This window comes from Onthophagus taurus, chromosome 11 (assembly GCF_036711975.1).
Source record: "Onthophagus taurus isolate NC chromosome 11, IU_Otau_3.0, whole genome shotgun sequence".
Classification (NCBI taxonomy): Eukaryota; Metazoa; Arthropoda; class Insecta; order Coleoptera; family Scarabaeidae; genus Onthophagus; species Onthophagus taurus.
This window is the reverse complement of record NC_091976.1, coordinates 24,322,955-24,394,631: the sequence shown is the minus strand read 5'-3', so window position 1 is coordinate 24,394,631 and position 71,677 is coordinate 24,322,955. Positions and strand designations below refer to the sequence as shown.

General features: G+C 35.6%; 6 protein-coding genes, 2 long non-coding RNA genes and 1 other non-coding gene across 10 annotated transcripts; 8 read left to right on the top strand and 1 right to left on the bottom strand.

The window, feature by feature from the left end:
* The first annotated feature begins 21,839 nt into the window (after positions 1 to 21,839).
* On the top strand, positions 21,840 to 21,911 carry TRNAA-CGC (transfer RNA alanine (anticodon CGC)). Its single transcript has one exon. It is a non-coding gene; the product is annotated as a tRNA-Ala (tRNA).
* Positions 21,912 to 29,152: 7,241 nt separating this feature from the next.
* On the top strand, positions 29,153 to 30,208 carry LOC111429026 (TLC domain-containing protein 5-like). The gene has a single exon (XM_023064813.2). It carries the CDS (start codon positions 29,234 to 29,236, stop codon positions 30,014 to 30,016), a length of 783 nt encoding a protein of 260 aa, XP_022920581.2. The 5' UTR covers positions 29,153 to 29,233; the 3' UTR covers positions 30,017 to 30,208.
* A 1,718-nt stretch (positions 30,209 to 31,926) lies between these two features.
* LOC111429025 (alpha-ketoglutarate-dependent dioxygenase AlkB) lies at positions 31,927 to 33,023 on the top strand. The gene is made up of 3 exons (XM_023064812.2): positions 31,927 to 32,046; positions 32,111 to 32,425; positions 32,475 to 33,023. The coding sequence occupies exons 1-3, from the start codon at positions 31,951 to 31,953 to the stop codon at positions 33,006 to 33,008; spliced, it is 945 nt and encodes a 314-aa protein (XP_022920580.2). The 5' UTR covers positions 31,927 to 31,950; the 3' UTR covers positions 33,009 to 33,023.
* On the bottom strand, positions 33,006 to 33,707 carry LOC111429027 (uncharacterized). The gene is made up of 2 exons (XR_011641847.1): positions 33,552 to 33,707; positions 33,006 to 33,499 (listed from the first exon to the last, which is right to left on the bottom strand). It is a non-coding gene; the product is annotated as an uncharacterized lncRNA (long non-coding RNA).
* A 378-nt stretch (positions 33,708 to 34,085) lies between these two features.
* On the top strand, positions 34,086 to 35,501 carry LOC111429017 (V-type proton ATPase subunit D). The gene is made up of 3 exons (XM_023064805.2): positions 34,086 to 34,210; positions 34,348 to 34,829; positions 34,889 to 35,501. Exons 1-3 carry the CDS (start codon positions 34,170 to 34,172, stop codon positions 35,125 to 35,127), a joined length of 762 nt encoding a protein of 253 aa, XP_022920573.1. The 5' UTR covers positions 34,086 to 34,169; the 3' UTR covers positions 35,128 to 35,501.
* Positions 35,502 to 35,615: 114 nt separating this feature from the next.
* LOC111429022 (arylalkylamine N-acetyltransferase 1-like) lies at positions 35,616 to 40,582 on the top strand. The gene is made up of 4 exons (XM_023064811.2): positions 35,616 to 35,707; positions 39,491 to 39,636; positions 39,698 to 39,898; positions 40,048 to 40,582. The coding sequence occupies exons 3-4, from the start codon at positions 39,701 to 39,703 to the stop codon at positions 40,501 to 40,503; spliced, it is 654 nt and encodes a 217-aa protein (XP_022920579.2). The 5' UTR covers positions 35,616 to 35,707; positions 39,491 to 39,636; positions 39,698 to 39,700; the 3' UTR covers positions 40,504 to 40,582.
* Positions 40,583 to 42,152: 1,570 nt separating this feature from the next.
* On the top strand, positions 42,153 to 68,394 carry LOC111429014 (sushi domain-containing protein 4-like). 2 transcript variants are annotated; one of them, XM_023064802.2, is made up of 7 exons: positions 42,153 to 42,969; positions 47,509 to 47,697; positions 49,810 to 50,031; positions 50,089 to 50,330; positions 56,663 to 56,814; positions 67,452 to 67,639; positions 67,694 to 68,394. In XM_023064802.2, exons 1-7 carry the CDS (start codon positions 42,315 to 42,317, stop codon positions 67,819 to 67,821), a joined length of 1,776 nt encoding a protein of 591 aa, XP_022920570.2. In that variant the 5' UTR covers positions 42,153 to 42,314; the 3' UTR covers positions 67,822 to 68,394. The 2 variants fall into 2 exon arrangements, with proteins under 2 accessions (XP_022920570.2, XP_022920571.1); XM_023064803.2 differs by lacking the exon at positions 47,509 to 47,697.
* Positions 43,218 to 46,365, top strand: LOC111429013 (phosphatidylinositol-binding clathrin assembly protein lap). Its single transcript, XM_023064801.2, has one exon. It carries the CDS (start codon positions 43,355 to 43,357, stop codon positions 45,227 to 45,229), a length of 1,875 nt encoding a protein of 624 aa, XP_022920569.1. The 5' UTR covers positions 43,218 to 43,354; the 3' UTR covers positions 45,230 to 46,365.
* Positions 51,194 to 52,391, top strand: LOC111429015 (uncharacterized). Its single transcript, XR_002708142.2, has 2 exons — positions 51,194 to 52,146; positions 52,209 to 52,391. It is a non-coding gene; the product is annotated as an uncharacterized lncRNA (long non-coding RNA).
* Positions 68,395 to 71,677: the final 3,283 nt, after the last annotated feature.

Sequence of the window (71,677 nt, the reverse complement as noted above, 5' to 3'; positions counted from 1 at the left end):
TTTAATCTAGATCGAGAACGGGAATGGGATCGGTTGGGATGACGAAACCCGGCCGGTGCAGCTCATTTGAATTTTATATTAGACCGGCGAGTTTTGAATAAAAACGAATTCCGACGGGATTTACTTAATCCAGGAGTCATTAATGGAAAAATCGAGACATATTCCAATCGACGTCCCAGTAATTGAGCGTCCTCGATCCATTATGGACGATCGTAAAAAGCCCCTACGTTACTCGTAATTCGTGAAAACTCCCATTTCCCGACTCGAAGTACACGTAATTTTCGGTTGATTAGGACGGCGGACCGCTGCCACTCCCAGATCCAATACACAGTTCCCTCAATAGCGTCATTCAATCCACCGGAACAGCGTAATTACCTCCAGGTTAAGGGACAGGTATTAGCGACCCGTTTATGAATTTACCCTTTACAAATAGCACAGTCGCCCCCTATCGAAATGGATAAACTCGAGAAAACACAACGTTGGCATTTTAGGTAGGAATCGGGGTCTGATCCGATAATCCCGAATAAAGGTGCCTCGGCAAAGAACCCCCCGTTTCCCCGGTGGGACCCGAAATACAATTTGAGGTAACGTTATTAGTCCCATAAGAAAGGAAAACAGGGCAACAAACTTTTCTTTCGCCCGGGTTTAGTTGTTATAGGGCGGCAACCTGTACACACACAAAAAGAATACGAAACATCGAAAAGTAGGAGGGGATTTTTAACTTTTTTTCCAAACTTTCGGGTTAATTTGATATTTTTCCGAGGAGATTTTGAACTATAACAACCGCGCATCTACTTTATGATGACGTTAGTAATTTAGTGAAGCGCTCATTAACTAAACAAGGGCCGAATGGAAAAGCGCCGCTCGTAATAACCTTCAGGCAGAAACGACGTCGTATAGAGTAATTATTTCGCTCAGTCTGAGGTACTTTGGCGAAGTAAAATTTTTGACAGAGCGTGCCCCATCTTCAGCCCACCCACCGGGAGACCCTGGAAAGGTTAACAACGTTAGAATTAACGTTCATTACCTCCCTAACCATAATACGCTTATAGGATATCGTAAATTCACTTCACGACGACCTAAGAATTATTTTAGAAATTGCATACCAAACGATTTGGGGTGAAATGAATGTGAAAATCGTCCAGTCGCTCAACCTTCGCTCGTTGCCAATTTAAACTTTCCAATTATTAATTAACCACGTTGTTTGACGAGGTACGAATTGAGGAAATCCTCGTAATTAGCCTCGTGGGCGTGTCTTTAGATCAAACTCGAAGCGATCCTAGAATTAATATCGATCCTTAACATCGCTTTTAATTATTAACTTTGCAAATATAAGTACGATGTCCATTGAGGATTAGAACCTTACTTGCTCGCGTTCGTGGCCTCGACCCACTACGATTACTTGGAAACGTCATTATGCGGCGCCCCACTTTCGGCATTAACCTTCCTCTCTCTACCACTTCTTAGTTTTGGCATCGTGGTGCTTTCCACACCATAATTTCCCTTGAGAAATCAAAATACAAACGATATTCGAGGTACATTTGCGGCTCCGAATTCACCCAAGCTAATACAGCGAATTAAAGCTTTGTTGTGGATAAGTTTAAATTTTAAATAAATTGCTTTGAATTAGAACAAGTCATAGTTTATTTTAAAAAATAAACTTTTAAAAAGAATTATAAGTACAAGGCTTTCACAGCCGGTGTTAATTAAACTAAAACTAACACTGGCACTATCACTAGAACTTAATAACTTAAGTAAGATTTTAAGTTATAAAGGCATTTGAAGTAACTTCGAGCTTGTTTTTGAAGAAGGTTGCAACATTGCATCCGAAACATGGTTTCTAGTTCTAGATCTAGTGTTAGTTCTAGTGATAGTGTTAGTTAAAAAAAAGAATTATCTAACGAAAAGTTGTTCTGTAATAGCTCAAAATAATCATAAGACGAAAATCGTTTGTCAATTTATCCACGACTACCCTTAATCTGAACCAAATGACAGCGGTTCTGAAACATTACGGTCTTGGCGACTAATTTAAGATGAATCCGAGACAAATGCAGGTCATTAAACAGTCGTCTGTGTCTCGAGCGACCGTAACTATCTCGTTATCTGTTCGAGGGGCATTCAATTCTCGCTCAAGAGATTATTTAAATATAGACGTCCGGTCGGGGGAAGACATCTTTCCCCCCTTTGCCTTCCCACCTAAAACCCTTTCTACCGTTGATAAATGAACGGCAAACGCTAATTTGTCCCGGACGAGCTCCGGATAAGATATTATAAATGAATAGTCGATCTACCCGGAGGCTTTTTTTTGGAAATGTAATTTGTTCGTTGTTCATTAATTACAAAAGGCTTTTGCATTATTGGAAACTACACGCCATCAAAGCCGGTGAACAGGAAATTTCACAAACGAACCGTAGTCTATTTGTGGATAGCAGAAATGTTTACATGTTCAACCTGTTTATGATAATTACCGGGGTCAAAGCGATAAAGCCGATTCGTTTAGCGCACCCGAAAGAGTTTAAATGTGATAGCGTCGATTGCAGTACAAATTTGTTTAAATGATTCCGATGTGTGCCGGTTAATTAAGCGGTGTTTGCGTTTCAAACGCTCGATTCGTTTTAAATTTATTTATTTTAATCGAATCGTTCGCAAGATCCGGCCGCAACCGGCCCCCATTAGAGGCTTCTTACTCTAGGCGATGGAAAAATTTATGAGCACCGTGCGTCGGGAATAGAAGCGGCCCCTTGGAAGTGTTATTATCATTATTACACACTTCACTAATTTTTGTCCGCATTACGGGGCGTAAGCTCTAAATTGACGACATAAATCACTAAGATTGTCTCTATAAATTATAAGGGACGGGTGTAATGGCATGTCAGTTTAAAATCGAACCTTCTTCAAGGAAGTATTACGATCAAATTCATCATATCAACACGCAAAAAGCTTTAAAACTTTAAAGTAACGCCAGAAAACAAATAATTTACTTAAACAGTTTATAAAATATTAGTAATCATCTTTAAGTACCAACTTTATAAGTAATTAGAAATTTTAAGTCTTCCAAGTAAATGGAAACGTCGTTTTGTATTCTCTTTGACAACGACAGGTAATCAGGAAGTTATAAATGCATAATTAGTGGTTGGAATATGCAAAATTCATAGGAGAACCGATTGACGAGTAATTAAATTATTTCATTCGCGGATTTTGAGCACATGGACGGTATTATTTTAAATGTGAAGTGTGCGATTATTCAGCGCGGACGGCACATTTACATGCGCATGTTAATTAATTATTCGCGGCGGCGCGATATTTCCCTAATTGAGTCTGATTCCAACCTACAATTCGATTCGTTGTCGCTCCGAAATCGTATTATTCGACGGCGCACATAATTGTTAATTATTTTTTCCTTTCAAATTTCCTCGGGAAAAACATTATTCGCGTATGAATAATAAATACGAAAGCTTGCAATTTAAATAAGCGGGATGGGACGAAGTGGCAGCCTAAAAATTGACGATAATATAAATGTAAATTATTAACTATTTAGTATTCATTGCCATCTGCAAGTCAAATGCTTTTGTTTATCCGGTGGATTTTTCCTCGAACCGAGTTTCTTTGTGCTGTCAATAAAGCGCTCTCTCGAGAAATAAAGCTCGGTTATAAGTGCGGAAACCGGCAATTATCTTCTATAACCGATTGAGTGGGTGAAAAGCTCATTTAATTGATCGCTCCGTTCGAGCAGATAACATTCTTTTCTAACTCTTTTAATTGCTACATAACAGTATATAATTATTGAACAGATTAAATATTTTTGGGGAAAAAATCAATAATTATTTGAATTAAATTAAATTTAGATGTTACTTTAGGATTTTGATATGCATGGTTAAATAGAAACTAGACAAAAGACTGGAAAGAAATTGGTAACAGAAAAAAGAGTCTTAACAATGACAACAATGAGAAAAAAGAGACTGGACGAAAAGAAAGGAAACTTGAAAAGAGCTAGACAGAGAAGAGGAAGACTGAACAGAGATTAGTAATAGAAGAAAAAGACTGAAAATAGACTGCGCATAGAGAAGGAACTCTGAAAGGAAATTGTAATGGCAAATAAGATACTAGACCGGAAAGAGACTATTTGAAGAAATAGATTGAAGAGAGACATTAACATAACAAGTCTGGTAATAGAAGAAATAGTCTGAACAGAATCTAAAAAGAGGAAAAAGAAACTGAAACGAAAACGTTGCTGCTGTTGTCCAGAATACGTAAAAATCCAACAACAACAACTCATCATTGTACTCAGGAATTTAACATTTCTCGCATTTCTCTGATGAAAATTTTGTACAAAGACCTCGGTATGAAGGCTTGCAAAGTTCAATTAATCCAAAAACTGAAGCCTCATGACCATCCGATGTTTTATTGATTCGCCAAATGACCTGAACATCGCTTGGCCAAATATAAACATTTTTACCAAAAAATCATCTTTTCAAATAAAACCTATTTCCACATCGGAAGCTATCTTAATAACAAAATTATCACATTTAAAGCTCATGGTAACCATCCAGAGAGGGTTGAAGCCTTGCAACACGAAATCCAGGTTGCCATTCAAAATTTAAGCCCAAACAATCCAAAAAAGTACTTGAAAATTGGGTTGATCGGGTGCCATACTGTAGAGCCAGGCGTAGCAGTCCACGTTAGATAGCCCACCTTTATAAGCTTCAACTTGCTTATAAGTGAGTTATGTCACGATTGATATGCGATATATGGCACCATTTATCTTCAAGGCATTATGAAGCAGGTCCTTGGTTCGGGGACCGTATCAAGGACGTCCCATGGCCACAGTTCGACCCTAACCTCGCGTTGATATTGTAGACAACCGCTACTATACATTTACTCATATATTTGGACCACCGTGCAATTTGTTTTCTACGCCGCTTCGAATACCAGCCTGAAGTTTCTTATCTATATCTCAGACAGTAATAGATGTACAACATCTCAACTCGTCTTTTTATTCAGATACTTACCAAACCAGCCTTAATTCAACCCACTTTCAGGAATGCAACAACGTGTTCTTCGCCGGTAGCGCTATTTTTGCAACTTCGCCAAGTACAAGTCGAGAACCTTGAAGAATGTTTTGGCTCCACTGATATAATCTTCGCCTAATCGTCATCAATTATTTTCTTGCTGAAGGCGTCTTTATTTTTGGCATTAAACCCAAGAACCAGCAGAACATTTCCTGCCCAAGTTTGGCGAACTAACTTTATAACGTCTCAGTGTAGACACACACAGCATCTCCCCATACAAGACCTACTTGTTGGTTTAATAATCACGGTAACGTTCCACTGCTTGGCAGGTTAGTTTGTCTGTTCGTCAAATTTTTCGCCAGTTTTCCATAAGAACAACAGAGGTAGTTGTTGTTTTCCCTTAATTTAACCAACTTTCAGCAGATTGGCAACACGGTTTCCGTCGGTAGCGTTATTTTTGCAATTTGACCAGGTAGATGTCGTGGTATAATCTTTGCCTGATCATCATCAATTATTTTCTTGCTGACATTAAGCCCAAGAACTAGCAAAACAATTCCTGCCTATGTTTAACAAACCAGCTTTATAATGTCTCAGTGTAGTCCAATTTCTCTCTTGTGCTGACGCAGCATTTCACATTACTGGGCTTATGTCTTGTAGAGGCAGGGACTAACGCAGTATACCCCGTCCTCGTGTATCAAAATTTTCAATACATCACTCTCGTATAAGCTGGAATAGAGATAAGGTGGTACTCAGCAATGCTTTATAATTGCTCTACCAAGACAACCATATTATAGCAATGTTTCAGTAATGTCGAAATTTACCCAATATATATCTTTTTCATTTACTTTTCGATTTATTTTGTATAGTGTATATTTTCTTTATATATTCAAAATAAAGTATACATCTTTTATCGTTCGTCGCTAAACTCATGTTTATGTGACGTACAGGTAAATTTCTCCAGAGCCCAAAGCGGTTTTCCAACGAGTAGAATGCTTGTAGTTACATAAAATGTCGCGGGACGTTGTTTTACAGGGTGTAAAGTCACGCCCGGTTACGCGTCCCAAGGGAAGAAGCAGTCCGGGAGGTTCCGAACCGATTTCACACCGTCGCCATCGAAATTCGCCAACATAAACATTCGGTGAATATTGCATTGGTATCGCCCGGGATTTTAAAATTCCACGCGACAATGTGATACAAGACCTTCGGGAAATCGCCAATGCAAAACTTGGCCGTCCGAAGCGGACGCAATCCCTATACAAATCGCGTAAGTTGCAAGTGCCACCGTGGATTCTCTCAAAGTCATGATGGAACGGCCAAAAACGGCGCGAAATCTTCACAAGGAGAAAGGAAGACGAATAAAAATTGGTATGGAAAGCGTCGTTTAAGGCCATTATATCCACGCCCCTTCTAAATGGGAGAAGTTCTATCGGCAAATACAGAGAGGAGGCATCAAAAACATCTGCGATTCATTGTACTTTGGCATACAAAAAAATACGAGTAGAACGAACAAAGCCTCCTCTACATTATTTAAATGGCGCGTTTATATTATATTTTATTCATGGCAATTTAAAATCGTTTAGAAAAGAGCTGAGAAGCAGAAAGTAAGACGCACGTGCGTAAAGTTTCGTTCACACAAAATATTTTTTTATGTATTTAAGCTTAAATTTTTTTTTGAAATATTTTTCAAAACAATTATTAAACGGTGATTATTATTATTGTTCTATGCAATTTTTAGTCTAAATAATTGGGGACTATTTCTAAAGAAGAAGACCCTCGGTCAATTATTATTCACGGTTGTCTGGTTACGATGTGCACTCAGCCTCAGAGAGAGGATTCAGGCGTTCACGGTCTTCTTTTCATCTCCGGTCCATCGTCGCCTCATCATTACCGTTTTCCATTTTTACGCGGCGCAATTTACTTTGTTGCCACCGCTCTCGCTTCGAAGAACTGTCTTTCAATCTTAAATGATCGACTAATCACCATCGAAAAAGTATTTCCACCTCGGTATTTTTACCAATTGAGTGCTTCATCAATTAGTGTGGTAAAATATTAGATGTCTTTTTTATAATGATTTTTAAAAAATTTTGTGGTAAACTTCAGGGCTTTTAAGCTACTTTCATCATTCAAATCAACTCTATTTATGAGAGTAAAACGTTCCCCACGTTTTTTTACGCATGTCAAATACTTCAAAGCTAAAGGATACATCATTTAATGTTTACATTTAATTATTTATACAGCACCGTCGACGGCGGAACCATGATAGCTCCGATTGCTTTACAACTCCCCAGGCGAAGTTCGGATTTCCTGTTAGAACTTTTCCTTTTAGGGGGTGGATTTAGATGAAACGGTCGATCTGATATCAAAAAAAATACAGCGAAAGAAAGGTGAAACGATGAAACTTCTTTTATTGTACAATTGTAAATTAAGAATGATTTTGGTGAAAATTGAAGTTATTAAAGCGAGATTTAAGTATTATGTCACTTGGGAATCATCGACAGTTTCGACTTTTCGTGGAAAGAATCCTGGTGAGATGAAGATCCTAAGCCAAATGAGAATGAGTCCGCGTTCATCCGGCGTAACCCGGATTGTTATGAGATTACGTATGACGCCCCTTCGAAGGAATCGGTTTCATTTCACGCCCTACCGGGCACACTGTCGAAAATTATCAATCTCACAGCGAGAGTCTCGTTCTAGCGTCTGGCCAGAGATTAGGGGCGAAGGAGCTGCGAACGAGCGCCGTAGATGGCGCGCCGTCATCAAATTTACATAGATATTATAAGCTCGGGACGCAACCCCATTTACTCACAACGTTATAACGTATTATGTGAGCTAACGGGTCGGGAAATAAGGAAATGGCAAAGAAACTGCCTCTATTCTATGTTCTCTACGTTGATGGTTTCAACATTCTTCAACAAATAATAAACTTTGTAAGTATTATTTATTAAGTATCAATTGCAAACGATGAAACTTTCAAAATACCACTTTACCATAAGCTGAAACGTGAAGGTTACGTATTGAAGCTCAATGTTAATAACGGGTTGAGGGTGCCCTCTCTCACCGTCAGGATATTTAACGTGCTCGAAATAGGCTTTCTCACTCACGCGGAAGATTACAACTGAAGTTGAGGTCTGAAACGTGTGCTGCTGAAAGCGGCGTTGCCGTAAATTAGACAAGTTTCAGTTTCGTAATTCCAACGTTTTCATGACCCGCATGAAAATGGTCGTCGTAGCCGACGTGGAAATAATAAATAACTTCTTATACAGAAATATTACACATTATACGATAAGTTAAACGAGAAGTTATTTCATTAAAATGGCCCTTTACCGGCTCCTCCACCAAAAATTCCACCCCTATAATTAAGTTTGATTATATATTTTTGAGATAGTTATAGTAAACCTTTTACAAAACTATACACACACACAAGAACTCGCTAATTGTTTGAACTTAATCGTGTTAATCCGTCGGCTTTGCAATTCAAAATAGCAACGAGAACGGAGGCGAGAAAAGTGGCTACGAACCAAACACGGGTTGGGTAATAAAAATAAAACGAAGCCAACAAGCAGGAGGAGAGTTTTTTTTTTTTTCTTTTAGATTTCGCCAAAAATGCGTGCGCAAATGCAAAGTCGGCACGACCTTTAGTAATAGAACGAGGGTGTCCCTGCGAGCTGCCGGATTAACCGGGAACCCCGTAGGCACATGTTTCCGTGCCGGAGCGGGATTCCGGCCAATTTGAACTCAATGTGCCACGTAAATTGTTGTTCTTTTGTTTCTCGCCGTCACGGCCACTCTGCCCTTCTCTTCTTTCGCCGAGACCCACACTGCTGATTTTCTCTTCGTAGTAAATCCGCCTTTCCTACCTGTCGCCCTTCGCGGCAACACATTTACAACATTTACAACCGACGTTCCTTTCGTGTCACATTTGGAGTGTGTACTCGCACAAATTGGCAAAAAGGAAAATTCCCTAAATTCCAGGGATTCGTTATTGAATAAAAATCAATATCCACATCGACGCATAAAACACAGAAACATCCTGTAGCCGCGGAGTAGAACAGCGCGCAACACGGAAACTGCATTATCGAGCAATACACGTTCGGATATTAGCCTTAATTCTACGCGCCGCTGCCGTCGGTGCGCTACGTGTGTGGCACGTGCATCAACGTGATGAATTTAGCTCCCGATAGAACGAGCGCGCTCAAAGGGGTTACTAAATTTCGAATGATATCATTACGGATCGACGTATGTCTCTCTCTCGCGCTGACTCCCTGAGGACCTGGAGTCGATTCCCGCAACCCACCACGTTCCGAGCCCCCCATAAAACCAATGACGCCCAAAATTACTCCCATTAAACCGACGGTGGTAATAGAATTTACCAAAGTTTGTAGTGAAGTGAACGCAATGAAATTTCATGTAATTGCCGACGTTACGGCACCCTTCTGCGCTTCCGGACCATTCGAAATTGTTTATAGCGTCACATCTTAATTGCTAGTGCATGCGCAAGTCGGTACCCAATTTCCTTAATTAAATCTTTACTATAATTTTTTTTTATAACCTTAAAGAATAAGTCTAAAGTATTTTTAATGCTAATGCAGCCGCATCGGATTTCAATTCTTCGTTCCCTAGAACGATTTACAATTATTGCCTTGGGAAGCGCCTGGAGCGGACCGTAGCAACCGGAATTATTGGCTTCCAATGTTCACGACCGGGACCCAATAATGTCCCGTTGAAATACGTTTAAGTTATGATATGAATTTTTGATTTTACGGCCGTTCGGTTCGGTTTTATTGTTATTTTTATGGGAACCCAACCCAAACTGGTGCCTAATGTAGACCGCGTTCTTATCGTGTTGCTCCAGTCGTTGTCGTGTATTTGGCGCTGGTTTCTTGAACGAGGATCGCTACTAAATAACAATCAACTATCGAAGGGTGAAATTCCAGAATGCCGCGTTATCTCCTTTCGGAAGACGAAGAAGCATCCTTTGCCGGGAAAGCAATTAAGCAGGGGAATCTGTCTCGGCGAGGCAAACAAACAACAAGGCAAAATAAAAGAAATATTTTATAAAGCCCATAACTCCTCCCATCCGACAGATTAATGCTTCTTAGTTAGAAATGCAAAAAAAACTGGGTGGTTAGATAATGCGTTCTAGGAAACTGGACGTAGAACCAATAAAACGAAGTATCCAGAACTGGGGATTCATCTTTATCGGTTTTACTCTCGTATAATTGCTTTTTATTAAAGCCCTTATCCGGTCGTACCATGTCCATTTATTAAATACCGTGCAGAACTTGGCGTGCGATTGAATCCGCTCTTAATCTTTATCTATTCGAGCTTTTAACGAAGCTAAATTATGGACGTTATAAAGCTAGAGTTACGTTTTCAGCTAAAATTTATTTTTGTTTTATTGTAAAAAATGTTTATTTACACAAAAATCAAACAATCTTTTTTTTAAAGTCTAACAGTTCGAAACCGATTTGACTGCACCATGCGAATTTTAGCACAGTCCTTCAGCTCCGTTTCGATCCCGACAATACAGAACCGACGAAATTCTCGGTCTGTTGCACATTAATTAAACTACGGTAATTGCCAGGACGCAATAATCGAAAAATTTTTAATTTCGCAGCCTACGATCTCCCCAGGCAATTAGACCATCAATTCCAAACATTCCCAACAAAACTCGCCTATAATATTCAACGATTTACAAATTAAAAAAATTAAACATAAAAGATTCGGTAAATTTACTCACGTTGTTTATGACCTCGATTTAAACATAGTACTCCTCTATATGGCCAATTTAATAGCTCCTGGGTATTGTTGTAGTCGTTCAAGATCTTTTTCTAGACGCACAATACTCTCTCCACATTACGGACCGTTCTGGTCGCTTTATGTAAATGGACATCGTGTAGGATATAAATTAATCAAAGTCTGGCGTCCGTCGAAGGTTCGGAGGACGTTTGATGAGCACAGTTTCCATGTTGCGTGTTCTTCGCAGGGTGATGTATTGCTTGATGGCCGTACGAGGCCTGAATGCGCAAGAAATTGCTCGAGGTGAACGTGGATAAATTCCACGTTCGAGATGCGCGTCGAATTAAGATAACCAAAAAAAAATTTAAAAAGCAATTTTTTTCTTCAAACCTGTAATTATGTTATCTTGAATTTTATAAGCCCTTTATCTCATCCTGTATAGAATATCTTCCTAGTAGCCTTAAATCAACATTACGAGGTACTCCCCCCCAAAACGGAAATGTCCCCTTACATTTTAACGCGTAGAAAGGAACGATGGTAGCGCACGACTGCGAACCCACGATAAAATATCGCTTTAATTAACTAAGTTTTATTTGTTTTCAATTTTCCAGGAGTTTAGCCACGCGGCCTGCTTCCATTCGCCTGCGACTGTACATTATTAAATCACGTTCGCAAAATGTTTGCGTTAATTAGTAACCAGTTGTTCCACCCTTTTCGTTAAACAACCAAGCAAATAGCGATGTGCTGTTTGTTATCGATCGTTTCGACAACGATTTGTTTACAGAGAAACGTTCGTTTAGTTCAAATGAAAATTTAAATTAGTAAAATTAGCGGATAACTTTTAAAACTCAATAATAATGTAAATAAATTGTTTACCTCTTACTTGCGAGATTACGAAAGTTTTAGTTAGCTGCGAAGTGTGCAAAGAGAAGAACCGAGATAACCAACTTTTAACAGAGAATGCAACAAATAATGTTAATGAGATATGTTAAACAATTTATGCACTACGATAACTATACAAGACTACAAAGAGTAAGTAACTAACCTTGAATCGACGATTTCATAAGTTATTGTTGATGTAGCTCAAAATCATGTAAGTTTTGATTATGACATCCATCGTCTTTTGAATGTTGGGTGCTACTTTGGAAATCCTTTGTTGCTAAAGATGTTACATTATTATTGTTGGAACCAAAATGATGTTTGCTTCAACCCAATCCAAACTATGTAGCAAATGAGTGGCTATGGAGAAACCTGTATGGTTTCGCTTATTCTGCAAATTTAGTTACCTATCCTGATTAGTCTCATGTTGCGGTTTAGTTTATACTTAGCGTTGCCAACCCTACTGAATTATCGGTCGATTTTGCTATCAAAACTATTCAATAAAGGATAAAATTGAAGTAGGGGAGACCGGGGCTAGTTGTCCTATTCTCTATATCTTAAAACATACAAAACTTTTACACACCAAACCAGTACCTTGAGCTGCACTACAGTGGCCTTCTTTGCCATTCTAAATTTAGATCTAATTTGTGGAGATAGCAGCATCATATGTTGAGAAACGTTAAGTTAAGCAGGAAAAGTAAATTTATTCGGTTAAAACTTTCGTGTGATTGTGCCAAGTTAAGAATTTCCAGGTGAGGTATTTTGATATTTACAATGTGTTTGCGCTGTAGACCGTATATTATTGCTATAATATTGGTCACTACTGATTATTTGGCAAATAATAACCCATGATTAGAAAAGTGTCCATTGGGGTCATGTGTCTCAATGTTTACTGGGCAAGTTGTCACATGCGACAACTTACTCCGGAAGCGAAATTCCATATAAATATTATACATTGTCCAGATTCCTCATCTGGTGTGCCCTTTTTGTTGCTGTAAAATGCTTGATAGTGTTTCGAATTCGAACCCGTATGTAGAAATACTGTCAGACACGGCCTATTTGCGACTGGAAATATGTTGTTATCATCTGTGATAGGTATTATTTACATTACAGATGGTCAGAACATATAAGAAAAAGACTGATAGGACAGCCGCTAACACAAATATTATGATGGCAGCTGCAAGGGTAGTAAAATTTAGAGTTCCTCCGGTTTCTATTGGAAAAGCTGCTGAGGAGTTTAGTGTTCACTGCAAATCTCTAGAGAGATTCTGCAAAAAAATCACTGACAAAGACCTTGCCGAAGGTCAAAGTCAAATCGTGTTAGGATATAAAAGAATAAGGACCGTCTTTAGCCAAGAGAAAGAAAACCGTCTAGAGAAGGCATCTGATATATACTTCGGACTTAGTCCAAAAGAAGTTCGGCGTCTAGCATATGACTACGGAAAGGCCTTGTCAAAGGAAATGCCCGAATCGTGGAATGATAATTCAATTGCCGGTTCGGATTGGTTTGGAAGTTTCCTAAAAAGGCACCCACGATTGTCTTTTCGAGCACCACAGGCGACTAGTTTGAATCAAACTAATGTGGAACTCTTCTTCAACAATTTAGCTACTATTATGGACCGTTATCACTTCCGCCCAAACGACATATATAACATGAATGAGATGGATGGAGGATCGAGTGGTCGCAAGAAAAGGCTTCAAATAAGTAACCATGACTCTTGCGTTTCTGCTACCACCGTTTTTCATCTTTCCGCGTGTCCATTATAAAGATCATTAAGTAGTGTGGGTAACGCGAATCCTTCTGGGTGGATGAAGGAGACAAACTTAATGAATTTTATGAGACATTTCGTGAACAACGTGAAATGCAGCAAAGATAGACCCGTTTTACTATTATTGGACAACCATGAATCTCATCTCTCGGTTCCAGGATTAGATTTTGCCAAAGACAACGGGGTGGTAATGTTATCATTCCCTCCTCACTGCTCCCACAAACTGCAGTGTATTTGGCCCTTTCAAAAAATTTTTAAATTCTGCGTGTGTTTCATGGATGAAAAATCACCCTGGATCCACTATATCAATTTACGATATTGCTGGAACTGTCGCAAATTCGTTGCCATATGCAATTACACCTATCAATATTATGGCTAGATTTCGAGTAAGTGTAATTTACCCATGCAATGGAGTAATTTTCACTGAGACAGATTTTCAACCAAGCTATGTCACAGATCGACCAGCACCATTTGTAGAAAATTGCCACCTCCCGAAGAGCTAGCTTCACCTTCTACTTCGCATCAATTAACAACAGAAGTCATTGCTACTATCTCGACAACTGTGGTGACTTCACCTTCTTCATCCCATCAACTAACAATAGATGCCATCGCTCCATCAACATCTGTTATGCCCGTACCCATGTTATCGTCGGAAGAAATCTGCCATTTTGAAAGACACCCCTGTCAGAGACGAAATAGCAGCTTCAAACCCTATTTTTGCCTCTTTCAAGGCAAAACAGGTTTGTTTTCATGCAAACTCAAGAAAAAATGGACGGTTGGAAGGAAAAAACTAAAAAGAGAAAACACAACAATGAAAACAGTTTATCTGACGTGAAGAAGAAACATTTTGCATTTTGTCCAACGGTTACTTACCCAACTGAAGTATTTATTTGTGTTAAGAATAAAATTTGCTAAAACTTTTGTTCTAAAAATTGTTTTGTAATAAGCTCCGTATCCCCAGTGTTACCATTACCAACACATAAACAACGAAATTCATCAAATTTTCATGTTTTCGTATTTTTTTTTCGATTTCTATACATCTATGAGTAAAAGTGAAAGAGAGCAATATTGTTAAGAACAAAATTTGCTACAACTTTTGTTACAATACGGTTGGAAACGTTCTTGACATTTTAATGAAGACTTATATACAATCTTTCTCTTAATGTCTCAGAGTGACACCCATATTCTCCCCACCATCGATACGCATAAGAATATCCTCCTCTTACTAACATTTTTGTTTTGTTTTAAATTTCCTACAAACTTCATCCCATAACAGTATTTTTTAAAATGTCGAAAAGATAAAATTTTGCATTAAAACATTCAAAATCTGTTAATAAATTTAAAAACAAATTGGTTTTCGTTAATATATAAATTGAATTTGTTGTTAGATGAGAACTAACAGAGGTGAATAAGGGGTGGTGTGAAAATGGTGCGAGTGGTGGTTTTAGGTGGGTGTCGGTGGTTTTCTGGTCCCTATCGAAAATGGGGGAAGCGCGAAGGGTGCTCCAAATTAATGTAGGTAAATTTGCTGGCGACGCTCCGTCGGTGCATTTTGGGGGCCAATTTCGTTGTTTATCGAGGGCGGGGATTAGGAGAGGGTTTTAGAGCAATTAGAATTTAATTTATTGCCTTGAACGCATACCAAAGATAAACCACACAACGCGAATTAAAAATAATTCTTTGGAACGCTTCACTATTTAAGACGGTTAGTTAGTGTCCTAACAGCGTCATTGTTAGATTTCGCACCGGACACGATCCCCTTCATCGGTTGGTTTAGAGTCGCTACTGTGTTGGACAAAGCAATTAAACACAATGCATTCAAATGAATGCCTGCTCCTTACACGTCGCCGAGGTACGTGTTTGGGGGGCGCGACAAGCAGCCCCGGACGTACGTGCATGTTAGATAAACTCTAAACGGTCCATTTAAATCAAGATCTAAGGTAATATACAATCATTAAGGGTCCCGATGGAGCCAAAAGAGGCAAGGTACACGACGGCGTCCGGCCGCATCGTTCTATGGCACAAAAACGACGCGAGCACCAACCTGCTTACGGGAACCATCTACGCACTTTTCCGTACATAAGCTCATTCAACGACTCTGAAGGATGGCCTCCGCTTGCTTCCATATGAATCGTGACTTCACGCACGCACTATACCGAGCGAATCAATAGGTTGTGGGTAGAAAACTACTTCGCTCTTCTAAGAAGAACAACTTTACGATAATTGACTACGGAAACTCTTAATTCAGTTTTTTAGTTTATACAGTAAAACCTCGATATAACAGACCTCAAACTACAAGTTGTCTTTACGACGTATAAATTAAGAACGATGGTTCTTGTTTTAGTTGTTATTCTATGATCTAGTATGTAGAACAGTGTTTTCCAACCTTTTTCATCTTGCGAACCTCTTATAAATCAGAAAGAAATTGACGAACTCGTTGTGTAGTTGTTACTTATTTTCCATGTTATACAAAACCATTATATCATATAAGACAATTGATACAACAGTATTAATTCACAACAAAAAATAAAAACATAATCGTAAAAAATCTAAACACAAACTTTACATTAATAAAGACTAAAATAATAAATACAAGAAAATTGACACAACACTCTTAATGAGATAATTGCGCCTGTTTGCTAGAACACATAAATTCAAAGTTAGGCTCAATGTCTGACAGTTTCAGTCTTAAATCAGGTTCTGCATTTAATCTGTTTCTGTATTTATCTTTCAAGTAAGTATATGTTGAAAATCCTTTCTCACATAGATATGTTGTGCAAAAAGGTAATAAAACTTTGATAAATTTTTCTGACAAAATAGCGCATTCATTTTCAATACTGAGACAAAAGTCTATTAAAAAGTGGTCTTTAAAAATCGCCTGTGATAGCTCCTTTATCACAGGATAACTCAATAAGTTTTTCTTTTTGCAGTAAAGTTAAAGAGATCTCCAAATTTAGATCTTTTTGGAAAGGACTTCATATTCAATTATTTGTTAGAGATATAGTGAAATCAAATTTTGATGCCTTTTCTCCAAGTATACACTTTGCAATATCTTTTCCACATGGTCCAATTACATTTTCTGCAATTGTATGTGCTTGTCCAGATTTTGCAATTCTATAGCTTACTCGAAATGATGTCTCAAGCGCCATTTCACTATCTTCCTTTGAAACTGACAGAAAAGAAGATATACTACTCATTCTATAACCAGCCAATTGTCTTCTAAAATACTCGACAGGTTTATCCTTGCATGTTGGATGTTTGGTTTTAAGATGTCGACGAAGAAGTGATGGTTTCAAGCTGCTGTTAGCAAGCACTTCATTGCAAATTACACAAACCGGCTGAGGTTCTGATAGTTCCCCAGTAAAGTAAAAACCCATTTGTGATATTTTTGCCTTTTTCTTTTCTTCTCGCCAGTTTCATAAATTTTTTCTTTGTATTTAGTTGGCTAAAGTGGTAGCTCACTACAGCTCTTAGTATCATAAACTTCATTTTACCTTGACTTCTACAGGGGAAATATCCCAAATAATATCTACATTCAAAACCAACGCTATTGGTGTGGATGAAATTGGTCTTAGGATCTTGCTTTGTTGTCCACATGTACTACCTTATATTTGCCACATTATCAATTGTTGTCTTGAAGAGGCTGTGTTTTCCAATGCTTGGAAATGTGCACTTGTTATCCCAATCTCGAAAACTAAGAATCCTGCACAGTTGGCCGATCTGCGTCCTATAAGTATCTTGCCTATCCTCTTCAAGGTTCTTGAGAGGATCATTGCTCTCAGATTACGCAAGTATTTGGAAAGATTTGATATTTTACCTGTTTTCCAATCTGGATTCCGACCGGGATTCAGCTGTTTATTGATAATAAAAAGGTCTCAGTCCTCATTCTTTTAGATTTTTCTAAGGCTTTTGACCGTTTAAACCACAAAACCTTGCTAGCTATCTTGCACTATATTGGGCTTTCCAATGCGACTCTCAAACTTCTTGAAAGTTTTCTTGCCGACCGCTCGCAAATTGTTACTTTCCATAATGTTCAATCTTCTGCAGTAAATATAGTTTCAGGAGTACCACAAGGCTCTATTCTGGGACCACTATTATATTTGATTTATACATGTGAGCCAGCTAATGTGTTAAAATATTGTACGCCATATATGTATGCAGATGACACACAATTACGCTGTTTTGAACTAACTGACTTATTAAATGCGGAAAGAAATATAAATACCGACGTAGGAAACTTAATTCAACTTACAAAAAAGCTTAATCTTAGTGTTAATGGCTCTAACTTATCCGTGATGGTTTTCGGTGCTTCGGGTGCAGTCCGGTAAGTCAAATCTAATCTTAATATCATAATTGACGGACACACACTGACTTTTGGAGACAGTGCGAAGAATCTGGGTATGATCATTGAGGATGATCTGAGATTTAGGAAGCATGCTGGCTTCCTACTTCAAAGAGCATATTCCACTTTAAAACTATTATATTCTAATAAGCACATTTTAAGCACTAAACTAAAAGTTCAATTATGTGACACTTTAGTGCTCTCTATATTTAATTACGGAGCTCCTATATATTATTCTTGTTTGGACAGTACTCTCTTCTAACCACTCATAAAATTCAAAAGTTACAAAATTCATGTTTGCGATTTATTTACGGAATAAAAAGATGGGAGCATATATATCACTCGCTTGGTTGGGTGGGCTGGTTAAACATGGCTCGTAGAAGAGTTCTTCACTCGTTATGCTTGTACCATAGAGTCATTATGTTTGGGAGTCCACCTTACCTATATAACAGAATACGCTACGGAACTGATGTTCACAATGTCAATGTTAGGCATCGGCATGCTTTAACAATACCAAGGCACAATTATGAAATTTATAAAAGATCGTTCTCTTATTGTGTGCCTAACATGTACAACCCTCTGCCGGATACTTTAAAACGTTTATCATGTAAAGGATTGAAGATAGAACTAAAGAAACTTTTGCTTAACCAACAAAATGGCTTTGAGTAGACGGAATATCCTTTCTCCCTTTTCTTCTTTTTTCTTACTTCCTCTTCTTTTCTATTCTCTCTGTCTTCCTTAGCTGCCCTTTCTATTCTTTTCTTTTTCTATTTATTTTGTTCTCTCTCTTTTTCTTTGATTCTGCGACGCACATCGTATTGTGTCATTTAGTTTAATTTCTAGTTGTAGTAATTTATTTTGAGGATTGATGAAAAACAGTGGGCTTGCACCATTGACTGGTGCTAGCTAAAATGATTCAATTCTCTTTGGTGCATTGTTACGAATTTAATTTAACATTTCTAACTGCTAACAAACAATAAATCACTCAAAGCATTTCAATTAACTCGGGGAACTCCACATGGGGTGTTCTCTTACTGTAAATTAGGCCGAACCCGGTTTGAAACTTTGCTGTTAATTGCCTAGATACTCTTTAGATGGCGCGTACCTCTAAAAATACTAAACTTTATTCATAAATCTCTATCTTTTATTATCTCTTCTTTCACTTCTATCTCTTCTAACTAAAACTAGAACTAACACAAGAGCTAGATCTAGAAACATTTAGGTTTATTCGTCTTAAGAGACGTACAACTAAACGCAAATGTTTCAAGTTGTAGGTCTAGTGTTAGTTCTAGTTTTACTTGTTATTCAATGCTAGATTGTTGTAGTACATTGAACTAAACTCACAATTCGGCTACGGAAACTCTTAATTCAATTTTTTAGTCAATACAGTAAAACCTCGATATAACGGACCTCAAGCTATAAGTTGTCTATACGATGTATAAATCAAGAACGATAGTTCTAGTTTTAGTTGTTATTCTATGATCTAGAACTAGGAAGTTTTCTAGTTATAGATCATAACTTCTCGATCACTAGCTTTCTAGTTCTATGTCTAGTGTTAGTTCTAGGTGTAGTATTAGTTCTAATTTTACTTGTTATTCAATGCTATATTGTTGTAGAACATTGAACTAAAAATAGAACTAACACTAAACCTAGAATTAGAAAGTCATAACGGACACTCTTCTTTCTTCCCCGTATTAATCGAGGTTTAACTGTATTAAAAATCAACTTTATTTATTTTTAAAGAATATATTTAGGACAACACAAAATTAAACGATAACAACGGATTTATAACGCAAAATTATTCAATGTATACAAAAATACAAAACGAAAACAAGGTAAATATACAAAGATAAATAAAAATCCGCATCTGTACAAAATTTACATTAAACACACGTGTGTACAAACGAGTCTCTCGCTACAAACATCTAAAATCCATTTCCGGGTTGTTGGTGCAAATCCTATTTTTGGACGGTTTGTGTAGGTTTAACATGGACCCGAAATCATTTTCAACATCAAAAGCGATTCGATAATAATTTTTACTTGTCCGCGTATATTCAACGGACGTTTTATGCAAATCGTTTGTCGAACGTTTGCATTTCAAATCGTTTACGTTTGTAATAATACCCAATTCGTCCATTGATGTAAATTCTAATTGGTAATATTTTATCCGTTGTTTTGGACAACACATTTTCGTAAAATCTTTGTTGAGAATGCAATACTTTTTTGGTAATACTTCAATTTTTTGTGAAATAATTTTCGAAAACTTTTTCGCTATAAATTTCATTCTTAACAAAAAAGTTTTATTAATCTTAATTATTTCATCAACTTTTTTATCTTGATCAACAGAATTGATACAAAACGATTTCGAATTTGATGAAGACGTTAAACTTTTCGATTTAGAAAAACTTGTAAATCTTGGTGAAGTCGTTAAACTTTTTGATTTGGTTAAAGTTGTAGATCTTGATAAAATTTTCGAACTTGATGAAGTCGTTGAACCCTTTGATTTAGTAAATCTCTGAATAGGTTTCAAAGCGTTCATTCTCATGAGGAACGCCCGGTTTACCTTGACCCGAACGTTAAACGGTTCAAAAGAAACGGATTTATCCCTGATTTGGCACATTTTTATTAAAAACACTTTTAAAACCTTCCACTGCAATGCGTTTGGCGATACTAAACATGCTATTTCCTGTCGGGAGGAAGTAAACAAAAAGTTTTGTGGGGGGAGTTGCAGGTATAAGACCCTTCTTTATAAAAATGAAAAGGAACAAGTTCGGAGTTCTAAGAACTACTTTAAATTGCAAATTACAAAGAAAAGTATTTCTATTTTTAAAAAAGTTTTTATTGTGGATATCTCTGGATAATTTTTCTTTTTAATTTTAACTATTGAACTATTATATCGTAAGCTATATGATAAAACTCTAAGTTTATTGTATAAGAATTTCTTTGATACTTTTCAGGAAATTTTGTATTACTTATTGTTGTCATTTCCTCCTTTAACATACTTTTCGAAGATTTCTTTTTAACGCAATTCTTTTTAAACGGCAAAATAGGACGGTTTATTCCAACGGAAGCTAAACGTAATACAAACGCTCTATTAATATTAACATAGCATTCCATCGGGGGCCAAAATTTTTTCGATAAATTTTCAATGTTTTTGGCAAAGTCAAAATTCCATTCATGAACGTTTTCAAATTTCTTTTTGGGCGATATCGTAAAAATATTTCTTTCTTTAACCAAGATTTCGGCCGGAAATTTTAAAGGTTTAATCAAAATTTCTTCAAAATCCCATTCTTCAACCTCCGTATCAAAAAGTGGTTTAGAATACATCGAGGTTATTCTATTTTGTGCTTTTTATAAGACCAGAATTAAGTACTTATTATAAATCCATTTCTAAAGTGTGTCTTCACGATTACAACGCTGGAAAATGAATTTAAAACTGATTAACACATATTCTTTGGACTGCAATTTAAGCTTAATCAAGCTCAATTATGGTTATAATTCTGCAATTTGGGTTGCCTAATTTTTAATCAGATTGTTTAATTAAAGCTTTGAAGAATTTACCGCTTAGATTTAAATATCATAGATACTATCATAATTACCCACTTTCACTCAAACAAAACATTATAATTAAATTAGTGAAGTTAAATTAATAATTAATAACAAAATTATATTCATACTTACATGTTGACAATTAAAGTGATTACATTCTATGACTATCTTCATTTCACATAATTAATCATTCGATTCGTGTTATATTTAAATATTAATATCTTATTAGATGAATAATAAAAACGGTTTGTTAAGTATTAAATATCATTAAATGAATTTCAGAAAAATATTTTATTTATTATAATAATTTTGTAATAAATAAAATAATAATAAATTCTGCGGAAAGATGGCGCTAGTTCAAATTGATTTAATTAATTAAGATTTAATTAATTTTAGGATTTATTTAATTAATATATTCTCATTGTACTAATTATATTCATTTTAAACTTAAATTTTATAAGTTAAAAATGTATTTCACAATAAAATTTTTCCGTTTATTAGTATTATTTGTACTTTGCTGTTATATTATATTTTCGAAGAGTTTATTGTCAAGGGGGTGTAACTCAGTGGTAGAGTGTCTGCTTCGCATGCTGAAAGTCCTGGGTTCAAATCCCAGCTCCTCCAACTTTTTTTTTTTCTTTTTTATCAATTCTTTTTATTAGTAATTTAAAAACATCGAATTTTTATTATTTTTATTGTCAGAAATTTTATTAATAAGTTGGAATTTGGATTTCTTTTGATAGTTGAAGAAACTTCTTAATTGTATAATAACAACATTATAAGCGTTTTCTTTTAAATGTTTGTAATAAAATCAGGATTAAATTACTATTGACGTAGTTCCTGATGATGATTTTGTGAAATCGAAACCGGTAAAATTGAGTTTCAATAAATTCTACAGGATGGAAAAAGATAACGAAATTTCTTAATAAGTTTTGCGTTGAAAATGCAATTATTCTTCGATTATATTGAAATTTTTACGTCGATGAATTACGGTATATTTTCAAATGGACAAACACATTATTGAGCAAATATGTTAAGGAACACCTGTTTCACGCCGCTTTGCACTTTCATGCATGGTTTCACAGGTAGGATATTGCTATCTACGATAATTTTATGGCATTAGGTAATGGCGGTGTAATTTCCTTTCAGCTGTGTCACGGAAAAATAAACATTACTGGATACCTATTTGATTGAAACAGCTGTGCCAAGAACCACCAAAGCTTAAAGGTCAATCTTATTTGCCATTAAAATTTTACTATTACACCAGAAATTAGCTTTTAAGTATTTTTTGTTTTATTTTTATTTGTTTGTAATCAATGCGATAAGCTAAATTTGTCTTTTCTCATTTTCTCAATTGCGATTGTATTCAATTTGCGAAAACGGTGTCATCTACGTAGTTAGTTTCAATTAATTGCAAGTCGAGCAAGCTTAATTGAAATTCAGCGAGAAGGGAATTAAGAGTTTTCTACAAAACAATCGTTTCTAATCAGCATTTAAACGATCTCTTAAATTATCGTTCCACGACGGTCATTTTCTTCATCGTTATGACGCGTCTTTAGCTATAAATTACGGAATGGAATCAATAAAACGTTTCCCACATGGTTATTATGCACGATAGCAAATCACCTCGGCAATTTTCATTAGAGACCCATTTTGCATATCCGTTTTAACTAATGCTTTCATCATAAATTAGAAAAGACCAACACACGAAGGACATTCCATAAGAATTATTAATTAGAACTTAACTAACTTGGTTAGATTATTAATATCTAATGTTAATTACTGTTTCGGTTTTCTTAAAATAGATTTTTATGTGTTTTAAACTAGAAGTTTCATGGTAATTAATAATAACTCATTGGCGGCGCGCACCTCCAGGTACGAGAATAGCAATCTTCTTGTCATCGCCGTTTATTGCATTCCCCGGTGGATTAATGATTTATCGACCGGCGACTGATTTATATACATCTTCACCGGGCGGACACGACTTTGCATACTTCGCGGGCACGAGGAACCATTACTTTACGTCAGCTGGATCATCTTCGCGCCCGATTTTTAGCCTCCCGGTTCTCGTAATTATTCCCCCGGAATATGATGAATTCCGCGCGAGCGTGATGTATGGCCCTTGATCTTCTTCGACGAACAAAAAAGCTACGTATAATAAGAAAAAAGGGAAAGATTTTTTTTTAGTAGAGGGTCTATTTCGAAAATCCATCAGAAAAGTTGGATTTCGTTCAACTCCGGGTTCTGGAGCGTAATTCGTACGCCGCGGGACTGAATAATTCTTTCAGAAGTCATTAAAAGTGACGCGCACGTGTGAAGTTAGCAGTTTCCGTATCCGCCCGTGGATATCACGTTCCCGGTTCTGTTCCACCTTTCTCCAACTTTAGCTGTTTCCAAACTTCGTTCTATCAAGAAAGCTACGTGTGGCCGTATTCTTACTTCCGCTTTTTATCTAAGACGTTGTCTTACCATCTAATACATCGCCTTCAAGATATTCAATTAAGAAACTCCAAATACATAATTTAGCTAAACTTGAATTATAGTTAATATAACTAATGGCCAACCATTCTTATCTACCCACGCAAAACCACCACAATCTCTCGGCTTATGATAATTCCGATAAGTAAACCGAAACACGCAAGAACTAGTCAAGACAAATTGCGGTCGTATTTCAAAGTTTCTTGTTAAAAAAAACAAACATGTTAATAAATCCGGATTCATTAAAAAAATATATATTTTGCAGAGATATAAAAATATACTTAAGAGTGGAATTTATGAAAAGTAGTACACGGGTTCCCAGAAAACAGGTGTGGTCTTTAATTGCCGGACAGTTTTATTTTTCGGACGAGAAGAACGCGCAATTATACAATCCAGAAATTTTCAAGAACATTCCGTCTTCAGTTCTTCATAATGCCACTCGAGTTTCTAATAGATCCAGTTTGCTCTTATTGGCATAGCTCGGCGCTTAGCATCGCCACACACGAACGTGGGGGCCCCCAACTCTCTTAGGTCTCCCCGATGTTCTCTTATGGACTCCGAGATAATTGCAGTGATTTATTGCTTCTCGTAATTTTATAATTGCTATCGTTTACTGCGTATGAACTCGTAGTATAGTTCGTTTTTGCTGTAGTATTATAATGTAATTATCTAAAACCACATATGATTAAAATGATATTTTTCAAATCTTATAATTAGATTTTCTTATCGAATAAAATCATGATTTCAAAGAATATCACCGAAGAATATAAATGCAGAAGAATATCACCAAACTTTTTAAAGTCAGAATTTCCAGAGTACTTGGTTTTAACATTAATGGGGGAAAGTGGCAACCAGAATGGTATCAAATGTTTATAATTGCAGTTTTTTCAGCACTTCACAGAATTAGCTACAATCCAAAACTGACCTGCTAGAAATCCACAAAATATTAATAAAAAACTACCTCAAAGCTTGATTGAGGTTGATAGTTTGGTGCACGATGTTTACTTTTGTAATTAAGTAATTTTGTGCTTTCATAAATTTTTTTTCGAAGATTTTGTACTTACTTCTGAAGAATTAGCAACATGGTATTACTTCCCATCGCATACATTGTCCATAAAATCTTCAACTTTTCTGTACTTTTCACAAATAAAATGATCACAAAGTATATAGATAATATGTAATTATTTCATTGTTTCGTAGACACAAATAGCAACTTCCTCGCGGTTTTGAAGCTTTTGTCTTGTTGTTGGGCGAGTGTAATAATCCTTGAGTATCATCACATATCTTGACGTATCACAACTTTAGCTCTGCTTTCCATATTTTGTCTGGTAAGCTTCTGGGCTATTTGTAATGCCAATATAGATGCTTAAATTGGTGCAATAAACATATTGTTAGCAAACAATATCATTGTGCTGAGTAGACTCTTAGGTTGGGAGGTTGGGTACGCTTTCGCGAATATCAATAAGTACAGGAGTCTGTATGCAATCGGTTTACAGTCGGATTACCAATTTTTTCCAAGGTTTTTCTAAGATTATAAAAACGTGCAGATATTTTTAGAAGATAATTTAACAAGGTTTCCAACATATCACAATGGTTTCTAAGGATATCAAGGGATTACTAAGATTTTCCAAGAATTTGTAAAGCTATCCAGATATATCTGTGATTATCCTATCATTTTTAAGGATTTTCAAACATTTCCAGAAGACTTGTAATCACATCCAATGTTATTCAGGGATTTCTAAAAATGTTAAGGTATTTTTAGAGGATGATTATTTCAGGTTATTCAATAATTCACAATGGTTTCCAACGATAGTAAGAGATTACTAAAACCTTCAAACAATTTGTAAAGTTATCCAGATATTTCTGTGATTATCCTGTGATCTTTAAGGATTCTCAACCATATCCAGAAAACTTTTAACAATTTCCAAGGTTACTCTCGGATTTCTAAAAATGTCTAGGTAGTTTTTGAACATATGGTTTCCAAGGATTGCATGGGATTACTAAAATTTGTCACGAATTTTTAAAGTTATCCAGATATTTCTGATTTTCCTGCCATTTATAAATCGACAATTTTCGCCGATTAAGTTTTAAAAATTCATATAAAATCCATTTCTTGAAATATGAGTATGAAAATTTCCCAAAGTGTTAATAAAAGTGTCCTCTTTCCAATGAACCAACCCGTTTTGAAAAATAACTTTTAGTTTTTGAGAAAACAATATTTGAAGTTTTGAGAAAAATTTTCGATGTTGCAATTTTCATCGATAACTTGCAAAATTCGCTATAAAATTAATTTCTTGAAGGATCCTTGTGGAAATATCACCAATTACTAATTAAACCTCTTTTCAATGCAAGAAGCCGTTTTGAAAAATTGTTTTTGGTTTTTGAGATATACATTTTTCAAATTATCGACAATTTTCAACTTTCAAGATTAAGCTTTAAAAATTCGTATAAAATCCATTTCTTGAAATATGAGTATGAAAATGTCCCAAAGTGTTAATAAAAGTGTCCTCTTTCCAATGAACTAACCCGTTTTGAAAAATAGCTTTTAGTTTTTGAGAAAACAATATTTGAAGTTTTGATAAAATTTTCGATGTTACAATTTTCATCGATAATTTTCAAAATTCGCCATAAAATTCATTTCTTGAAGCATCCTTGTGGAAATATCACCAATTATTAATTAAAGTATCCTCTTTTTAATGCAAGAAGCCGTTTTGAAAAATCACTTTTTGTTCTTGAGGAATAAATTTTTGAAATAATCGACAATTTTTTCGAATTTTGCAATTTTTGCCGATTAAGTTTTCAAAATTCGTATAAAATTCATTTCTTGAAATATGAGCATGAACATGTCCCAAAGTGTTAATAAAAGTGTCCTCTTTCCAATAAACCAACACGTTTTGAAAAATTACTTTTAGTTTTTGAGAAAACAATATTTGAAGTTTTGATAAAATTTTCGATATTGCAATTTTCGTCGATAATTTTCAAAATTCGTTATAAAATTAATTTCTTGAAGGATCCTTGCGGAAATATCACCAATTATTAATTAAAATATCCTCTTTTTAATGCAACAAGCCGTTTTGAAAAATCACTTTTAGTTCTTGAGAAATAAATTTTTGAATTAATCGACAATTTTTTGGAATTTTGTAATTTTCGCCGATTAAGTTTTCAATATTCGTATAAAATCCATTTCTTGGAATATGAGTATGAAAATTTCCCAAAGTGTTAATAAAAGTGTCCTCTTTCCAATGAACCAACCCGTTTTGAAAAATAACTTTTTGTTTTTGAGAAAACAATATTTGAAGTTTTGATAAAATTTTTAATGTTGCAATTTTCATCGATAACTTTCAAAATTCGCTATAAAATTCATTTCTTGAAGGATCCTTGTGGAAATATCGCCAATTATTAATTAAAGTATCCTCTTTTTAATGCAACAAGCCGTTTTGAAAAATCACTTTCAGTTCTTGAAAAATAAATTTTTGAAATGTCAACAATTTTTTTGGAATTTTGCAATTTTCGCCGATTAACCATAACGGATAGATATGCTGCATAACCGGATATCCGGCCGAAGCGTACGCCGAATATCCGGTATAACAATAATAGTTTCCAAGGTTATTCAGGGATTCCGAAATCGTTATCGGGGATTACTAAGTTTTCCAGAAATGTGTAAAGCTATAAAGATATTTCTGTGATTACACTTCAATTTTGAACAATTCTCATAAATTTCAAGGTATTTCTACAATTACCAGAAATTTTTTATGGTTATCAAGAATGATTTTTCTGCTTTTGTTTTAAAGTATGCATTTTCGAGATAAATCATAACGACTTCTAGAGACATTAAAGAATTAATAAGAATATCCACGATATTCTGCAGTATTTTTAGATCATTCTCAAGGATTTTCATCAAATTTATAAGTATTTACTTATAAAAAGCACTTTCAAAAATTTGCAGGAATTTTTTCACACTATTCAAATAATAGCAAATAATTTATAATTATTTTCAAGAATTTTAAAGTATAACTAAGTAAATTCAAGAACGTCTAAGATTTTTCTTGGAATTTCAAAAGTATTCAGAATTTTCAACTGAACTTGAACTTATGAAGATTTGACCTGCCATTCGAAGATTTCTAAGAAGTTCCCTGGTATTTCTCAAGTTATTCTAGAAACAATTGGTAATGAAAGATTTCCAAAAATATTTCTATCGGATTTATAAACTCAGAAGGTTTTCTTTGTGCCGAACAGTTTGAGCTCCATCAAAATTATTTCTTCATGATGAACAACTACATTTACTGATTGCACTTTAACTGTCCTGTGTAAAACCGTATTATTTATACGATACTTGGTATAGGTTTGTATACAAAAATAAATCTAGTAAGAGATCAATAATAATTTAAGATGTAAGATTTAAATAGATTGTTTAATCATTGCTTAAATCAAATTTAATATTATTTATGTATAATATAGTAAGTAATTTATAGATAATTATAGAAAAAAGTGGTTTTTATTTTTAGTAATGACGTAGTAAAATGGAAAATCATATTCGATCTGAGAATAACTTAATTTGCACATAAATTAAACGATTCTTTCCGCTCCCTTAAACGTTAAATTGCCGACCGGTCGGGCGTCCACTGGAATTAATGGAGAACTTACGAGCCAATATTTGTCTTCGCCGGGCGATGGCCAATTTATGCATTTCACACTGCCGATACGGATCTATGCGCAGTCTCAGGAGTGAAAACGCGCAATCTCTGTATACGCGAGCGCGCAAAACCACTCCGGAAAATAATTGAGAGGCCGTTCTTAACAAGCGGACATCTCGTTCTAATTACCATTGGGCCAAGAACGTCGGTAAATTGGCCGGGATAGTTTATTAATTGCCTTCATTAGGGCGAAACACAATCGGCGGACGGCATCGTTGCTCTTTTTCCGATTCGAGGGCGGCTCCCGGGTGGGTCTTTCTAAATTATTGCGTCGATTTGCGAGGAGGGACCATTAAACGTCATCAGACGTCAATTAGGACTTACGCGGTCGAGTACCTCCCGTTTAAATTGAAAACGTCCACTATTAATTAACAAATAGTTTATTGTCCAACAAAACTTAATAATGGTAAATCTAAGATTGCCCGATCATTCCTTTATTGAATACGATATGTACGGTTGGACTGAATGTAACGTAGCACAAGGACAGATATCCAACAATCCCATTAAGTCGTAAATGTTCACGGAGAACATCCATAATCTCTTCATTATAAAGCACTTTAAACATTGGTTGGTTTTCAAAGGTTTCGGTGCGCAAACGTTTGTTTGGGAGTCGTTTGAAAATAGAGGCGTTTTATTATCCATAATTAGATTATCTAAATGACAATCAAATAACTAAATTTTGTTTATTAACTCTTGTCACTGTCTGTGCTTCCATCAAAAAATCAGTATGTTTCACAATTGTCATTTCTAAATTTCTAAGTATGTTTAAAAATCATGGCACCTATTTATTTAGAAATCACTTCAAGTATCTTCGCTTGGACAACATATTATTACATAGTACGATTACTAACAAGAAAGAAATCCACAGAATTCACGATACGAGTACTAGCTTTAACACATGGATTAATCACATCTATTCTTGGTACTCATCAATGCTTCCAAGGTGATGAATATCCAATTTTTCGCCCGTTAGAACAAACAACACAACTTCAAAGATTAATTTTATTAATTAGCACTGGTTATTTTTATGTGGATTTATTTTGGTGTTTGTACAATCAAACGGAAACGAAATTAATGTTAACCCATCATCTTTGTAGTTGTGTGGCACTTACAAGAATTTTATACAGAGGAGTTACAGGTGGCCAAGCTTGTTGTAGCTTGGGATTCTTGGAAATAACGAATCCTTTATTACAATCACGATGGTTTATAAGATCATATGGTTACCACAAAACCCCATTATTTGTTGCAGTTGAAATCACATTTATTGTAACATATTTTATCGTCAGAATCATCATTGGTACCATTTACTTCGGATTCGCCATAATGCAAAAGGAGAATTGGTGGGAATACGCTTTATATTCAATTTCATTGTACGTTATGTCCTGGCTGTTTCTTATCAATATTATATTTTATTTGAACAATAAATATCAACGGAAAAAAGTTTTACCAGCTACTGATTCAAAATCGGTTTTAGCTAATGTATCACAAGAAGTTGAACTCGCTAGATCTGCAACTTTGGATAAAACCGGAAGAATAACTGAGATTGAAAACGAATAAAACCATTTTTGAGTTATTTATCGGGGTTTAAATTATTTTCTTTAATTCTTTGCATTAAAATGAATAAAAGGCTGTGTGCGTCATCTGTTGGGACATAATTGAAATGATATGAGAAAACTAGAAAACTGTTGTCTTTTGTGTTATACGCATTTCAATAAGCAAATTGGTGTAATAAAAGTTGCCTAATCGAAATGTGTTTTTATTAATTTTTTAATTAAAAGTTGTTGATATATTAATTTATATTTATTTACTAAGAGGTCAACTAGAATAGAAGAGAATTTAAGCCTATGTTGACAATGGTGAAAAATAGGGAAGGAGAGATTATTAGTGCACAAGCACAAATGTTAGAAACATGGGAAAAATTTTTTGAAGAAAGACTTAACATGATAAGTGAGGAAACAGAAGAAGAGTTGGACGGCAATGAACACTTAGAAGACATGGAAGACGCAGAAGATGAAAGAGAACAATATGACCCCCCCCCACGGAACAAGAAGTACGGCATACCGTCTGAACCACTGAAACATGTGATAAACAAGCTGAAAGATCATACATGTAGGCTGGCTTAAACTCCCAAAAGACTGGAATATAGGCATAATCGTGCCTATACATAAGAAGGGAGACCAAATCGTATCACTGTACGTGAAGGTCCAAAATAACTTATTAAGATCTTTTCAGACAGGTGTACGCCAGGGGAACAGCCTATCATGTCTACTGTTTAATATCGCTCTGGAAAAGGCTGTAAGAGAATCGGATTTAGCAAATAGAGGAGCAATTTTTGAAACCCGCAAGAGGGGCAGGCTTAGAAGCAGATATAAGGACAAGGTGGAAGAAAGTCAAAAATGCTAGGAGTTAGAAACTGAAAGGCACGAAATAGAAGATAGTGGAAGCTGATCTTAGAACAGGCCAAGACTTACCAGCGGTTATTGTGGCAATGATGATGAAGTACTCTTCACAGTACATAAATTAAGCACGATTCCTGGGTTGAAACTTTTAAGGACCAAGACCAAGATTGTGTCTAGAAATCTTTCAGTATTTTATCATAAACACTTTTTTGACGATATTGTACGTGAAATGACCCAATACAGGGTAGTTATTTATCATTATACCTCGTTAGGTCCTTGGCCTGCCTTCAAAGTTCCTTCCAAACTTGTCCATCCCGCGCCTGTTGTCTCCAACCCCTGATCTTTGACCTTCTTAGGTTCAACCAATCGATTTTCTACCCATAGATACACGGCGACCAAAGATGTGGTACTTTTCCATCACAACATTTGCACTTTGATAAATTTAAAATGTTCTGGTATATCACAATCAGTACATTCATAATCAAAATCAATAGGTTAAGGTGGCTCAGCCATCTAGAATGAATGGATGGCAGTAAAGTTACGCCAAACAGTTTTTGGAACCTTTAAGAGAGGCAGAACTAGAAGCAGATATAAGTACCAGGTGGAAGAAAGTCTAAAAAGGCCAAGGCCCACAAGGGGTTGTGGTGCCAATGATGATGATGACAGTTATTTTTAATTGAGATGTTTCTTTGGGTGATTTTCAAGTTTGGTTACTAGTTAATCTGGAGAAAAATAGCTTTACACACGAAAAGAGTACTTTTAGGATACATATTCCTATGATATGTATGAAAACCACGCCGTGAAGTAACTGCTCTTCTTATTCAGTATTTTTAAAACCTCCCAAGCAATGTTATCATCTCTCAAGAAGTTAAGACTTAAATACCTAACAATATAGGCAACCCAATATAATCACCTGCAATTAGGGTTGCAATAATTTAATTTTTGATTAAATAAAATAAATAACATCCTTTTTGGAATATGAAATAAATGTTTAACCTTTATTTCATTACATATCCTTAATTTTAATCAATTTAAAATCATAAAAACATTAAGTTTCAATTTAAATAATCCCTAACCTCAAAAAATTCTATCATGTTTAAACAAGATTTTAAGTACTATAAATCCAAAAAACCGCCACCAAGCTATGAAAATGTTCTTAATTTCGACTCAGAAAATATCCTACACAAAGTAGTCAAATAATTAAAACCAATTATAATTATATTAATTATCATATAATTTTATTCTTTTTTAGGTTATAAAAAGAGAAAGGATAACAACAAATTCGAGTCTATTTGGTCTTATTCCTACAGAAGAATGGGAAATATACGATATTAAAGAAAATCCTGGTTTAGTTTTTATAAAAAATCCTTTTACAAGCTTAGGACAACGATATTGGATAACAAGATGTCTTAAATCGTATCCCGTAACACCAAATAAGACAAATTTAGATATTCACGATTTAATACCCCATAATGAAACTTGGTGGGAGAGTTCTAAAGGCGATAATGAGATGTTAAAGAAATTGAGATGGGCTACATTTGGTTATCATCATAATTGGGATACAAAAGTAAATTACATGATTTCCAAAACAATATATTATTTTAATTAATTTCTAGATTTATTCAGAAAACTCAAAAAGTATTTTTCCAAAAGATCTTTATTTCTTCACCAAGCATTTCGCAGAAACATTAAGTTTTAATTTATTTAATCCAGAAGCTGCAATTGTAAATTATTACCATTTAGATTCAACATTATCAGGCCACACCGACCACTCAGAAAATAACTTAGAGGCACCTTTATTTTCGTTTAGTTTTGGACAAACAGCTTTATTTTTGATTGGTGGTGAATCAATTGATGTTAAACCTACAGCTTTATATCTAAAAAGTGGGGATGTGATCATTATGAGTAAAAAATCAAGATTGTGTTACCACGGAGTCCCCAAAATATTAAATTGTGTGAATAAAAGTTGGGATTTAAACGAAAATTTTGATATAGATGAACAGATAGAAGATTTTATAGATAAAAATATTTTAAATTTATGTTGTGATAATGATAAATGGGAGCGATTTAATAACTACATAAATAATTCGAGGATAAACATTAATATAAGACAAGTTTTAAGGAAAGGGGAAATAAAAGTAAATAAATGAATGAAACAAACTAAATGTTATTTGTTATGAAACTACAAAAATATAGGAAATACATATTAATAATACAAGAACTTAAAAATTAAAATCAAAAACAGGTTCCTCAGGTTCCTTTATATCCTTAAAGTTAAACTCCTCGAAAGAAATGTTTTCTTTTATTAAATCAAATGTAAAACTGAAATCTGGTTCTAATAATTTCTCTCCTTTCAGTTCTTGGTAAAACTTGGGTGGTGGAGTTTCTAAATTCCTTGAAACGGGAAATGAATATTCAGGCAATACAAAATCTTCAAATTTATCCATTCTGTTAGTGCAAATATCAGCTAAATACTCTGGAAAATCTTTCGGGGAAGATGAACAAATATTTTTACATTGTGTAGAAAAAGCAGCTTTTTTAACAGACCCAACATTTTGGCTCGATTTATTAAAAGAACGATCCATGAAAGGTTTTCTTGCTGATTGAGTGCCTTCATTCTTTCGTTGTAGCACACTAGAATCTTATAAAAAGCGGGTTTATTTTATTACGAGAGTTATTTAAAGATTACTTACTTTCTTGGCTGAAATTCTGTCTTACAAAGCTTTGAATAGACATCGTTGCAACTTTATCTTACAGCGTGGTTGAACCAAGACAAGAAATGATCTTTTTTTCAACGGACAGATGTTTAAATTGACATCTAAACAAGTTTAATTGTCAAATTTGATAGTGCCATCTCTTAACTAGGAACGAAACTAATATAAAGATAAATTAACAAAAATGTATTCTGAATTAAAATTTAAAAATGGAAAATTTTGTTTGTCACTTTATTATTTTTATAATTAAATTAAAATAGTGATTAATTTATAAATAAAAATGTGGTTAGTTTAAATTTAAATCAGTAATTTAATTGTTTTGAGTTTTTCCCCAAAGGTGGCGCTACTAATCTAAAACCCAAATCTAACTCTTTATAGGAATATAATAATAAACAATTTTCTACTAAAATAACTTACTTTTAATTATTAATTTAATTTATTTTTATTTATTTATAAAAAATATTAAAATTTAATCTAAAAACACGTGACATTTTAGTGGTAGATGTCGCTGTTCTCAATCGATCTGTCAGTGGTCACAATCTGTGGTCACAATTTTTGTCAGCTGACTTCGTTAAACATAGTGAAAAATCAAAGAAAATGTCCGGAAAAGACAGGCTTCCAATTTTCCCATCTCGTGGGTAAGTATTTAATTAAAATTCTCACCGTATATTAATCGTTTTCATTAAAAATTTCAATAAATTTTGTTTAAAATCCATGTTAACAAATTTCAAGGGAGTGACCTAATAATGTAATTGTTATTTTCTTTTTAAACTAGTGCCCAAATGTTAATGAAGGCGCGTCTAAAGGGTGCCCAAAAAGGTCACAGCCTTTTGAAGAAAAAAGCGGACGCCCTGCAAATGCGTTTCCGTATGATTTTGGGTAAAATCATTGAGACCAAGACTTTAATGGGAGAGGTGATGAAGGAAGCTGCCTTTTCTTTGGCCGAGGCTAAATTTACAACAGGAGATTTCAACCAAGTAGTACTCCAAAATGTAACCAAGGCCCAAATTAAAATCAGGACCAAAAAGGATAATGTTGCTGGTGTAACTCTTCCTGTGTTTGAAAGTTATCAAGATGGTACAGACACTTACGAATTAGCTGGTTTAGCTCGTGGAGGTCAGCAATTAGCTAAATTAAAGAAAAATTACCAAAGTGCTGTTAAACTTTTGGTTGAATTAGCTTCATTGCAAACATCGTTTGTAACTTTGGATGAAGTTATTAAGATTACTAATAGAAGAGTAAACGCTATTGAACATGGTAAGGAGGATTAACAAGGATTTTTTTGTTTTTGTGCATTTAACATTTATTTTGTTCAGTTATCATTCCAAGGATTGAGCGTACTTTGGCTTACATCATTTCGGAACTTGACGAACTTGAAAGAGAAGAATTCTACAGATTGAAGAAAATCCAGGATAAGAAACGTATCGCTCGTAATAAAGCAGAGGCTAAAGCTGAAGCTGCAAAAGCGGCAGCTAAAGCTTTGGGCGAAAGCTATGAACAAGAAAATGCAGTTAGCTCTATGTTGGACACAGGAGATGAGGATCTCCTGTTTTAAAACAAATAAATTTTTTTTCTTTTTCTTATGTTATCCCAACTATGTAATTGATTTGTATATAAGTTCCCATGAAAGTTTTTTCAGTATTTGTAACAATTGTAATTGTGTAAGATACTCTTATTGCTTATATACTCCAGGTTAAAAATAAAAAAAATCATACAGAAATGGTTACAATAAGTTACAGTTTTTAAAACGTATTTTATAAAGGAGTTGGAAATTTATTTGTAAATAAATAAGTCGTCGATTAGAATAGGTTAAAAAAATTAGATCAATTATTTTGATGTAATTCCATTTTTTTTCTGTCCAATTATTAAAATGTTAATATAAAGAAATGTAATTCTCTTTAAAATTAAATAAATGACTGTTAAAATGTAGTTAAAAAGTAAACTTCCTTAACACACATAAAAGGTTTGTATTTAAGCCTTCATAAAGTTTCTATGGAGTTTCTATTGATTAAATTTCGAGATTCTCAGAGTTAAATTGTCCAATGTGAAGTGGTTAGTCAAAAAACATTCATGTTTTGAGTTATATTTCACTTATCTATCTTATTTCAAAGCCCTTTAATTAATAAAGTAGAAGGGTAAGTACTTTGTAGAAATCATCTTATTTTCTTAAATTATCCATTTAAATAGTGAGTATATGGGTGATTAGTTAACTAAAGCAATACGCTACTATAGAGAGATATATTAGATCATTTATGGATTAGCATGAAATATGTCCAAAAATATGGGGCAACATTCAAATTTTCGATGTGAGAAGCTATAGAAGATAAATATCAAAGAATTTGCTATCAGTGAGTTGGTCATGTTGACATAATGCCTACAGGTCATTATCATAAATCAATGTCTATAAGTAATTGGTCTTTACGTCATTCTTAAGCTCGAAATGAATACATTAATACTCATATTTATTCAACATACTTAAGATGATTGACTTTTTTAAACAAGACTCAACATTTTCCTGGGATGGTAGACGTTTCAAAAGAACCCTGACCTTACCCAACATTCTTTTCAGACATGATTGACATTTAAAAAGCAAACTAACCGTACCTAACATTCCTTAGTTGTTTATTTTTCGTACATATACAAGGTGGCACAAAAGTTGTCATCCGATGTTCTTTGACTGTAATATTTTTAATGAATGGTAAAACTTTTATTATGTCTTAATTATTTTTTTTCATATATGTAGTTGAAAAAATGATATCTGCCATGTAGTCGCCATCAGAATTGATAATCATACCAGCCAAATTTATGACATTTTCCATCACTTCTGACAAAACTTGCGGCGATAGGATTCTTGGCGAATATTCTCTTTGAGGGCTACAAGAGTTTGGGGTTTGTTAACATGCTCGTGACTTCAAAAAAAAACCACAAAAAGATGTCTGGAACGCCAAAACGAGATAATGCAGCTTTTAGAATTTCGGTTGTGGCTCGTGCAGTATGCGCCGTTGCTCCATTCTGTTGGAACTATATGTTCTCTAAGTAGTCGCAATTCATCCAATTGAGGAAGGAGAAAATCGTTGAGCATAGCTTTGTAGCACTCGCCGTTCACAATACCGATATTCTCAGCAGAACGGCTGTTCTAGGACCGGCCAGACCTGGAAGCACTTCGTCTTCCTATACTCTTCAAGGCAAGCGGCTAAACGGGTGGTAGTACAAATAATGACGCGACGTTCAGTCTATGTAGAACACACACCAAGACCGTCTTTAAGTAGTATAGCTATGTGCGTTCTGGACCAAAATCCCATAAGATTTAACATAGGGGTCCAAAATCACATTTTATCCCCACCACTACCTCCTTTCGAGGTTCTGAAGTGAGGTGTTGGAACTTATGAGAGTATAGAGGTGGTGGTAACCTTTATCGAAGACATGTTTGGCTAGTAGATGGGTTTATCTATAAGATAAATTTAACTAAAAGATGGTAGTAATGGACCTTAGTACGGTAGAGGAGTGTTATAGTTACCGGTTAAACAACAACAAATTATTTTTGTAATTCGCGACGGTAATGAAAGCTATAACAGTACTCAAACGGGTGCTGTAATGAGACTCTTTACAGCATCCGATGCTGTAATGAGATTTTAGTAACATTTTATGCAACCAGTTCAAGTTGGTGACATTGGGTCATTAATTTTTCTAGTTGTCAATGTGACAATTTTTGTCTTTGGATGTTTCAACATGTTCTTAGCATCGAATACAAGGTCCACAATGATGAAGACATTGAACTTTGAGCAATTTCTTTTATTTTGAGAGGTGTATATCAAAAATTTCTTTCAGGTGAATACATTTTGTGTTTTGGCAATTTCTAATTGTCAATTTAGATTTCTATTTTCAAGTGTTACGTTGTTACCAACTGCTACATACCTATTTCCCTACATCGTCAAAATTTATTTTATTCTTGTTAAAAAAAGGATAAAAACGCGAATTACAAAAAATAGCAGAAAAAACACGTTTCATAAGACTTAAAGCACTCATTCATTAAATAACTCGTTGCTTTGCCACTCGTTTTTCAACTTGAATTCGTGCATTTCAAGCATGTCTTACGAAACTTGTTTTTTAATATACCATTACCCTACGCTTTATCGATTTACGTATCCGCAACAGATTTTCTGGAGCTTCTTTAAAATAATCTGCGGATGATTGTGATTTCTTATATTTTTTATACCATGTCCTCATCTTCAGTTGTTGTTCATCGATAGGACTAACATCAAATTCTTCATAGGTGACGTCGGTTTTGCTAACAACACAATAATTGTTTATTACTTTACGTGTTGGATCATAACATTTATTCTATACTTTTACCCATAAATGCATTATGGGTATGTGTAGGTCCTTATGTTTCATATACCCAACTAACATTTCCTTCTGATACCTCAATTTTCTTGCTTCATCGCAAAACATTAAAGATCTTGGTAGGCGGTTCCAAAATAATGTTGCCTTATCAATTCTTGGGCAATTATATTGTTTAATAACGATAGTTTAATTCGATCTGCTGTGGCTTGAGTAAGGTTCAGCAACTTTTCATGGGTACCTCCTTGATCAAAAACAATCAGAGATTATATGTATATCTCTATTTCTAGTGATGTTCTCTTTGAAATATTTCAACCGTTATGGTAGTATTGAAAATACGCTAGTTTACATCTTCTTGGCTGTTGAGGTATTGATAGGGACACTGAAATTTCCATATTATACGTATATGATGTTTTCTCAAATTTAAACAGCATTCTTTAGAGGGTATCTTCATAAAGATTAAGACTGCATTGTTTGCGTATTAGATGATTTTTACATCCTTCTTGCCCAACCTGCATCCTTTTCCATCACGCATCGTTTCTTTAATTATTTGGTCCATCACTAACTTAAGTCGAGACCATCTTCTTGTCTCACTCCAGTTGTAATTGGTACACATTTCGTGAGTCTCTCCTCTATTCTTACAAAATCCTAACTTTGCATCTATAGTTGATAGATAGAATCTATAGTTGACTTGTTTTTACTGAATCCCTATTGTTGTCAATATTTTTTGTAATAGATTTGTATTGGGAAGAAACTGTAATGCAAAAACAAAGAATCATACGATTCACGGACCATCCACGATATCATCACACTCTTTCTGAGCTGCTGAATTCACCCTTCAGCTCCGTTTGGAGCTACACATCGAACTTCTCCGCTGTTTACAGCTCATTTGGTCCAATTATTGGAGCTTTAGTAATTGCAACATGCTAGTTTATAATAGTGCGGGTCAATTCTAAAAGCAATTCCTGCAAGCGTACTTTTGGAACCTTGGACGAAAATAATTCCGTTGAGACTTTCTTTCATTATTGTTCTGCTATGTTTCGCAGACGGGTCTAATAGCTTTTAGAATTATTTAAGAAGATTTTTGTGTTAATTGGAAGTTAATCACTTACTTCAGAGTAATTTGTAGTCAATTTACTACCAAATAGATTACAAATTTTTATTATTACGATTATATCTCCTTGTTTTATAGCTTAATTTACCGGAGATACTCGGCTTGTTACCGATTGTTGAATATCCGCCGTCACAAGACTGAATTTATTGGGTTTAAATTGGACGCTATTGCGCTATTCAGAGGTGTATTAACTCAAAATTTGCTTTAAAAAAATCATAAATGTTTCAATAACATTCAAGTTTTATTTTAAATCCTACTAAGTTTATTATTAATAATCAAGTTATAATTTATTTAGATAAATAAATTGGTTTTAAATTGTAATAATAAAGAATAAATGATGTTGTATATTTTACATGATAAATTAGGTTGTATGTGGGATTGACAAAAAATTTCAAAACTAAATTGATGTTTTTAAAGAAATTATGTTTAAAAAGAATTTAATCAGTCCGGTTCTGTATTCCAGAAAGTCCCGGAGTCACTGCGAACAACAGGAGCCGCACATCCAACGTTTAGTTTTCCACGAAAGCTCTGACTGAAAACATCTTAAAGCTCCCCTTCTTAGAACAAAACTTTTTCTCCCACACACAAAAAAATCATTCCTTTATAAAGGTAATTAATTAAAGATTATATTAAAAAATAATTTATTAATAACAATTTTTTTCCTTACAAGAAAATGGAATATATGAAAGTTCCAGAATCTCGTTACGAAGAAGTTATCGAGTATTTACGTGAAGCTTTTCCAGATGAACCTTTAAACGTTGCGATTGGTTTATGCCAAAAAGGGGTTCCTTGTGAACTTTTAGAATCGCAAGATTTACAAACGTTACGTGATGGTCTTTCGGTGATGGTTATTGATAAAGCAACCGGGGAAGTGGGTAACATTTCTTTCTCATTTTGAATAATAAATTCCACTCCATTACCCCATTTGTGCTCTCATCTAGAACTAATTAAGTTCTAAATGCAATTTAAAACCCGGCGCATCCACCAATTTTAATATATTTTTAATTACGTTTTATTTAGATAGCTGGAGTCGCGTTGAATGGAATTTCAAGAAAAGGCGATGTGGAAACCGCGATGGAAGCAATGAAAGACATCGATTCAATCGAATACCATCACATATTCGAGCTGTTATTCGGTTTAAATAAAAAAGCCGATCTTTTCAATAAATACAAAGTCGATAAAATTTTTGAATTAAGAATTTTAAGTGTTGACGGTAAATATCGAGGACGAGGTATCGCGAAAGAATTATTTCAAAGAAGCGAAATCGTCGCCGAAGAAAGTGGATTTAAACTGATTAAAGTGGACGCGACGAGCTTTTTTACCCAAAAAATCGCCGAATCTGTCGGATTAAAAACCGAGGCTGAAATAAATTACAAAGAATTCGAAGACAACGAAGGAAAGAGGATTTATTATAAAGTAAAATCACCGCACGATTATTATAAGTTAATGGTTAAAGAATTAGGAAATAAAAAATAAATTTATCGAAAGCTCAAAGAAGAGTTTGTACTACAACTGCCATGTGGTGTGAACGTCTTTAAAATAAAAAAGAAATAATTCATTAAAATTGTTATCTGGTTGTGATATATTTATTTAAATAATTAATTTATAATTTTTATACGAGCAATCAATCTATTTAATCTTATCTATTAATCTTGGCAAAATGTGAAATGTTAAATGCAAAATAAAAAGGCTCAATTTATTTAATTTGTTTTTATCCGTTTAAAATCAATAAAACCACCTCAATTTAATGAACCAACACTTCTCAACGTTGTACTCAACTTTAACAAGATTTCATCCAATTTAAAAGTCATTTCAACCACAAAAAAATAAAAAACAAATAAATAAAATCAATTTTGACGAGGTTGTAGTGGTAAAATGTAAACGACACCCAATTTAATTTCATCCATCTTATCTTATTTGTGGGTTTAATTACGCGTCAACCCCTCAGGATGGATGGGGTCCTGAAGATTGCTCCGTTAAACCTCATTTTCCCGCAGGAATCTGCACCACGTAGTCTAGGCAACGTGCGAACAACTAAACGTTCCTTTCCTTCGATCATGAACCGACCTATATTCAGGAATTCATTCCTCAACAAGCACCAAATTGAATTCTTAGAATTCTTTCACACTTCTATCTGTATGGAATTTATTAAGTATTTAATCAATTTTTTTTTATAACTTTATAAAGATGTATACAAAATTTTTAAATTAAATGTTAATATATTTGCCAATGTGATAAATTGAAGGAAATTCTTGCTCACGTGATCTAAGAACACCTCATTTATTGGAACAACCTTAATTAACCTTTGCTCCAGAGGTGGAAATCACACATTGGTTGCAAAATACTACATGGGGATTAAATCCGAGGGTTACAATGTGAGTCTACACTTCTGTGATAAGACCCATGGTAGCTCAAGGAGCCACAGTTTGGTGCTCAGCACTAAAACATGCACATAAAACTAAATTGCAACTCAATAATTTCCCAAAAGATAGAATATGTCTCAAAGTTGTATTGCTTACAGCATGTATAGCCGAGTTCACCCAGAGTTCTCATTCTGAGGTCGGTCAGAAAGGGCCAAAAGGAAATCAACAAGTTTCATGTTATAAACCTGTTTTTAAGTCAACACCGATTGTAGGCTCAACATGGTTACTGATCTAATAAAAATAGAGTCAATTCTTAAGAATTTAAGCATATTTGTGGAAGATTTTCATGGGGTGCATCATGGTGTTACAGAATTGTTGCATACTGATCATCATTTATTGCTAGCAACTCTTTAACTGTATTTTATTGCTGAACAAGGCTACAAAAAGATTACAAAGGAACATTTGGCTTTGTAACAATTATTTCCAATCAAAACGAGAAATTAGATTTTAACTTTTCCTTACTATCGCCATCTATTGGATAAAAATTACAATTACTTAATCCCGTAATTTAGGCAACTTTAAATACACTGCAAAATCATTTTAATTTATTAAACATAATTAAAACGTAAAAACAATAATATGTATTAAAATTAACATTACAAAATGAATTAATAATAAAATAAGTAATAATTAAAAACAATTATAATCCATTGTTAAAAACCGACGTCCTTGAATTTAACAGCTGATCGATGAAACTGTCATTGTCAAAGAAACGTCAAAACAATGTTTGTAAACTAGAGAAAGTGTTAAAGTATACACATGTGTAGAGATAGTGCGTATTTCAGCTTTCACTTATTGGTTTGTTATTAAAAGGAAAAGTTTGAAAGATGGTCCAATAATTAAGAAAGGAAGATTAAAACGACAATGTTTCTAACCTTAGTTTTAGTTTTCTTTATGTTGAGTAGTGTCGCTACGAGTAACGTCACAGATTTGCAGTTTATACCATGTAATGAACTGGATATAAAAAATGGGAAGATTTCACTTGAAATAAGTGACGTTTCCTTTGTACAAATAGCCACGATTCGATGCCAACCTTCCTTTGATTTATACGGACCAGATAAATTAGCTTGTGTAAATGGAAATTGGCAACCGGCAGCCCCAATAATTTGTATGGCAAGGTGTGTTTCACCTCCATATCTTAAAGATGGTAGTGTTGAGGTTGAAGGTGATAAAGCTGATGGGATGTTTAAAAGAGGATCTTTGGCAAAGTACTCTTGTGCTCCGGGCTATGATTTGATTCCATTAGAAAGTAAATTTAGAGAGTGTAAAGATGGAATTTGGACTGGAACAACAGGATTTTGTATTGGGGTTAAACGAGAAGGGTGTAAAGCACCTGAACCTTTAAAAAATGGATATTATGTTCATGAAAATGTTGATAAAAGTGGGGAATATGGAATTGGGGAAAGATTGCATTATAGTTGTAGTAATGGCTATGAAATTTTTGGCACACCAATTCAAACATGTTTGGTTGATGGTACATGGTCACCTAAAATTCCACCAAAATGTATTCCTTTACAAGGTGAGTAAAGGTACAATTTTGAGACAAGCATTTAATTGTTTGTTGATTATTTTTTTGTTGTGATTTGTTTTCTTTTTTATATTGCATTAAATTAAACAAATGAGTCAAATTAAACAATGATTCAAATTTTGTTTGTTTCTTTTGTTCCAATTACAAAGTGACCTTCACGTGTTTATTTTAAACACGATGTTCGTTGTATCTTTTCCGCGAGAGATGTCGCGTCGAGTCCGGTCAGTTACAGGATCAGTAAACCTTATTGATTCGCCAGTCGGATTACATACTCGTTATCGACCTGTCTCTGTCCTTGTGCCGTTCGGTTTTCAACGAAAAACGTGTGTCATAAAACGTAACAAGAAGTTGATTTCTTGAAACTTGGTGGTCCTCGATGGCTGGACAAACGATCAACGATCGTCTTCTAGCGGCTAAACATAGCTTAGCGGGACAAGGACTCGCCAAATCGGTATGTAAGGCCACGACGGAAGAACTGTTGGGCCCCAAGAAGAAACATCTCGACTATTTAGTTCATTGTACGAACGAGCCGAACGTTTCAATACCACAAATGGCTAATTTGTTAATTGAACGATCGCAAAATACAAGTTGGGTCGTCGTATATAAATCGCTCATTACCACACACCACATCATGTGTTATGGAAATGAGAGGTTCACGCAGTATTTGGCTTCAAGTAACGTATCGTTCCAGCTGTCGAATTTCGTAGATAAAAGTGGAGTTCAGAGCGCTGTTGGAGCTAGGACTGGTTATGATATGTCGCCTTTCATCAGGAGATATGCACGGTATCTAAATGAGAAGGCGTTGTCGTATAGAGCTGTGGCATTCGACTTTTGCAAGGTAAAACGTGGGAAAGAGGAAGGTACGTTACGCACAATGAGTGCTGAAAATTTATTAAAAACACTTCCTATTTTGCAAAATCAATTGGATGCTTTGTTGGAATTTGATTGTACAGCAAATGATTTAACTAATGGTGTTATTAATATGTGTTTTATGTTATTGTTCAGGGATTTAATCAGATTATTCGCTTGTTATAATGATGGAATCATTAATTTATTAGAAAAATATTTTGAGATGAACAAAAAACAATGTAGAGAGGCTTTAGATCTTTATAAAAAATTCTTAATCCGCATGGATCGCGTCGGGGAATTTCTAAAAGTCGCTGAAAACATTGGAATCGATAAAGGGGATATTCCAGATTTAACCAAAGCTCCAAATAGTTTATTAGACGCTTTAGAACAACATTTAGCTTCATTAGAAGGGAACACTCCGACCGCGGCGACGAATCAAAAGAATTTAAAATCCGGCGTTTCGGTTTTATCAAATACGTCAAATGCTTTTGGAACAGCAGCTAATAGCCAAATAGACGATACTATTAAACAACAAGCTCTCTCTGAAGAAGAAGCGGCATTAAATCAATATAAAGCTAACGTTGGTTCTCCATCGAGTACAAACCCGTTTTTAAGCTCACCAACTAAACCAGCCACAAACCAACAAATTTTAGATTTATTTGGCACCGAGCCAGTGGCTCCAACAACAACATCTCAACCATCCAAAGCTATCGATGATTTACTTCAACTTGGAAATCCATTTGCAGATATGTTTTCGGGTGCTCCACCTCAACAACAACAACAACAACCAGTCCCAGTTCCTCCAACTTCAACAACAGATAACCTTTTCGATTCATCTACTTTGGGAAACGATTTCTTTTCCTCTCAATCCACCACCGTTGCCCCAACCAACCCCGCAAACAACTTTTTCTCAAATGGATTTCCTCCACAACAACAACCTGTTAGCGCAGTGGGACAGTTTTCGTCGTCGAATTTAAGCGGAAGTTTATTTTCAACCAATGAACCTTCAGTATTTGATCCTCTTGGAACTGCAGTTCAACCTCAAGTGGCGCAAGTGCCTCAACCTCAAGCGAAAAGCCAACAGAAATTACTTACGGGTGATTTAGAGTCGAGTTTAGCATCGTTGGTAGAGAATTTGACTATCGATACTTCTGGAAAAACGAATCAGTGGAATTCCCCAAAGAATCAACCAAAGCAAGCGGCCAATTGGCAACCACAACCGATGGCTGTTACAACTGGAGCTATGTATCGGCCTATGGGACAACAAATGAGTGGTCAACCAATGGGGGGACAATTTCCTTTGGGGGTAACACAGCCGGTTATGGGAAGCCCCCGTTTAGGAAATCCTCAACAACCGCCGCCTAAACAAGAAGTCCCTTTCGATCCATTTGGAGATCTGTAGTCTAGTTAATTTAATATGTATTTATTGTAAAAAAAAAACAAATCATTGAGCTTGTTTTTTTTCTTTTGTACTCGTGCAATTTAAGGTGGTCAAAGTTCACATGCACAGGCTGAGTTTAGTGCCAAAGATTATCGGGTGGGTACAATAAAATGTGAACTTTGGCACAATTGAAAAAAAAACTCAATTATAATTATTATTCTAATTGTTACTTGGAACTTCTTTAAGGTGTCAACTGCTTTCTAGTATATGATCTTGATTATTTATTATTATTATCAATAATTATATCAGTTTGTTCTCAATATTGCATAAGTTCTTATATGTATTTGTAAATAATTTAGAAAAAAAAACATCAAATGAAAAAATGATTTCTAAATCTTCTGTGATTATATTTTATTGTGATATACATTAATTTATTTACTCATTTTAATTGAGTGATAGAGAGAGAGAGAGCATGTTGTCATCTTAAGATTTAATCTACACTATATATTTCCTATATATCTTATCTGTAATATTTGTACATTCCATAAAAGTAAGATCTATATTATTTTGCCACTAAATAATATTTTTTTATTGCGATTCTTAGGATGCTAGTCTTTAATTTCTCAAAAATAAATCAAGATTCAAGTCAACTAGTGATACCAACTTGTTCCTCTAAGTATTTATTATTTAATTTTTTGTGTTAATGTAACAGGGCGATTTCTAAAAAATATGTGTTTTCAAAAATAATTTAATTGAAATCTTCCATTGGCGAATAATTAGCAGATAACGTCCCATTTATGTAAATAAATCGTTTTGTTTCCTTCATTGTTTACACACACGTCATCATAATACACCGCTGTTTCATGTAGACAAAGTATGAATTGTAGCACGTCATATAGAGTCACATCCGGATTGTTGTTGCGTAAATGTTAACGGAACACAACTTGTATTAACTGTATCATCGAGCCTTTAAATAAGGCTGCACCAAAAAATCCCAAAATATCATTGTTAAACGTTCCGTAGAGATTATAGTTTACATTTTAGCAACAATAATATAATCAGTATATGACAATATATTAAAATCGATTAAATTATGAAGATGCTGTTGATTGAACAAAAATATAAACAAGAATGAATAAATAAAGCTTATGTGTTGATCTTGTGTTTTACTTTTTCTATTTTTAATAATTTTAATCTTTGAAATTTATTGTAGGAATTTATCTTTGAAAGTATTTTAGAAATGTGCGAACGAGGTTTACTATGAATTCTTTTAAGCAATGTAAGTAATTACGGTTGTTATTGGTATTTGGGTAAATGTTAAGTTGAACTAATGCGTAGAAACTTGATTGTGAGTTCAGTTAGCACACCGTTTTAAGAGAAAGTCGAAATGGTTTTGATATCTGCAGGTACAATAACATTTGAATTTATGTAATTAATAATTTTAATGATTAATTTTCTATTTTTATCATTCCCAAGTTTTATTTTGACCTTTTATACGAAAACTTTTCCATATACAATGTGTAAGCAATGAAAAATGGATGGCGTCGTGGACATGGCGGGCCCGCAAGCACGGGATAAGTCATCCGGAGGCTCTGGGCATAAAGCATTAATTTATGAAACGATCAAAGCAGATATTTCATGCGCGGGACTCGGCCCCAGCGCGCGCGTCCGTATTTTGTACAACAGGAACACTTCCCAGTCGAGCGGTATTAATATTATCTGCTCCGCTAAAGGTTCTTCGGTTTCGGGCCGAAGAACTGCCCTCCCACGTAGAGTGCGTGCAGGAAACCGGCACTGCCATATCGGCGGTCATATCAAAGGAGCACTTGATATAGAGACGGCTACGATCTCTATTGTGGGAGGCATAATGTTCATGTTCCGTTTGGTGTTTATCTCTCAACTTTTATTTTATAAAACTATTTTTTTTTCGTTTACAATCAAAGTTGATTCTTTAAAACATTTTTTATCTGATTTCAACTAAACGATAACTTTTTAAACCAGAATCCTCGTAATCGTCGCCTACGTGTCGCGAATACGGCGCCGCGTTCCGTCCTTTAAATTCCGGATTTTTACACCCTTTCGTAGCAATAAGATCCATCAAACCGATGGGGCGGTGTAAATAAACGCGACGACGTCCGCGCCCACGGTGGCGAAGCGGCTTTCGCCATTACACAGAAGCTCGAATTTATATTATCCGTTTTATGTGCGTTTCGTCTTTAATTGGTCCTTGATGCCATCTGCAAGATAAGATCGCGGCAGATAACGTTCATGACGAGGTCATATCCTGGTTATTTTTACAGAGGGAATGCCCTGTGCGAAACTGCAGACCGTTCCTTACTCCAAAACGAGACCTATAGGCTATTCAGTTGCATCCGGATCAGAAGTTGAAGTTACATGTATGGACAGTATTTTTGGTATTCTACCTTGCTCCAGGTCGTCCAAATTAAAATGTATTGATGGAACATGGATTGGGACATTACCAGATTGCAGTAAGATGATTTATTAAAATTTTAAATTTTATTTCGATTTTTATCACATTAAAATCGCCCACTGCGCTGCTAACCGTAATCAGTTAATTAATGATTTCGTTTTGCAATCGATGCAATAGATTCTATTTACAAATAATCGTCTATTTAATAAAAAATAATAATTTAATTCTTTATTTCAGTTAAAATCTAAATATTATGAAGTGTGGTAAATCACTTTACAACCATATTTAGTCATAAAACACTTTACGTATTTGTACTGGCGTTTGATGTCTCGAATAAAAACGATTTATAGAATTATTCGATTCCTTCTTTTCCAAACGAACATAAGTATCATTGTAGCAATGAATAATTGGTTCTTTGTAGCTTCATCACCGCGCCTTCCTGCATTCGATACAAAGTAATGAAATCATTAGCATTGGTAATTGTAGATTTTCCAGAATAAGTTATCACGTATTTTCAGAAAATTATACACAGCATTTTATTATCGAACCTAAGACGGTCTACAATAAACATGAAGCGAGTGCGATAGAACCGTAGAAGAGTCGATTGAATAACACGAAATGTTATTGATCACAGCGTTCATAAAAATTATTCAAAATGGCATAACAATGTGAAGAATCACGCATACATAGACAGCGATGGAAATAACAGGATTGGAACCACAAGATATAAGAAGAAGTACACAACGTTTATTTCAGGCAAATCTAATATGAGCTGTAATTTTAATAAACGATATAATTGTACTATAACCCTTACGAAAACTCAATTGGGACTTGTTGTCATTAACTTTGAAGGCGAATACAAAAACGAAAACACTCCGTTGGCTTATTTCCAAAAAATGGTCACTTCAGATTTTTGTGCTGTAATCGCAAAAAGTTGCAAAAATACACTTTGTGTCAAAAGTTTTTGAATATCCATAATAAAATATTTGTTGGCAGAAAACAAACCTAAATCTATCCAATAATTCATCATTGTGACGATGATAGTATGCAAGATATATAGAAGAATTTTGCAACTTTCAAACCAATTGCTGGGAATGGAAGTTTTCCAAAGTATTGATCGCTTGTGGATAGGGTTACATAATAGCAATTGAAAATCTAGTACTGCTGCTTAATAGCTAATTGTACAATGGCTACCATGGGTCCTTTTGAGCTTAAGTTGAGGTGGCTCTCACTGCAAGGATACATACAATTACGTTGTAGTTATCATAATTCCACTCAAAGTCGGCATAAGACTACTCTGTAGAAACGTTTATACAGTAGACGGGTGAAAATTGAACGTCCTACTGGATTTAAGGTTTTCTATCCCCGCACTAAACCACAGCAAAATTATCTCGGATTGATAAAATACTTCATGGTCCAAGAAATTTGAATGTATCAGACAACTCTGAGTAGGTTAAGAACGGTTTACAGAAAAAGCTGCTCATGATAATTAAATTAGAAAGAATCAAAGTATTGAGATGTACAAATCTTTATGGAGTGACGAAATTCCCCAAGCGAATACAGCAACACTAGTCTCTTTCAAAAAACGCTACTAATTCTTGGTCTCGCCATCTATAAGTAGAAGACTTGTCAGCTGAGAACGGAAAAATCAACGTTTTGTACCTTCTCTCAAATATTACTTCTGTTTTCAAACTTTTTAACAATTCTTTTATGCCATGAAACAGCTCCTCATGATGTGTTATAGTCTTTAGAAATGTTTGGACATGAATAGAGACATATAAATGTTTATTTCCAAAGTCTTTATATTTCGAAGCGAAACTTTACAAAATGTGCTGTTGTAAATTGATGCTATTTTTGCCACCGTATTCTTATGCTACTGGGTGTATCTATATTACAAGTAGGAAGCTTCTAGTAATTATTAGTAATTTTTCTACTACAGCCATTTATTAGCCATTTTATTATAAACTAATTGTTTTGGTTATTAAAGTATTACTAGCATCATAATGCACATTCATCGAATATGCAATTCATTATTTAGTTTAATCCGTTTCTTGAAATAATAAAAATCGACGAAATAGGTGAAAAATTTGATATCAAACTGTAAATTAATTAAGTTACTATTTTATTATTAAACATAACTTTAATATTAAATATAATTTTAATGTTTTAGGCTCCAGAGAATGTGAACCACCACCTAAAGTACCTCATGCAACAATGTTTAATTTAAATACTCAAAAAAGTGATGTGCTAAAAACACATTTTACCCATACTCAAGTTTCGTACAGTTGTTATCCAGGTTACGAAATACGCGGCCAAGAAATTTTAACTTGTAATTCTGGTTGTTGGGTACCAAGAGAACCTCCTATTTGTGTAAGCGTGGAGGAAGCGTACTGTACGTTTTGTATTACCTATTTTTTTCACTTTTTAAATATAATTAAATTATTTTTAGTTGAATCACCCGGATCAACAAGCAGTCGAATCTTAGCATCTTTAGCCAGTGGAGTTTGTGTACTGTTACTTCTAGTTGTAATTTGCTTAGTGGTGATTTGTAAGAAACGAAAGCCGCTTTCTAGAGCTGTATCTATTCAGCCAACGGTTCCAAGACCCGATTTAGGTGATCACGCTTCTTTGTTGCATCCACCAGATAGATTGGCGTTGATAGCTTTTGCGGATGGAATTCAAGCGGCTCAGGTACGTCGTTTTGTTACTTCGGCTTCTTTTGACGGGGGTTCGCTTCGCGAGGCCAATATATCGAGCGTCGGGACGACATTCGGACCCGGACGTTGACATAACGGCGGACATTTTCGCCCGTTCCACGGAAAAATGGGCTACAAGTGCCCGCTGACAGCCCGACAACAACATATTATGGCGACTGTGGTGCGGCTTAACGCTTACAAACTTGCAAATTGTTGAATCGCCCGCTTTCAATAAGTCATAATTCATAAGGGTTGAGAGAATGTTGTATAATTTTTAAAAAAGAAACCGTGATTAATAACTTATTTATGAAACGATTTGATATAAATATAAGATTATTATAAATTAATAAAGGTAATTGTGTAATAATTGTCATGTCGGTCAGTTTTTCTTACTGGAGACTGGTAATTGCTTAATGAGAAAGTCGGCGTGAGTAAAAAACCAAACTGAGCGAACCTCATTATGGTCTAATTAAGTGCACATTAAGGAATGTCAACAAACGGTGACGTGCCGAAGGCGATCGAACGTGTTAAAATTAGGTCTTTCTCTTTCGGTTCGTCTGCTGATGGGAGATATTCGGCACGAGTAACAGTTATCAATCGCGCGTTCTGTGCTTTTACCGTTGATGGTGGCTAAACGTTCGCGTAATTGCGCGAGAGGAGCCGTTCTCGCTGCTAATAACGGTGTCATCGAGGCATATTAAAAGTGCCGAAAAGCGATGAAAAAGAAAAAAACGTTCCGGCGGGTTTTCGGTTAAAGAGAGAGGAGTTAAAGGTGAAGTGGTGTTAATTGGGAACTGTTATTAGTTAAAAGAAAATTTAAATTAAAAAAAAAGTATATTGCCGCGTAAGGTTTCTTAGAATTCTTAAACAAGACGTCGTCGACGTAAACTCACGTATTTTTTTTTTTTTAACTTTTTTTAACAAATCTCTTGGGCACAATTTTAACCCGTTCAATGTCAAACGGGCTCATTAGGCAATAGTAAACACACGCGGGCTATTTGCGGTCCTCTTAGTCCACATTCGTGGCGGCCTCGAGATTGTATCGGCGCTTATCGGTACGCGATCGTGCGATTCACCCACCTGTCGCTGTTCGCCTATGACTCATTGCGAAACGACCATGGTACAGAAACTCTATGACTATATATGGCAACGGGTTCGCCTAGATAAGCACACTCCGTTTTGTTTAATTACTCTTGACGGACGCACTTTCGCTCTACATTTAACGCCGCCAACGTTATAAAGAAATAATCGGAAGAAAGAAAAAATAACGTATCGTTGTAATTAATATGTAATGCGTGTGTTGTTTAAATTGATACAGACGGGGTATTAATATTAAAAAGCAATAAAATAAAGAGATGTTAAGCGAGGTCGATTGTCGGTGGACGTGTAATCGACATTTCAGGCGGGCCGCGGGTTGCTCACGCGCCGGTTCTTGGGCCGCCGGCACCGCAATAAACGCGTAATTAATAACGGCGATTTCTCCCCGTTCGCTAATGCGACATTAAATATACGTTTACGAGCTTTTTCGCCAAACATTAAGCCGAACAAATTCATCGAGCGCAACGGCCCCAGGCTATTCATTTCGTTTCGTCTGCCTTTGCACTACTTTACCGGTATCTTTATACAAAGATCTAGATTATTTTTTTCGAATCTAGTTGTACTGCTGTTAATATTGACACCTTTAATTTTCTTTATAATATGTCAGATCAACGCTTTTTCTTTAATTACGTTAAAAAAATGTATTCATCGCAGGAGAAATCATTTAATTATTTCCACCCCTCTTTTAAACATCCATCATTAAATTCACTCAGGTAATGCTGCTTCTATTCTTTGATTTAACAGTTATATTATTTTTAAATGTGTTTTATTCCAGAGAAGCTGGCTGATTACTGCTCTTCAAATTGAAATCTTCGTAATTTTTCTATTTTTGTTAGTGTTGTTTATATCGTTTGTCACGAAGAAACCACAAAGGCGGGAAGGATCTTATGATGTCATCATTTAAACTTTAATCATTGAAATTTTTTGGAAAAAATAAAATTAATTGTTTTATATCTAATTACATTACATAAATTATATATCGGGTAGGCCAACCAACCTTGACCCGTGACCTTAAAGATATATGTTTAATGTCTTGCTCGGTGAAATGTCGTTTAGATCCTTTGGGGAGATAAACTGTGATCCAAAAATCTGATACAATTAACAGCAGGGTAGTGGCATAAAACATGCTCAACCATCTCCTCGTCCTTCGCTCATAGTAGGCATTCAATATCGTCGGCTAGGCCTAACAAGTCTTTAATCGGCAGTGCAAAGACACCTATTAGAACTTTAATGCGGTTACGAGCAAGTCTTAAAATATTCCCGGGTTTGGCAGTGGCGATGTTGATAAACAGCTTAGCGGTCTCATTCCAGGAGAACTGGTCCACACTAGGCGAAATCTCTCTTCAGCCTACAGTCCAAACCTATGTTTGGCCATCGCAAATGATACCACCTGCTGACTCTGGCGCTACAAACGCTTTAGTGCGCTAGTTCATCTGCCGATTCATTGCCAGCAACCCCATAGTGACCTGGGATCCAGATCAGAGAAACCTTGTTATCACAACTCAGTTTGTTTAAAGTGCTTTTACAGCCATTAACCAGAACCGCCACCGTTTTCACGGCCTGCAGCGCCTGGAGAGCGGCTTGACTTTCTGAAAAAAACGTATTGTAATGTTCTTCACTCCTCTCTCAAAAAGGATTTTAGCACCCATGTCAATAGCAAATACTTCCACCTGGAATACAGTACAGTACTCAGGCTGTAAGCTTGCTTAATCCGTAGTGTCTGAGAGTATAAGATTTAATATTGAATACAACATTTTGTGGGTCATTCTATAGAAGGCTTTAGAATAATCAACCAAGCACAGCTGCTTCACATAATCTGATCGGTCGCAGGTTAGCATAGGAATTTGATTTTTTCCAAACGTGAGGAAATTGACAATATCTTTTATTTGAGGAATTACATGTGGACAACAATAATTGATCATTTAAGTCCTACACCATTGCTTCTTATTGCTTTTGTAATAACATTCTTCATATAAAAATGTACAAATCAATGTCACTGGGTACACTCAAGGAGGTTACGCTTGCGAAATACTTATTGATTTGATACGCATTAGCTAGATTCTCAGGAATGTTGCTAGCTACACGGGGTATAACTCCACATTTTTTCAAGCCAACCTAAGTATTTGTTTGGGATTGTATACAATAATCAATAAATAATTCATATACAAGGTGATTCTCAACCTATACGCATAAATTTACTTTCAAATCAAGAATACATATTCTATGTTGTTTCTAATATTTTCTATACACAATTGGACTCGCTGAATCCACGATGTCCCACTAGTGCGACCTAAACCAAGGTGTTGGCGGATTGTCTCGACACCAGTTTGTATCTGATTTCGTAATTCTTGCTCAGTATTAACTTCCTCAGTATTGATTTCCTCAGCTGTTTTTAGTACTCTAAATCTTTTATAAGCCTTATCACAGGTTTTCTGCATTTCTTTAGAGGAGCTCCGCGTACCCTAAAAGTTCTGACTGGAGTGTGAACATCAAAAAGTGTCGGTAAGAGAGTATTTTTCAGTTATAAGAACCCTCTCACTTCTTTAATAAGCCAATACTTTGGTCAGAGTCTGATACATAACCATACTAGGACGAAAAAGTTCAACACTGATGATAACCTCAAAAAATTGTCTTAGCTATTAATATCTGTTCATTCCTTCAAATGGTTGGGTATGACACCCATGCTAGCTATAAAGATGTGACACTTCCGAAGTGTATAGTAATATAGTCCTGCTCCGACCCCATACGGCGTTGTAGATCCATATGTGAATATCTGCCTGAACCAAAGAATATTGGTTTTCGATCCAGGGCCGTTCAGGTAGTACAATCTGGTATCGATTACTAATACTGATCCCGTCAAATATGACATCATTAATAGCACAATATCAGTGCTTATAATGTCTTCCGCCGCCCATTGGTAGGACATATCGGAACAGTTTTGAGCATATTACTTAAATCCGTAAATGGTAGTTCTAGCCACATTCTCTATATGCAAATTCAAGGGAGGTAAGCTTTCAAGAGAGGCAGAACATTCATTGCTAGAGTTGGCGTTTTGCTTATCGCACCAGAGATTGCCAATTCAGCTACTCCAGCTACTAAATAAAATTAATTGTTTTATGTTTTATATCTAATAGAAAATCAATTGTTCTTGTATCGATACAAAACCGACCGTGGCATTTTGTTGGTTTAAATGTCACATGGTGCTTTTAATTTATAAGCGTATTATCATACCCACAAGACCGCCCCTTTCATTAATCTAATAATTTTTCCGAAAACAATCTTTATTGTTTTCGAAGGGACAATTAATTTACGCCATTGTCCCCCTTCCAAATAAATCCTTAGAGTCTTTCTCTCACTTGAAAGGTAAAGTTACTCGTTTCCTCCTAGTTTATTTATCGCCAACTACACTGCGTTGGCGGGCGCCTTCAATTGTCCACGTTCGATGCACGATTGTTTTACTCGGAGCCGCCGCCGCCTCCCCGATGTAGACTAATTGCGATTTATCGCGCGGAATTGTTTTAATTGAATTTCGGTTAATTACGTCTGATTAGCATTCGCACCTCGGTCGCCCTTAATCACAATGCCGTTTCGCGTTAGGGCCTTTCAATTAGTGCGCAAAAACCATGGGATTCCATAATTCCCGTGGGACAGTCGTAAATAACGCGTCGTTGAACGGTAAACGCGCTCCTGTATCGCTTAACCGCTACGCCTTGTTAATTGTGAGGACCGAAATGGGGAAGAATGTGCGCCGACAACGACAACCTCTGGTCCTACCGTAGGAATGTTGAAGCTGTCGCTCCGCGTAACTGTATTTCCGATCACTTTTTTAGTTATTGACACAGTGTCATTCAAAAAAAGCTCATAAAATAAATTTAAAAAATTATATGAATCATTAAATTGATATACAAACGCTTGGTATATTTTACGATCGTGTTAAATACCGAAAGCGAAGATTTCCTGCACGCAGCCTCTGAGTAGTAGTAGTACAGAATTGAGAGATCATTCTGAGGTTACGTGGGTCTGTAACGGGGCCCGATCGTGAGTAATACCGTTAGAGAGACGAGAGATCTTCTCCCTTATCGGCGTAGCGTTATGTGGGTGAAAGGCGCGTCCGAGCCGATGTTATCCCCATGTTTCCAATACAGTTTTATATATTTTGTGGCCGGTCGGTTTCCCGATACGGACGTCGCGTACGCGTCTAATTGGGCAAATCAGGCGATTTAGAATCTGTTGAGGTCCATTCTATATGGCGCTGCAGGCCGTTTATGCCGTGTACCCATTCGTCATTATTGCGAATTGACATAAGTTAATGTCATTGCTAGTTATGGGTAATTACGTGAAGGAAAAAAAAGGATTAAATAAATATAAAAGTAGAGTTGAAAAAAAAACAATACAAAGAAAAATCTATTTTTAGTTAACAGGTCATGTTATTACTTAACAAATATTACATCGTCTGATGAGTAGAATTTCAGTCAACCTTTTAATTTTTGCAACCACTCCGAATAGCGAAACCAATCTAAAACAGGTATTTAAACGCTTATGTACATATGTAGCATATTTATATATGCGATGTTTCATGTAATTTCAAAGATATCAGGATATAGCAAAGCGTGGTTTGGTGTGTATCAAAATGATGGTATTTGATTGCAAACACCTCGAGGCTACTTGTTAATAACATTAAAAAGGATATTTTCCAGAAAGTTTAGAAATTGAACAACGTTGATTGGTGTGAATCAAAAAATGATGTAATTGACTAAAAGCATCTGAATAACGGAAATATCTCACAAATAGATTATATTTTGATTTTGTAACCGGCATAAAACGATTCAAGTTTAATTTTTAGTTCTACTTATCTTTATTGGTGAAATTGATAATTTTAGAGAGTTTACAATTTGATATGTAACCCCCTGTTGTGATCCAACACGTGTGGTCCCGAGGGATTCACATTAATTTATATTCTACAGTCGCTCGGCCGGTAAAATATTATTGGCGTGTTCTCGGGTATATGATCGCAATTCAGGCGTCGCCGGAGCCTGGTGCATTGTATTTTGATATCGAAATGTCGTCCGGTATGAAAAATATCCCGGCTTTCTGCAGACGTCGACGCAGCCCGATGCAGATTGTGATTTACCGATTTTAAATTAAGGCCGTCTTCTCGCGGAAACGGTCGTCAAAAAGTTTCTCTTTTTAATATTTCTTTTTATTAATACAATAATTTTTCTCTTGTAGCCGGTGTTGCCGACTTATGAAGAAGCTGTTCGGGATTCTCGAGGATTCATATCAGCCAGGATCCACCGACCTCATTGGCCTTTAATAGCCGCGAGAAGGTCCAGGAACTCGCCGAATCCCGACAACATTCACGTGAATCGTCAGGGATCGTTGTAAGTTAATTAAGTTTTTCTTCTTATGTAAGGAGTTGTGGTCACTTCTACCGTTTTTTTATACTTATTGTAAACCGATCCAATTAAAAATGCCGTGTGTTAACTTGCAATAAGCGCCAATTGGGTCTTTGTGGTGTGCGGTTATCTTGCAAACGTGACTCTTTGGAACGAGCAATTCGATTGGCGGCAACCGCATTTGTGGTTATGTCGCGTTTGCCCCTTTATGTCCGTTTCGACAACAGGTGTCAGAAAGGTGTAGTTTAGTTATGCAGTTAAAAGAAAATTAATAATTTATGTCACAAATGTAAATATCTTAAGTGAAAACCTGTGTTGTATAAATTTAATTTATGGAGAGAAAAAAGTAAGAGGCTTGCAAATTTCTTTATTTAGTTGCATTCAATTTACCGATAATCCTCTTAAAAGAGCTGCTTAACGAAATGAGTAATTATTGTAGCCCGGTCCCATTAAGCCGAACTAAAACCAGGCATAAACCCGGTCTCATTAATCCGGGCGCCTCATGGCCATAAACGCAAGGCGTCCGAAATAAGTTATAAATATTCATATTAATAATCGATCACCGCGGGGCGATCCGAAACGAGGAAGGTCCTTTGGAATCGGCGAAAAAAGCGCGTTCAAACGATAAATCGACTGGTGCGAGCTGAATTATTCCTGCGGTCGCATGCCACCGGCCCGAATCAATATGCTCTTGGCGAGGCACAGCGGCTGTAATTGCCGTATTAATTAGCCGCGTACAAGATCTGCGTGTCACCGCACAATATCATAATTCTGCGCGGGGGCACGCATAAAGCAGTCTCCGGAGCTGCGCCTGTTCGGAAACGAGAAACCTGGATTTGCTCTTTGCCGAGGACTGGTTTATTGGCACTTCTTGAAGAATGAAAAGAAAAATAATGATTCATAAAAAAGATTTTTTTTAAAATCTTAAAAGATTGAGGAATGAATTTATTTTTTATATCTTATTAAACAATACAAGTACAGTAAAATCTCGATATAATGAACTAATATGGGGAAGGGAGTATCTATTATCGCCAAATTCTTTGCTTCTAGGTTAGCTTTAGTGTTAGTTTTAGTTTTACTTCAATGAGAAATATACAACAATCTAACTCTGAATAACAACTAACACTAGCGTTAGAACTAACACTATACTTAGAACTAAAAACATTTTGGTTTAGCCGTACGGCTCTTAAGACGGCTAAATGTGATTCTAGTTCTTGGTCTAGCGCTGTATAACAATTAAAACTAGCACTAACAATAGATCTAGAACTACAAAATTTCGGATTTAGTCGCGTTTCTTCAGATGTCTTCAGAATGTTTCTAGTTCAATGAAAAATATACAATAATCTAACGCTGAATAACAACTAACACTAGACTAGAACTAGAAACGTTCGGGTTTAGCCGTCTTAATAGACGTACGGCTAAACCCGAACGTTTCTAGTTGTAGGTGTGCTGTTAGTTCTACTTTTCGTTCATTAAAAAACAATGTAGCGCTGAATAACAATTAAACCTAGAACTGCCGTGCTTGATTTATACATCATATACAGTATGTCCACGGAAATAGGCAAAACTTTTTTATTTTTAATTTTATCGAAAAAAGTTAATCTTAATAAAAAAATTTGCTAGTTCTTAAGCGGCCCTTACACGATCAATAGTATTGACAATACCTTAGCATATTGATAATAATATTGACCGTGTAAGGTGAAAAATTTTATTGAGGGTAAATATTGATTTTCGGGCATCAATATTGAAAATTGGAGGGTATATGGACAATACTATTAACGGTGTAGGGTTGGTGTCTGTGAAAAAGTGCTATCTACTTACAGAGAAACAATACTATTTATTATAAACATTAATTGTTATATTTTTACATTTCAAAAGACTTATTCCAGATGAGTAAACATGTTGTTGAAACTGACAATTGAAAATTGTCAACAATTATTTCAGAATATTTTTATAAATGTCAAATAGACTTTTTTAAAGAAATTGATTTTTTAGTAATTTCTAGCAGTCATAGATAAAATGCTGTATATCACACGTGGGCTAGAGCATAATTACAATACTCGTGTCATTACACGACTCGGTCTACGACCTCGTCGTGCAATTCTTCACTAATTGTAATAATAACAAAAAACATATGTTATTTTAACCCAGATGATGAACTCAGTTCAGTTCTAGCCGCGTGCCTGTGAAGAAGTGGTGAAAATGACCGACCTATTAACTGACGTTGTTGACGTTCAACACGATGGAGATACTGTTGGTTCATCCAGTTGGTTCATGTCTTATAGAACTCATATAAAGGTTTAATAGGTTTCTATTACAGTTTTGCTGATAGTTGCTAAGGACATTATGACAGAAAACTTTAAGTCTTCAAAATTTTTTCCTTTGACCAAGTCCCTAGTCTAATCTTTCCCTAAAACTTCTACTTTCTCTGTTATTGCTATCCTGTCTTTTCAGTTTGTTAAAGGTACTTTCATCTATTTGAAAGTAGTTCTTGAAATCATCAACATCGCAGAGGCTGATTTCTTTCAACAGTACTAGATGAGAATATTCATCTCTCTTCTTGAACCATTCTTTCATCCAGTGTTTGCGTTTCATTCGACGAGTAGTTCAAAGCTCCAAAATAACAGCTAGGCTTTTGTACGATTATCCATATTTGGAAGGGAAAAACCGGCAAATAACCGAGTAAAACTACGTAGATTCACTGTGTTCGTGGTAAAAATGTAACTTATTGAGCAAACTTATTGACAATAATATTGATCGTGTAAGCTAGTGAAGTATTGAGACTGGTTACCACGACGATTGATGGTTGTATTGTCAATACTGATATTGTCAATACTATTGATCGTGTAAGGGCCGCTTTAGAGTGAGATTGGGATAGAAACATTTAACATAATTTATACGCGGTGTTCAGAAAATTGAAAAAAACGTTAAATGGTACAAGAGTAAAGTGCATTTATTTGAGAAGATATGGATATAAGTTACTAGGAAAAGTTGTTCAAGGTAGCCTTTAATAGCAATTTTCAAAAGAATCGGCCTACTTTTATTTATTTGTGATCATTTTTGTACTAGTAGGCGTTGATTATTTACCGTAGTATTATCAGCTTAAAATGCTTACTTTACAGCAAAAAATGTACTTGGTGTAATGTTATGGGAAAGGTGAAAAATGTTATCGTCGAGTTATTCAGGAATTTAATGAAAAATTCCCCAATGTGTACATTTCTGAGACTACTTGCCGTAAAATAATTTTGAAGTTTTTAAGCACTGGGTCATTGTTGCGAATACCTAGAGAAAAGAAAAGATACGATGAAAATGATGCAAGCACTTTGCTGGTGTTACATTCAGTAGAGGAACATCCGAAATTATCATTAAGAAGAAGAGCTGAAAATCTCCAATTTGTTAAAAAGTCCCAAATTCAGAAGATATTAAAACACAACAAGGTACATCCATACAAGTCGGCCATGAAGCAAAACGTTTGGATTTTTGTTTGTGAGTTGGCAGTATGGAAAGAGGATTTCATAAGAAAATAATGTTTTCTGATGAATCAACTTTTTGACCAATGGTGTTCTGGCTTCGCAACATACACGATATTGGAGTAACTCTAATCCGCTACTTGTAATGCGAATAGTTATTTAGCTATGTTAAGAAATTTCCTCGACGGTGAATTAGACAATTTTCCATTAGAATACCGCCGTTTATTTTATTTTCAAAAAGATGCCCAGTACATTATGCGGCAACGGTTAGGCAATGCTTAGACCATACGTTTCCAGACCACTGGATTGGGAGACAAGGACCAGTTCAGTGGCCTCCTGGGAGTCCAGATTTAACATTAATGGAATTTAATAAATGCACTTTACTCTTGTACCATTTAAAGGTTTTCCAATTTTCTGAACACCGCGTATAAAATTATGTTAAATGTTTCTATCCAAATCTTACTCTAAGAACAAGCAAAATTTTTTATCAAGATTAATTTTTTTCGATAAAATTAAAAATAAAAAAGTTTTTCCTATTCAACCTTTATGAACATGGAATGGAGCAATTTGAGGAATAACTCGAGTTGGATTCATAGATAAATAGATAACGAGGTCCGTTATATTGAGGTTTTACTGTAATACTAAATGTAGATTTTGACTTTTACGCGGTTCAATAAATTATAAATTGATGTATTGTGGTTCGATATGTTTCAATATATTTCAATACATTTCCTATTCCTGTTACATAAATAAATTATTATACGATATAATATAAAAATCGCGCCCAACCTTTAAAAGACGAATGAATTGTAAAGACGTAAAATTTCGAATCGGTAACAAAAACGATCCGTTAGTCTGTTTAAAGACTGATAGATCGAACTGGTAAAGTCTATAAATCAAGCCACGTGTTGTTTGTTCACAATTTCCTCGGCGATTCTCTTTGGTCGCCACGGCGAGAGAATCGCCTCTCGTGGAGGCACAATGTGCCTTCTACGACGCCCACGCCCCTTCTTCCGACGATAGATCGAATTACACGCTCGCGGCAAAAATCGCCGCCTACTTTATCCCGAGATGCATCGTCGATCGATGAATCTCCGCATAAATCCCAATGGGCGGCCCTGATGATATAATTAGTGTTATTTAGCTCTCCAGTCAATCGACGTTTGGCAACACAGCCCCATCATTGATGCTAATGGACTTTGAGCGAATAAACGTTTCACTTATCGTTGTTATTTCCACATTGCCTTCATTAACGATTAAAACCCACGACCCAATCTATTTGTTTATTTTCTTATATCCATACAATGTCACTACAATGTAAAGCCATATTTTTAATGGGGCTTCAGTTAAAGATCTTAAATGCAAATTAAAATAAATTGAGACCGTGTACAAAAGCAAAAGAAAACGACGATGTGATGATTATCGTACTTCTTGCATTACAAAATGAAGTTGATGAAAAAACTTCTTAATAAATGTTAGAACGTTTCTCACCACCCACGCGTCCATCAGCGCTACAAGCAAAACGCGTTACCGTCGTTGCGCCTTTAACAACTCCTAGTCTAGATTAAATTGCCGTTCATTTAGCAAACGTCGGAGATTGTAACGACGTTTGTTTCGCGAATGAGCGACACCTAACGATGGTGGTAAAACCGCGCGTGAAAACGGGGACCATTCCATCGTTACCAAGAAAAAGTGGCACGTAAAAACGGTATAATTGGGAATAAGATTAAATTAAGCCCCGCGGCGACGAGGTTGAAGAATTTTAAGCGGACGAATTACGGTTTAAAATGTATTTAAAAAAATGTAATATCGAGAATTACTCTTTATAGCTCTTGTAATGGTGTGCACTCAAATTGGGATGGATTTAAATATGTAAATAATTGGATAAAAAAAATCTTGAATATTAATTCCTAAATCTTGAGATTAATAATAAAATCGTACTTAAAAAAATTTGATTGTATTAAATGTGAATTGAAAATCAGTGGCAGTGATGCGGAGAGCGGCGTTTCTCAAAGTTATTGATATGCGCGTATTATTCGGTCCGCCTTAAAACCTTTATCTTTAAAGCCGCGCGCGTAAATCGGACATTTTTAATTAAATATTAACGATCGTAAAGGCGGGCGACGATTCCGGTTCAATTAGAGGGAGACCGCGACGATAAAAATCAATCCGCCGTAAAATTAATATTTATTAATTTCGGAGCCGATCCAACTTTATATTCATCCCGGTCCAATACGCGTTGTCGTCTCGTCTAAAATCAAACGCACTCCGTAAACGGCTTTTGCATTTTAATACGGTAATAAAGGCTGTTTATCTCGCCAGAAAATAATCGCTCAAAGTGACACAATCTAAGCGACGATCGGCTGTAATTGCGCTAATGCACGGCCATAAAGGCGGGCGTCGCTTCGCGTATCAATTTGACGAACATCAATAACGACGCCGGGACAGCCGGATTCTTCAGATAGCGCATCTACACGCGCCGCGAATTGTTCGCCGAGGTGCAAGTCCCAACTTGTTCGCCGAAACAATTACGACGGGCGGCGTCGTCATTGCCGTGTAACCTCTAACGATGAGTATGACTCACAAGCTAATACGACGGCGGTCGCCTTTATCATTAGGAAGATGATGGATGCTCGCGTAATTATGTTTGCCTGCTGAAAGTTTTATTTGCTCGCACGCGTTTGCCAGGACGAGTGTGGTTATCATCTGTAGTAAATCGTGCGTAATTGTAGTCCATATTTGGAGGATCGTTGAGATACCTTGATGACAACGAACACGTATTTAAACATTACGATACATTACCTTTCTAATAATCAGTTTTATATCGTTTTCTTTAACATGTTAAATGCTACGTGAATGTCGCCGTCTAAAGTTGGATTTGTAAGGTATCGATTATCATCATTCTTACCCACAACTTCCACAACAATTAAATTGTTAATGTCGATATTAAGGAGTATGTTGAATAACGAGATGGGGATGATCTTGAGAAAGGCTGTGGAAGATGTGGAATGTCGTGGTGATAATGATGATATCACTTCCGACATATTAGATCAGAAATATAGGTAACGATACTTAGAGATAGCAAGAATTGATAAGTGATAAAGCAGATGTTGAGAAACGACAGGACAGTGTTGGAAGATGTCAAAAACAATGTTGAGGGATGTCATATACACTGTTGAAGAAAACCAGAGACACTATTGGAATATATTAGAGTTGACATTTTGTCATACAAAGGAAGTTGTTACGGAAGACAATGAGATGACGTTAGGGAATTGCTCTGCGAGTGAAAAAAAAACGCCCTCAACGCATTATCAAGTATTTTTTCGCGTTGTTGTTGTTATTATCAACCACAACGCGTTGTGCGTTATAGAAAAACAACTATGACGCGATGTGTACATCTAGCAACCCAACGTGCACAATTTGCAGTGCTCACAAACTGAGCATTCGTATTCAGTCTTGTTTTATGGGTGCGTAAAACGTTTTGGTAAAACATAAAACGGTGAAAATGAAAAGTTAATCGAAAAATCTGAAGGACTTGGTCAGAATTTTCGTTATCACTGTAAAACAGAAGATTTATTTGATATGATAGAAGCTGCCCATGTAGTAACCGGACGCAAACGAAGTAGAGGTAACTGCTTAGATTTACTATAGTAGAACCCCGATTATCCGTGCTCCACGGGACCGGAAAGGGCGCGGATAATTGAAAAGCACGGATAACAGCACAGAATAAAAACAGAACTTAAGTAAGATAACTTAGAATATATTTATGTATTTTACGTCAGTTATTCTTTCAAAAAAAGTCTGTCAGTTCGTTACTCGCTTGACTAATATCATGTTATCAATTTCTTCGTCTACACTCTCATTTTCGGATAAATGAGGCTGCGTTGTACTAGGTTGACCCAAAACTTCTTCAACTATATCGTCGTTGTGATTTAGTTGTTTCTTCCTCACCAGATGCCAAGACTATGCTTTCATCTTCCTCCAGTGTCATTATATTGTAAAAAGCTTTTTAATAGTCGTATCTTTCACTCCACTCCAAGCATTTGCCACTGTGAAAATTGCATCTTTGATCGTCAACGATTTTCAAAATTTCATCGGGTCAACTTCATTCAACAAATTCATCGCTAATTCATTCCGGTAAATGCATTTCATTGTCTTAATGACACCCTGATCCATTGGTTGTGCAATTGATGTAACATTACGTGGAAGAAAAGAACAAAGAAACTTCTATCGGCAGACTTGCTTAGAATTGCTTCATTGGATGAGAGCGAGAATTGTCCAGAAGAAGAAGAGCCTTTTGAGGTACTCCTATCACAGTCAGTTTCAGTTTATAGGCACCAGACGCGTTGGCACAATACATCACTGGTATACAGTCTTTACCTTTTTTATATCCTGGTGCAATTACCTCATTACTTGCGGCCAACGTTTTAGTAAGCATTGCCCGTAGTATAGCCCAGTTTCAATCTAAACTAGAGAGCTCAACCTCATGGACCCATAAAAATAATTTACGTCTTCATAGCAGAGTTTCCAGTTTCCGGCGATCGATGAGAAATTAAAAAAAAAATTAATGAACATTTTATGGCACGGATAATCCGCAGCCTAGGTAATCCGCGCACGGATAATCGGGGTTCTATCTGTATTACTATATTCACTGGATTCTAAACTGTACCTCTATTTGGATGCCTACAGTCAATCTTTATTTTAACATTTCTTCTGAAACTTTAAGCGTGTACATTCGCGAACTAATACGTTATAACTAGTCTTATTGCTTTACTCTCTTACCTTTTCAAACTACTTAAACTACAAATGTGTGGTAAACAATTTTTTTTTCAGTTATGGAGGCCGAAATTAATAAAAAAAAATACTGCAATGTCACTAGAGTTGCAATTCAGATTTAATTATCGCGTTGTCAACAATGCCAAGGAAAGAAAAAATTATACAAAAAGAATGAATTCGATTTATATTTAATTATCAAGATCACCTGACCAAGTTTACAATTCTGAAACTACTTAAAACTGAAACTGCTGAAGAAGTCGGTTATGCCTTAATTGATATATTTTGTATGTTTGGAGCTCCATTTATTCTCCAAAGCGATAATGGGGAAGAATTTTGTAACCAAATACTCCAAAATTTAAAGGCCTAAAATTAGCACATGGGAGACCGAGTCATTCCCCCAAGCTTCTGTTGAACGATCCAATCAAGATGTGAGAGATATGTTAGCATCCTGGTTGCTAGATAATAATACAAAAAAATGGGCGGAAGGGTTAAGGATTGTTCAAAGCAAAAAAAATCGTTCCTTTCATGAAGGAATTAAAAAAAGCCACGATTAACGAAGCCATGTTTGGTAGCTTACAACGTATTGGACTGGCAGATTCGTCACTTGAAAAGGATGTATATGAATCTTTAAATACAAAAGAGGATTTAGAAAAAGTTTTGGTTGGAATGGTTCCAGAACTTGATAAAGAAAAAGAGAGTAGCATTGATGTAATTCCATGTGAGATATGTGAAAATTATGTCTTGATTTCAGTTTATGGATATTGAACGTTGTCCATAACGCGTTGTGCATTTGCTCACAAAGCAATTTCGGTTTTTGAGTGTAACATAAACATTATTATGAGAATTGTATTGAAAATTCGAAAAGTATGTATTACTTAAGGCCAGTTTTGTTAATGATTAGAGATTTCGATAAGGTTGAACATAAAATTGTTGGAAATAATTGTTAAACCCGTTAGTAGGTGATTTCGTAGTTGATTTACATTACATCACTGGCAGTTTATTGTCGATGTAATACCATTAAAAGGCTATATATTTTTATAGCTGTCGTGGTAACGAGAGCACTTACTTCGGGAAAGTGCCGTGTGGGAATCGGTTTCGTGGCCCGTCGTTGAGAGAAGAGGGGAAAGCGATCGACCAGAGGGAGAGCAGCGTTATCAGTTTGGAGACCTTTCGGAGACGCCCATTAACTCCCCGCGTTCTTCGGGTCCGTTCCGAGAACGGCGCGGCGTTTTCAATTAGGTCCCCCCGAACGGGCGGCCTTACGACTCCCGTAAAAAAATTACGGCGGCGTTCCCGGGGCGTCCCGGCGGGACTAATTAAAATTGTGGCGTTATCCGCGCAGATAGTGGCCCGATCGTAAGTCAGATTGCCCCGTCCGGCGAATTTTACGATCCGACCGGCTCCCGCGCTTCAAAAACCGCTACGGTCCGTCATAAAATCCGTTCCTGTCGGCCCAGACCTGCTTCGCATTTTAGTTAATTTAATACAAATCCATTCCCAAACAAATTTTGTTGAATTTTCAACTAGTAATCCCATGATAAATCGTATAGAAAAAAAGTCTTATGATATTTTTATAATTGATTGAAATTTAAAGACTAGCATTTTTTTTTTATGATACAAGCATCTGAATAACAAGTAAGTTGTAGATGTGTTATTAGATAGCATATACATCCCGGGAATGATAATAACGCAAAAATTGAGCGGACAGACCATTCATCCATACCTCCCGGTACAACATTACAATATGTAGGCTCCATTAGATGGTATCGGGCGGACATCGCGATGCATTATGCATACACATGCCGTGTGTAATTCATCACGAGACCTCAAACGACACGTTCATCGGTGGGGTAACCTAAACTGTAGAACGTCTTTTTCTTTTAGTAAAGTAAATTTTGTGATGAAACACGATATTCGGAGAAAACGGCGGGCATTCTCGATTCATTTACTTATGGGAAATCGGGATGGATCAAAGGCCGAGTTAAATGGGTCTCCCTCTGCGGGTGGCGAACGGCAAAGTGATTTTTTGAACGCGACGTTCGCGGAAACGTCGGGCGTTGTCCTTTCTGCATTTTTGTATAACGGCCGCGGCATCGCGTCGCGTTCTCGGAATTCGCGTAATTGAATCTTAATGCGCGCGCTATTTATATGTGGGTTAATGAAGGTGATTTATACGCGGTTGGGAAAAGGCAGTAATATGGGTATTTAGCGCCAATTACACCAAATCCCTAACCGTTTTAATACGCAGATGTTAACTGTAAAATTTTTGCACCTGCATGAGCAATTCGACAGTAAAGTTCACGGTTTACAGCTTGAGAGGCGATTTTTAGCGAAGATATATCGATCGTTTTGATGGTCCTTTTTTGTATGTTTCAGTGCATCTCATTCGGCCAGTTTAAGATCAGATCCCATGGGATCCACGGATACTATGGCGGTTTCAGAAAATTCCACTACGGTTACGTTAGAGACGGTTTCCTCGCATAGTGGATCTCAACCAGCTTCCTGTAGAGCCCATTGCGGTAGTTTGGCGTCCTTCGATACCAGCTCCGTACTTAACAATGAGGGTAAGTTTTGATTTTAATTTTTTTCTTTAGATGGTGTTTTGGTATGTTATGTAGGAGTCCCCCTTTTGGAGGAAAATGAATTGGAGGAAGTCCAAGGCGATTCTATCTCTTTGGCGATGGAGAATAGGTCCATGACCGATAATAGCTCTTTTAAGCTCTCCACCGGATCTGATATTCACTAGTAAAGATTTTACAAACGTTACAAAATAATAGCATATCTCAGCTTTTCTAATAGTTTAAAGGATAAAGAATATATGCTTCATAGCTGGTGTACATTTGTAAAAAGTTTAAATGAATTGTTAGTCAGTGTTCGACCAAAGCTTTCGAAACGTTTAAAAGAAAATAATAATATATTGTAGTCTAGTCGATATTTTGTAATAACGTTGACTATACAAAAACTTTCTTCTCTTCTCTAAGCTGTTCTCTCCTTATCCCCTTTAACCCAGTTAAGTTTGAATATAATATTTCATCGTTATGAATTCACCTGTTTATTCACCCCACAATAACCCTACGAATATTATCGACATTATTTTCCATTCTGTACATATTATAAATAAATACATTATATAGTATTATTAAACGTTATACGGTGCCTAGTTTTATATTGTGATTTATGGATAAATTCCGTCTCTGTTCCCCTCGTCCCGTAGGTGTTTAATGCCATGCGGCGCGTGGGCGCGCGCGAGGCGCCCTCTCTTTGTGTTTAGAGAACTAAATTATAGAAAATAGACAATAAAGTGCGGACATAAATGTGGTATTGTGGTTTTATTTACGCTCGCTCAAAGACCGAACTCAACTTTGCCCACCCGCAATCCCCAACCGACCCTATTCACCTCACATTTACGCCCCGATTTAGTTTAATACTCTCCGCTTTATGTTAGTTAATGATTATGAATACAATGTGAACCAGGTATTTATCGTCGGGCGGACTCTCTGTTGGGATTATATGGTAATGATATTCGCCGTTTTCGATTCATTCGCGATTGTCCACGTTTTCTTATTGTTTTCTTCTTCGAGAATTAAAAATTGTAAATAATGCGTTATTTATTATCTTATTGATTAACTATTGAAACGGAAAATTTCTATCTAGTTAGTATTAATAATGATGTTACTTAACGATTTAGTCGTGTTACTTACGCCGTTATCGAGTTTCTCGTCTACCGTAGTAAGTTGAGTATGGTAGTTTTTATTAATTTAAGCCATGACCCGACATTAGCCGGGCCCTGCACACCTCGATTTATCAATTTTCCCGTCCAATAGGCGTCGTGCTGGTCGTGCGGCGGGCGCGTCGCGTTCGTAACGAGCAAACTGCGTAAAACTGTCGAAAAGCCGGGACCGTTTGACCCCGCTTAATCATTCATTTTGCAAAGAACGCGGCAAACAGTTAAGTTGATCGCGATAGTACCGTGCAACTCTCCCGATCGCAACGGCATTACAAATTACAAATTTAATGAACGAAAGGACGGATATACGTGTGCGAACACGTGCTGGCGTTCGTCCAAAGTTCAGGTCGGTCCCGGAACGGCTCTTTGTACCCTATCTGCCATCTTCGGCAGTTTGTTTAGGTTCCCTACCGGCGTATGTATACGCGATTCTTTTTAATGTGTAGCTGATTACGCACATACCACCCGAAGAGGCCGGGCTTTAATAACGTGCTCGTGCCTAACCTTACCTAACGAAGCCGCGGCGAAATCGGTAGCTTTGCCTATGGGAAACGTCACGAATCCGCGCGATATCGCCGTACCGATTTATTTCGTTAATTAAGTCCGTTTGTAGCCCGATGGGAACGCATATATCCGCGTCCTAATCGAGAAATGCCAACGTGATCAACCGAACGTAAACTCAAACGGTATTGCGAAGTTTACTCCTTTACACATCTTTTCCTATAAACCAACATCTACACATCCATAGTTATGTACAGCAAAAAGAAATTAACTTTACCGATTGCACCGTATTGAACAAAAATGGTGGGACTTAAAGTAATAAAATACCTCTTTTGGAAGAACTAGCATTGTAATAGGTTGATTTTCTGCGTTATATGGTTGGCTGATTGGCTGATTGGGTTGAGTTGTCTATAACCTATACAATAGACTTTCTAAAAATATCTGTTAGCGTTCAAGTGTATAATTTCTTATACTTACAATATTCTTTTTTTTTAATTGTGCTATATATTTGATATTTTAACTTGTATCTTACCTAGATATTCCAAAAATGGATAGATAAATTAATTATAAATAAATTTATAAGTTCCATTTTGGTCACACTGGCAATTAATCAAATCCACCTGACAACAACTATATAAATGTTAAGTAACTAATAGTTTTAGTACCACTCCTATCTTTTCACACGTCTTCTGCTGGTATTCTTACTTTAACCATTCTCTTCCCCAATATGGTATGGTAACCACTTTTTTATGTAAAAAATAACCAAATGTAAATTTAACTTAAGATGCAATATACAAAAATATATTTCCATAGGAACCAGTTCTTACCTACTTACTTTGTCCCACATCAAATATAACATGTCAATATAATTTGACAACAATCTAGCGCTGAATAACAAATAAAACTAGACTAACACCAGCACTTAGTTCTAACCAGTGTTGTTAAATACCCGGGTATTTATTTTCAAGGGTAAATTTCCTGGATATATACCCGGGGGTATTTACCCAAGATGAGTATTTAGAGATATTTATAAAATTTAATTTAAATTGAATTGTTGGCAGTTTTGCAAGCACTTCAAGAATGCAAAGTTGATTAACCAAACTTGTTTATAACATGTACAAGAATGCTACAATGACGACAAAATTGCATAAATGTACTGAAGAGAGTACAAGACCATATATCTGCTATTGTACAGACAAAAGCGCATTTTGACAAAACAAGTTTAATATCTGTGATCATCTGACCGGAACTGTCAAAACTTATTGAAACATCAAAAATACAAACTACGAATTATTTTGCATAGTTTAAATTTTGAAATAGTAAAGCGATGGGATGGGAAATAAGAATCAATCGAACTTTGTTAATCTTATGTTAAGTATATAACTAATACACGTATGATGATAAATGTTAGGTATAAGAAAACTAAAAAATTGTTATTTTACTTACTATTGAAAGTACTGGAAGTAGATAAACTACTTGGAGTAAACAAACAGTTCTTCAAGTACTTCTTATGTCAAACAACTAACAAATATCCAGTACATTTTAATCTAAATACTGAAAGTACAAGTACCTACAATTTGAAAGTACTGGCAGTAAACTACTTAAAGTAAAAAAGTACTGAATACTTTACTTGCAGTACATTTTTACTGCAAGTAGCTCAACTCTGGATGTAATACGCCGTTTGTTATGGTGTTGTGCAGAAGACATGATGAACAACAATGAATCATTGAAATTTATTGATGTTTTCATGACTTATTTGTGGAATAATTTGTAGGTAATTTATAAAATGAGTATGTTGTTTTTTAAAAATGAAATTCTTGCGCGTCTTTATCTTATGATCAGGGCGTCATTAGCATTTATAAGTAACGATCGCCGACAAAGGTCCGAGCGCATAATTAAAAGGCCCTTCTTATCTCGTCTCCGGTCGAAAGCTTGGCGTCCGTCGGCTGTCCTCGTCGCGTAAAAAACAGCCAACGTGGAATGACAAAATCGGAGAATTTGAAACGCGCTACTGTTGGGAGTGTTTATAACTCACGCTATCTTACACGAGGCCTTACGGCTTGTACACCCGCTTATCTGACCTATGCGGTCCTACCGAATGCCTGCGTTTCGTTGGCCGTCGAGAAGAGGCGACAATTTCCCATTTCGACTTAATGGCATTATTCTATCTCTGTTGTAAAAAAGAGGGATTTTATCGAATTGAATGAATGGTCGGCAGGTTGGGTTTACCTCAGCCGTCGATACAATCTGGAATGTCGAGAGAAACAAGTCGGAGGTACGGGTAAGACTGCGGTAATATTTCAATATTTGGTGTTTTTCTTGTATTTCGGATTGTAAAGTTAGGGAGTGGCAAAAAACAGGGTTAAAAGAATCG

Excerpts from the sequence above, each read along its gene's own strand:
- LOC111429013 (XM_023064801.2), top strand. The coding sequence starts at position 43,355 with ATGGCTGGACAAACGATCAACGATCGTCTTCTAGCGGCTAAACATAGC.
- LOC111429022 (XM_023064811.2), top strand. The coding sequence starts at position 39,701 with ATGGAATATATGAAAGTTCCAGAATCTCGTTACGAAGAAGTTATCGAG. Across the intron at positions 39,899-40,047 it reads TTGATAAAGCAACCGGGGAA|ATAGCTGGAGTCGCGTTGAA; the intron begins GTGGGTAACATT and ends CGTTTTATTTAG.
- LOC111429025 (XM_023064812.2), top strand. The coding sequence starts at position 31,951 with ATGTTTAAACAAGATTTTAAGTACTATAAATCCAAAAAACCGCCACCA. Across the intron at positions 32,047-32,110 it reads CAGAAAATATCCTACACAAA|GTTATAAAAAGAGAAAGGAT; the intron begins GTAGTCAAATAA and ends ATTCTTTTTTAG. Across the intron at positions 32,426-32,474 it reads ATCATAATTGGGATACAAAA|ATTTATTCAGAAAACTCAAA; the intron begins GTAAATTACATG and ends ATTAATTTCTAG.
- LOC111429014 (XM_023064802.2), top strand. The coding sequence starts at position 42,315 with ATGTTTCTAACCTTAGTTTTAGTTTTCTTTATGTTGAGTAGTGTCGCT. Across the intron at positions 47,698-49,809 it reads TGGGACATTACCAGATTGCA|GCTCCAGAGAATGTGAACCA; the intron begins GTAAGATGATTT and ends TTAATGTTTTAG. Across the intron at positions 56,815-67,451 it reads GTGAATCGTCAGGGATCGTT|TGCATCTCATTCGGCCAGTT; the intron begins GTAAGTTAATTA and ends TGTATGTTTCAG.
- LOC111429026 (XM_023064813.2), top strand. The coding sequence starts at position 29,234 with ATGGCACCTATTTATTTAGAAATCACTTCAAGTATCTTCGCTTGGACA.
- LOC111429017 (XM_023064805.2), top strand. The coding sequence starts at position 34,170 with ATGTCCGGAAAAGACAGGCTTCCAATTTTCCCATCTCGTGG. Across the intron at positions 34,211-34,347 it reads CCAATTTTCCCATCTCGTGG|TGCCCAAATGTTAATGAAGG; the intron begins GTAAGTATTTAA and ends TTTTTAAACTAG. Across the intron at positions 34,830-34,888 it reads AGTAAACGCTATTGAACATG|TTATCATTCCAAGGATTGAG; the intron begins GTAAGGAGGATT and ends TATTTTGTTCAG.